At 35.6% G+C, this 57,500-nt stretch overlaps 2 protein-coding genes across 5 annotated transcripts in view; both read right to left on the minus strand.

Moving 5' to 3' along the window:
- Window positions 1-19,802, minus strand: part of LOC144970682 (ferric-chelate reductase 1-like) — a gene marked incomplete at its 3' end in the record, with an annotated part of 29,783 nt that extends 9,981 nt beyond the window's left edge. Inside the window, 10 exon segments of the mRNA XM_078910569.1 lie at window positions 431-546; window positions 820-933; window positions 1,779-1,932; window positions 3,303-3,401; window positions 4,712-4,906; window positions 6,635-6,953; window positions 10,729-10,826; window positions 12,397-12,548; window positions 14,881-15,079; window positions 19,558-19,802. Coding sequence (XP_078766695.1) covers window positions 431-546; window positions 820-933; window positions 1,779-1,932; window positions 3,303-3,401; window positions 4,712-4,906; window positions 6,635-6,953; window positions 10,729-10,826; window positions 12,397-12,548; window positions 14,881-15,079; window positions 19,558-19,581 — 1,470 coding nt within the window.
- A 5,135-nt stretch (window positions 19,803-24,937) lies between these two features.
- LOC144970687 (DNA excision repair protein ERCC-6-like 2) lies at window positions 24,938-52,788 on the minus strand. Of its 4 annotated transcripts, none has more exons than XM_078910601.1 (26): window positions 52,696-52,788; window positions 50,620-50,807; window positions 49,677-49,889; window positions 49,029-49,312; window positions 48,371-48,474; window positions 47,909-48,037; window positions 47,217-47,300; window positions 46,173-46,297; window positions 44,427-44,526; window positions 43,446-43,505; window positions 42,453-42,568; window positions 40,876-40,991; window positions 40,556-40,639; window positions 40,013-40,161; window positions 38,600-38,845; window positions 37,758-37,829; window positions 37,096-37,241; window positions 36,120-36,215; window positions 35,176-35,275; window positions 34,095-34,247; window positions 33,212-33,413; window positions 31,293-32,066; window positions 30,324-30,475; window positions 29,111-29,238; window positions 27,590-27,762; window positions 24,938-26,302 (listed from the first exon to the last, which is right to left on the minus strand). In XM_078910601.1, the coding sequence occupies exons 2-26, from the start codon at window positions 50,682-50,684 to the stop codon at window positions 25,071-25,073; spliced, it is 5,103 nt and encodes a 1,700-aa protein (XP_078766727.1). In that variant the 5' UTR covers window positions 50,685-50,807; window positions 52,696-52,788; the 3' UTR covers window positions 24,938-25,070. The 4 variants fall into 4 exon arrangements, with proteins under 4 accessions (XP_078766727.1, XP_078766709.1, XP_078766718.1 ...); XM_078910583.1 differs by having other exon boundaries at window positions 52,622-52,784; XM_078910592.1 differs by having other exon boundaries at window positions 52,482-52,784.
- Between the last annotated feature and the right edge of the window lie 4,712 nt (window positions 52,789-57,500).

A 57,500-nucleotide genomic window follows, 5' to 3' on the forward strand; every position in this document is an offset into this window, starting at 1 on the left:
GACAAGTTTTCTGGCCAAAATTCAAATACGTGTTTTTCCAGAGTATGCCAGATTGTTATGGGCTCATTGTTGAAATGGCAATACTCTCAAGCCAATACAAAATATTGCCTATTACAACAATACTAAAACAAGCCCAAAATTGCGTGCTGTTACCAGATCTGCAAATCTGGGCTGTACAAACGTTTAAATTTTATCATTTATTGCGATGAGTACCGAACAACACAAGTTGTTGAGATACGTCTTTTCTATAAAGTTACGTTAGGCTATCTCTTTATCATTACTGCCGTACTCAGGAAAAACACGTATTTAAAGTTTTGGCCAGGAATTAAATACATCGACACGATGAAGGACACGATTTCTGGCCAAAATTTAAATACGTATTTTTCCAGAGTATGCCAGATTAGTTGTTTTATTGGAACCTTGTACTTACTGTAAACCAGACTTTCCGTCCGCAGAACGTTTTGTGGGGCCATAACGGTTTGTAGAATCTGGCAACCACAGTGCCGATACTTGCACAAAACAACCAGGCAAGAATCATGAGACAAGCTAAATAAAAAATATAATAAAGAAGCGTAAGCACAAGTTGATGGCTATTAATTATTATGAAAAGAAAATACTCTATATATAGGGCGCGAGAAAAAAAAAACAACTGAAAAATTAAAAAAGCCTGTAACGCTGGACCATAACTGATACAAATCTGAAATTTCACCATAATCATACCAATTTGTTGAACTTTATTCGACACAAAATTTCAGAAAAAGTTATTGGGAAATTCTTTTAATATGTTTTTAGAGTTTAAAGATAGATCTTTGTACCCACCGTGTGTCTTGATGTATATCCGGTCTGAGATCAAAGGGTAGACAACCATGAAAGACTGGAAATCTACAATTTTGGCTGAAATGGACGGGAGACCATTGTGTTCTTCTTTCCTTCCTAGGTAAACGGAAAAAAAACAAACAAACAATTTTCATAATTCATAAAATAGATCTTATTTTGAAACTGTAAATAAAAGTTGTAAAATTGCACGCAGTCCAGAAGCTTGTCAATCACCACAAGCTACTCATGATGTTCATGTTTTTGTTTTTGATTGTTTACATATCAATGGTATGAATTTTATAAAATCCCACAAAATACATGGTGGACCAACAACATTTCCTGTAACTCTCAAGAACAACTTAAAAATACCGGCCGTACTCTGGAGGAAATTTGTATTTTAAAAAATTGGCTAGAAAACTCGTCCTTCAAATATCGATCGATTTAAATGACCCTCACCTGGCAAAAACTCTCAAACCTGGGACTTAGCTGAACTTTTTAAATACGAGTTTTTCCAGAGTACGGCAGTTAACTGGCTAAAGGTCACTGAGTCCAAACCTCGTCGTAGTTTCTGTAATATTGATAGACATGGTTGTGTCTGTAGTTGTAAACAGACTGGAGAGTAGACTCATGATATGACTTACTTGACTTAAAGTCTATCGCTTCCGATGTCAGTCGACTTTGCAGCTTCGGCAGTTCCTCTTATTCTTGTTGTGAAGACTCCAATTGTCTCTGTCTTGTGCCTTTTTTCTGATGCCTGATAACTACCAGTGATGTTAATCTGGTTCCGTTATTGAGTTGTTTTTTTTTTTTTTCTAACCACTATCGAGAGTGAGAGATAATGTCGTCCCCTAGTTCGTTTGTTTTGCCCAGAGAAATAGTGTGCCGTTGCTTTATTGGCGGGAGTTTTAGGAATGAAAAATAAATTCAGTCAAATCGTTAAAAATAGGGTTCTCATAGCATACCATCTGTAGCAGTTCCCTGTGCCACCAGCATGTACCAATCCTTGTTCAGATCATACACCCTTTTGTCTCCGGACTTGTCTTTCTTTCTGGCAAACTGACACCGAACCAGTCCGTCTCTTACGGCCATCTGGGCATTGGCAAACACTTCGTTATCCTGAAAAACAAGTGGAATTATTGTTGATGATGATTAAAAACCCCACAAACCAGGAATTGGAAAATATACTTTATTATCCTACAAACAAGTGGAATTATTGTTGATTATGCTCTGCAAAAAAAAAAAAAAAACCCCACAAACCAGGAATTGGAAAATATACTTTATTATCCTGCAAACAAGTGGAATTATTGTTGATTATGCTATGCAAAAAAAACCCCACAAACCAGGAATTGGAAAATATACTTTATTATCCTGCAAACAAGTGGAATTATTGTTGATGATGCTTTTTAAAAAAAACCCAACAAAAACCAGGAATTGGAAAATATCCTTTATTATCCTGCAAACGGGTAGCTTTTTTCATGTCAACTCTACTATGCACCATTTAGAGCTGGAATTAAACCGAAGGTGAATGTCATTATATAAGACCACAAAGACGCACGAACAAACCCAAAGCATTCCGTGGTATTAATAGAATGGTGTCAATCGTACTCAATCAAAAGTGATCACCCCAATCAACTCATGATTTGAACATTCAATTATTTTTTATCCATTTTATTTTTGCCAATCCAACTGGGAGAAAAGCTGCCGGGCGTCTGTCTGTACCTTCAAGAGGAGGCACTGGGTGGCTGAAAACAATGGACACATTTCATTAGTGGGGGTTTTCCACATCTCCTACACATACTTGTTATGGTAAAGAACCTGAAATGGCGGAGCATCTGATTTAACGCTGTATTGTAACGCGGTTGACGGGTAGGTTTGCGACTGTACACGAATGCAATAAAGATTTTGCCGCATGGATACTGGATAGACTCATAAAGTTTTAGTATATTACAATCAAAATCTGCTGCCATTCATATAAGTTTTTTTTAAAAACCAAAAAAAAAAAAACCACAAAAAAACTTGATTTTGTATGACTTAATAACCCTGGTACACTCTTAGGTAGGAGAAATTTGAGAGTAATAACTGCTATCTACATATTCGCTGCCTGTAATCATGGGTTATATATTTATTTATCGGTTTATTTATCTATTTATTTATTCATTTATGTATTTATTATTTAATTATTTGTTCAATATATTTTAAAAAATTATTTATTCATAATTTATTTTGGTGTTTTTTGTATTTTCTTTTTTGGGTTTCTTTTTTGTTTTTTAAAAATTATTTATTCTTCATTTTTAATTTTTAAAAAAAATATTTTTTAAAGGTCTATATCCCTATACCTGTTTATTGTCGTATTTAAAAGATGGAGATAAATTTGAACTGGCAAAGTGACGACAAACATTGGGTGTCTCCCATTCCTGGTGTTAAAAAAAGAGAGAGAAAAAAAATTAAATAATTCTGCTGCCATTCAAATTAATACAATTTCTTACCAACTCCTTCAGTCTGTCGTTTCTAAACCTTTTGTTGTACGAGACATGAACTCGTGGCGTACCATCGTCCTCTGAACACTCAACGACACTGTCCGAGCCCTGAAAATATGAGAGAACGAAAGTTGTTTTTTTTTTTTCTCTTTTAAAGCCATTTCAACTTATTTATAGTTAATTTTAGCATGAGTAAAAAATAAAGATGATAGAAGAATAGTCAAACAAATAAATGAGATTGATCCATCAAGTACCGAAGAAAGAATTAAGATAAAGGGGACGAAATAAATAGACATCAGAAGTACGTCCAAGGGTTATAAAGCCACGTAGATAGCTACTCTGAAACGGCAAAAAAAAAAAAAAAAAAAAAACAACAAACAAACAAACAAAAAAGAAAAACAAAAACAAAACAAAAAAATAAACAACAACAACAACAACAACAACAACAACCCCCCCCCCCCAAAAAAAAAAACCCAAAACAAACTTGAGAATTTATATAGAGCAGTATCCATTAAACGTAATCAAAGCCCTGTATAAAAGGCCCTTAATTAGCCAATCGCAAAACTTACATGGAGGACGAGACATGAAGCCTTTTAGCCGATAATATTACAATCGTTTTTGGATATAATAGAGACAACGTTTTATGTGAAATGGTCAGGTACCTACTCATTTTACACAAGAGTTCGGTAAGAGAATATAGATAGTATGCAGATGACGTCACTCAGGCCTTTGTTATTGTTTTTGCCATCCGCGTTTGTGAGTTGTTCTCACTAAACTGTATTAACCAGACTATAAAAGTTCATGGTTACACAGAGTTTGTGTGTTGGTCCGTTATACTTCCGGATGGCAATGTTGTGAGCTTCTTAGACAAGCGCATACTATCTATATTTAAGAGCCTTTTTCAACGCCGCAACAATGCGCGCTCAGAGCTGACATAATTCATAGAGATGATTACAGAGGTGATTACAAGGAAAAATGCCTTTCACAAAAATACATCAATTTAACTGATTCCTTCTCATCATCATTATCATCATCATCATCATCATCATCATCATCATCATCATTATCATCATCATCGTTATCTTCAACATCATCGTCATTTTCATCATCCTGATCCTTGCAAAAAGCTCTCTACTCATATTGTCTCACCGTACTCAGGTGTAAAATAGTGCCTGGTAGCTAACAGTTGTCAAAAAAATTATAACAGTGCCTAACGAGGCTATATTATCACGTCCTACATGTTGAATGTCTTACTGTTGGCTCCGAACCCTTTGTAAGCGCTTTAAGTACTTTTAGTGGATATTGCTCTATATGAAAACTAATGTTCGATCATCATCATCATCATCATCATCATCATCATCATCATCATCATCATCGTCGTCGTCGTCGTCGTCGTCGCTCTTCTCACATAAACTTACCATTTTGGTATCTTCCGAGAACGCCACTGCAACGTACTGGTCAGCCCGTGACGTCACTTGCCTGGCTTTGACGTCAAACCAGACGTAGTCTCCGATATCCGACCACATGACTGTAAAGTCACATGATCCGTCCTTGCAGCTCAGGAAACACCCCCTGTCCACACCACATGACGGATCTTTGCCAAGAGGCACCAACTGTATGGATGGGGGAAAATACACAAATTATTATAGATAGAATGCGCTTGGCCAAGGAGTTGCCATCCGGAAGTATAACGGACCAACACACTAACTCTGTGTAACCATGAACTTTTATAGTCTGGTTAATACAGTTTAGTGAGAACAACTCACAAACGCGGATGGCAAAAACAATAACAAAGGCCTGAGTGACGTCATCTGCATACTATCTATATCTATCCCTATTGTTTTGGGGGTTTTGTTAAAACCCAAATTTACTATAAAATAATAGAAAATATATTACGAGGCGTCCTACAATCCTTTTCCAAAACAATTTGGAGCTCAAGAAGAGACTTCTGGGGCACGCATCCAGCTTTACTAAAATTATAATTTGATAAGTCATGATATCCTGACCAAGTTGATAATTCTGAATGTCAAATTGTCCAATAGGAATACCAATCATTGTATTAAAAAAAAACAAAAAAACAAAAACAAAAACAACATTTTGATAAGAAATAAGATGAGGTCATTGAAGGGGTATAATGATAAAATTCTTGAACTCGTGCGTTTGAAATATTTTGAGCTCGTTTCCAAGGTTACGAAGCGGCATTGGGAACTTGTTCAAAATTTCAACCACAGGAGTTCAAGAATCTTATAATAAAATTCATACGAAATACATAATGTGCTAAAAAATGATAATTTGACTGCCCCTTAAGGGCGTCGTGTCTCGTCTTACATCTTCATATTCGCTGTCGGTTTTGGACTCCTTCTAAAGCGCTTAAAAAGCACATTTAACTCTCTCCTTACTGGCCAGTTTCAAAATTTTCCCCAAAACTTCACATCCACCCAACACAAAAATATGTTTTTCTTACTCAAACAGAAGATTAACAGTACATTATATGCATAATATTGTTCAACAAAATGAGCTCTACAATACAGTGGCAATTTTTTATAGCTATAATAAACAAATTTTCTTGAAAGTTTATGAGAAACAAGAATAATCAGATGATTGATTGCATCGAAACGAATGTGACGATTTTACTGTTGTTGGTAAGGAGAGGGTTAATGTATGTTACGCTCTAAATATGCTGAAATAACATGTGCATTCCTTGATATTTATTATAATGTCAAACTCCATATCCTTATGATTGCTTTCGATGTGCGTTAGTAAGTCTGATATTAAATTAATAGATAAAAAAATTAAACAAGAGTTAAACCTATGTTTAATTGTCGGCAATGGATGTTATTTCTTAGAGTGACAGAAACTAAAATCCCCAATTTCTGTTCATTTTTATTTTAGTATCACTTTTTGGCATCTGGCTGACCCCGACATAGTACAGTACTCGCTGGATTATAGCACGCCGAATTCCAGCACGCTCTGCAATACGGCACGCTGGAACTGGGTGACTGAATTTTATCTATAGATAGAATGATGTTGACGTCACACCGGTCTTTGTTATTGTTTTTTGCCATCCGCGTTTATGAGTAATTCTCACTAAACTGTATTAACCAGACTATAAACGTTCATTATTACACATCGTTTTGTGTGTTGGTCCGTTATACTTCCGGATGGCAATGTTGTGAGCTTCTTAGCCAAGCGCATACTATCAATATAATGAGTCGTTCCCTCCATGAACATCGGAGTTTGGCACGCTCGGATTATAGCTGCCTTTTTGGCTTCTCCACAGAGCCTGCTAGAATCCAGGAGTACGGTATGTTTTGGGGCGTTATGTCATTAACATTACAAACCTCACTACTGGGGTTTCCAGACCAATTTGGAGGTTGTACAACTCCTCTTGTGACGCTGGTCAGTCGAGGCGTTGTCGTTGAAAACATAGGCTGTGTCAGTTGCTGTTGTGCTGCAGTTGACATTATCATTCCTGTGTTGCCGGTAGATGGAGTTGTGGTCTCCAACGATGGTGTAGTTGGTCGGTCTATTTGGCATGGCGTAATAAATGGCGTCCTGAGGTCGTCAGGGTTGACGCTTAGTGCTTTGGCGGAGGGATCTTGGATAACGACGGAAGCGACTTGGGGCCAGAATGAATCAAATCTTTGGACAAATGATGCTCTGAAAGAAAAATGCAAAACCAGAAAGTAAGTTGGTACATGCTCATAATAATATAATATGAACATGTAGCTTTGTCCCTTCAAGAAACTCTACACATTGTCTTCAATAAAACCTATAAACACAGCCCATGTTTTATGGTTTGGAATATAATCCAATTTTAACTATCAATCTACACACCTCGTTGCGATATTGTTTTGTGTCCTTAGGTCACATGATATAGACTCAAACTTGGGACTTTTTAAAAGTTACTTTGAAGTCCAACGTTTATGAGTTCTTGACAAGATGAGGGTCATTTAAACGATCGATAACTGGAGTCACTAGTCTCATGTCACGTCGCCCAGCAACGGCGAGCAGCCTGGTTCTAAACAAAGAAAATGGGTACTTTTTATTCTTCATGCTGGCTAGAACTTTTCATATGTCATGTTATCAGAATGTATAAAAGTCAAAACATGATCATATTTGTAATGTTTTTCTCCTCTGGATACACTTTTATGTTCGTCGGAGAAATATTTCACAAGGGCGTCCGCTATTGTTCCGATAGTTTGTAGCCAGTTACTAAGTTACCATGCGTCATTAATTACGAGGGAAGTGACGACATGACTGTTGAAGCCTATTGAAGAAAGAGTTTTCTGGCCAAATTTAGATACATGTCTTTATAGAGTCCGGCAGTTTACGTTGTAAAGCACTTTGAGCACATTAAGTGGATATTGCGCTATATAAAAGCTCGCTTTTTTTTAGGGGGAGGGGGTTAAAAAAGTAATCGCCTGTCCCTGCACTGTCTTTACTCTTTACTTTACATAATTTCATAAGCCCTGGTATAATCTACACAAGAGTGACAAACACAGGGCGATCCGATGATACACATGTTTTGTAAATATGAGTAAAGACGATTATGTCACCACCTCTAATCACTTGTCATTTTATGCTGGATGATTAATTTGGTAAACATAAGCAAGTTACACTGTCGAACTCTGGCAAACTAGTTTGTTTTCATTCTGGACAGAAATATTTTCCGTCAAATATATATATATCGATTAAAATAGCTGTCAACTTGCAAATCAGTCTTATATCTGAGACTACAACGAGATCTTAGGTTTGAGACTTTGGCACGTCGGGGGGGGGGGGGGGGGGGGGGGGGGAGGGGGAACAGTTTTAATTGATGACCAAAAATGAAAAAGGCGTTGTGCCAGAATAACGCCGAATATTTTGTGCGTGCCGCGAATGTGTCATGGCTATTTCTCCCGTGCTCTGAACCCCCCCCCCCCCCCCCCCCACAAAAAAAATTATTAAAAAAAAGAAAATAAAGAAAATAAAGAAATCCGACACTAAAAAAAAGCAAAGAACAACTCCCCCCCCCCCCCACACACACAACAACAACACCCCCCCCCCAAAAAAAAAAAAAAAAAAAAAACAAAACCCAACCCCCCCCCACCCACCCCCCCCAAAAAAAAAGAACCAAAACAACCCAAACAAACAAATTAATAGAAAAAAAACAACAAAAAGAAAAAAAAAAACAAACCAACACACACACACACACACACACACACACACACACACACGCACACAAACAAAACCAAAACATGTTTACAATTTTGGCCAGAAAACTCGTCCGTGTGTAAAAAAAAAAAACCCGTGAAAGTTGGACAGAAAGAAACTGGTGATGAAGGCCACGTAATACCAATCCATCTTGTCTAGGCTGAAATCATAAATCTCGTTAATTGCCATTCTGGCGCGGGGAATGTGTAGGTAGGTGTGCTATCTGGGATTATACGACATCAAATTCCATACTATATATAGCAATAATAACACGGAAGAGGAGGTTTAATGAAATTTACAATCGAATTAAGCGAATCATTAATTTGCCATCCTCTCATAATTTCTCATTTGGCTTTAATGTCTCATTTATCGAGATTTGTTTACAAAGGGGAAAAATGGGAAACCCGAAACGAAACGTACGCATCATTTGTCGTTCTAAATTAAATCTAACTTTCCATTTCATTTTATCATTGCGGTTTATTTCTTCTCTAGCTCCAAGCAGCAACATTTGCCAACTATAAATAGTTGCACTCTGCTCTGTTGTGCTCTGAAAAAAAAAGAATAACAAACAAACAACCCCCTCTCCCCCCCCCCCCAAAACAAAAAAAAAAAACAAAAAAAACAAAAAACAAAAACAAAAATAAACAAAACAAAAAACAAAACAACAATAACAACCCCCCCCCCCAAAAAAAAAAAAACAAAAAACAAAAACAAAACAAAATACTTTTATAACATTTTGGTCAAAAAATGCATCCTGAGACTTCCTTGAAGACTCCACTGGAATCCAAGGTTTGAGAGTTTTTTTTTGATAAGGTAGATATTTATGTGTCATTTTCATCAATCGATATCTGAAGGACGAACTTCTGGCCAAGATTATTTCAAAGTGTTTATTTTTGGCTGCCTCTATTCTCATCCCCCCCCCCCCCCCCCCCCCCCCCCCCCCCCGGCCGATTGGATTACCGATAAAAACGTCGCGGGCTTTTTGCGATTTGGATTTGATTGATTTTTTTTTTTTTTTAATTGTGCAACTTGTGACAAGAAACTTAACAAATCACTGCATTACAACCTTTGGATTAACATACAACAATTGTGGACTACTATTATGAAGACTAGCATCCTAGACTAGGGGGATGAGAATAGTCACTTCGGTTTTTTTTAGAGTACGACACAGCTGAAGATCGATTGGAAACGTGTGCTGTGTTGATTCGGTGACACACCCTGGTGTGTTATGATGTCATTTGTGTGACAAACCATCTCAACCCCCTAGTAACCGATGTAAAACAGCAGATACTATTAAAATATGATTTTAAAATCTATCTAAATTACTTGATTGAATCTGCTCCATTGTGCGGCTATGCGGTCTAGTGGTATGACACTCGCTTTCGGATCAGAAGGTCCTGGGTTCGAGCCTCGCGCTCGGCGCATAGTTGAGTCCTTGGAAAAGGGTCTTTACTCACATTCTCTCACCGTACTCAGGTGTAAAATGAGTACCTGCCTGTTAACAGCGTTGTCTTTGTCCGAAAAAGTGTAATATCGCCTAAGAGGCGTCATGTCCCGTCCAACATGTTAAATGAGCTGTTGACCAGGGACCCCTTGTAAAGCGCTTTGAGCACATTTAGTGGATATTGCGCTATATAAAGCTCAATATTTTTAGGCTCATTGAAAACAACGGGGTTCCCGATCGTTTCACCAATAAGGGGACCGACCGGAATCAATTACGAATGCAGTCGAGGTTTTTTCTGACCCCTTGTCCACCTAAAAGTAATTGGGTAGGTGGGTCTGTTAGATCTAGCGGAAAGTACTTTGTGATTGACTAGCGTCCTATCCAGAGGGTAGCAAGCATTGTTCGATGACCGAAATAATTTTATAGCACTAAAAAAAAAAAAAAACAAAAAAAACCAAACAAATAAACCCAAAAACCCCAAGAAACCAACAGAGTATGGTCATCTGAATTCATTCTGTAAAACGAATGAAGATGACGTCACCCAGTACCTTGTTATTGTTTTTTAGACCGCAGTTGGGGGATTAGTTCTCACTGAAATGTATCAATCAGAAAATAAACATTTAAGGTTATACATAAATTTGTTCTAGTACAACTTATCTAACGGTTAGATGCTGTAAGAAATTTTACTTATACGCATAGCATCAATTATCTGACAAAGAAATTTAGTGAAAATTAATCATCCAACAATACCTCAGAGCTGGATGACGTCATCTTGATTCATTATTTAATACCTACTTGATTTGGATGTGTCCCTGAGGTTCAGCAGGAGCAGTCCAGTTGAATAGCAGGGTGGTACCGTTGTATCTCGTGTTGTGGGTCAAAGCATTTCGATTCTGGGGTATGGGGAATTCATTGGCATTGAATTGGTGTATTGGTGTTGGTGATTGTTAATGGGGATGGTGGTGGCGGTGATGGTAGTGATGGTAATAGTCGTGGCAGTGATGATGATGATGATGATGATGATGATGATGATGATGATGATGATGATGATGGTGGTTGTGGTGGTGGTAGTATTTATGTTGATGATGGTGGTCATGGTGGTGATGATGGTGGTGGTGATGGCAGTGGTAGTGGTGGGATTGATTTTGGTAGCGGCGGCGATCACATTGTTAGGAACTCATATCATAATTGATTAAAAGTACAACAACGACAATCTCAGTGATGCCTAAAATAATTTTGTATCAAATAATATAGGCTAATATTTTAACATACTTTTACATGGCTTTAATACTATTCGCTTGAGAATGTAAATAAATAACCTTGTCGAAGGACTCAGTTTTGAGTCGCTATGTGACAAATTAGGGAATGGGTACTAGTTTAAGATAAAAATCTGAAAAAAAAGTTTGTATAAAATAGTGCCAGATAAAGCAGAAATAGTCGAGGCAGGCTGATTTCTTGGAATGTTTGTTTTGTTTATTTTTAAGGGTTTTACGGCGCTTGCAACACAATTAGGTTATATCAGCGCCAGTAAAAAGGACGACAATGGGATAGTAAAAAGTTCTAGAATTACAATTAAAGCACCCAAGAGTAAGACAATGGGGAAATGGGAACAAATAGAGATCAGATGCAGATTCCAAGAGCATACCACCAATGTACTTAGTTTGAGATCACCATAAGTTTCATCCGGACACAAGCACAAAATCCAACAAAGAGGAATACACTCAAATGCTCACATTATACATTCAAAATAACAAATATAATAATACATAACAGAGATATGATTTACAAACTATACATTTGACTGTTTCCCTCGCAGCCAAAGACAGGACAAAACCAAGTAATCTCATTCCAAGACAAAGACAGAAAGCATGTTTGAAAACAGATCTAAGAAGATAGAAGACACAGTATGTACCTCCTTGCCCACTATGGGAGGTCAGGATCCCAACTCAGTTTTTGGGATGGATATTTTGCTTGTATTTTTATCTCTTGCCTTGTCTGGCACTGTTTCACACACACACACACACACACACACACACACACACACACACACACACACATACTTTTTTTCATATCTTTATTTGAGTCGCTGGAGCGGAACTTGAAGCAGGGACCAAATGCGTATGTCATGCCTCATGACCACAAAAACATTCAAGAAGAAAAGAAAATGTAATAATTGAAAAAAAAAATTATTTAACTCTCTCCTTACCGATCAATTTCAGTTTTCTCCCAAAATGGCAGGCTTATCCAGCAGAAAAATTGATTTTTAAAACTCAAACAAGCTCTCTACAAAACAACTTTATGTTCTTATTAATTAAACATAGATCATTCTTCAAAAAGTGCGATGTACAAAATAAATCTGAATAATAAAAATGTAGATTGTGTCGTAACAAACATGACGGTTTTGCTGCAGGTGGTAAGGAGAGGGTTTAAACAGATTCACGTCTTAGTGTATAACCTACTCACGTCGCCACATTCGTATCGGGTTCCCATGACGGCACTGAAAGACCCGATAGCTTCGTCGGGATTGTCCTTGTATCTGGAATCCTCCGGGTCGGCCCGTCTTGCCTCTGCCAGGAAGCCCATGAATTCTATACTGCACAGGCCTCTCAGCATTACTGGGTGATTGTTTAAAAAATGTAAAAAGGTTTCAATAATAGGGGACAATATAATAGCGTGATGTCAAAATACTGGTTGGAAGTAAGTGTGAAAACAGTCCTCCAGTGGACTAGATATATACATTGTGCAATTGAGCTTCTGGTTTCAGAGCGATGACGGCATCTTATTTTCTAGCCTAAATAAATGCTGGTCGTCAATAAAGATTACCCATCCTCGCTATTTTTACGCCCCTTAATCGTAAAAAAATCTGCCTAAACACCCTGCTACTAAAATGTTATGCCTTGCTAATGATTCATTATGTAACATACTCATTAATTGACCCCAGGAGGACTGGTTAAACACTTCCAATGAGTTTTGAACCGGAGGAGAGGAAGATGTGACGTCACAAATTAAAAAATAAATAAATTGAGAATCACTAATGGCTATTTTCTTTTTTTTTTTTCCAAAACCTTTTGCTATTTTCTCAAAAATGTTTTTGATTTGTTGGTGGAATAGACTTGGAACCAGATATGATATAATCTTGAGATTTCAAGATGACATCATTTCCTTGGAGACAACTTGTGATGTCGTCGTCCGTAGAGAAGAAAAAAATGGGTTTGAATTATTGACTCGTGATGTCTTAGAAAATCATAATTAAAGCCTTCATTTCATTTATTGCTTTATGTTTTATTTGGTCTTTCATGTTTTTAAAATGGGTATGTGTGGAGGACTTTTAGTCCAGTTTTTAGAGCATTTTTAAACAGAATTGACACGTTTGTGTTAAAATTTGCTTTTAACCTTCGTGCACGTAGTGTTTTAGGACATTGATTTACTCATTTAACGACAGTGTTATGTAATCAACCATATCCTATTAGTAGAAAAGAAACCCCTAGACTGTGTACAAATCGTTATTTTGACCTATTGCCACTCAATTTGCACAGTGGCATAGCGATTAAAGATGAAACCCCACTCATTAATGTGATTTGGGACTGTGTTTGGGACGATCTCAAAATGAGTTTAAAATGGAGTTATAGTAGACTCTCCTCCGACCGTAAGATGCAGTACAGTCGGTGACATGATGACAGTATTGCTGAGATGGACCCATGGAGAAAAACACTGAAAGCACAAAACTCCTCCGACATCAATAGTGTAATGGTTAAAGGAGGTTGCCATGAAGAATTTTATTTAAATTAATAAAGTGAGCAGGAAATGCAAGAGTGGCATACCATCAATTAAAGAATATCTTGGGCTTCAAGATTGGGTCAACCTGTATAAAGATCTTGCTATTCAATTCAAATGTCCACTATGTCTCATTTTATGGGACAGACGCCCTGTAGGACCACAAAAACAACAACCAGGACATTACAGAACGTTATCATCAGCTATTTCAGATTTAAAAAAAAAACAGAATCGCTGGCCTACAACCATAAGTGACACAGGTCTGCGATAGAACACCAAGCAGCTAACTGCCCAAAAAAGAAATACATCGCAGTGGATGTAGGTGGACATGATAAATTCTGAGGTAACCACCCAATAAGACAAACAGGTTAGCAATAAAATGAAACCCTTTAGAACGACAAGGACACATCTGGAGACGTGACCTTGGTGCAGATTCAAAGAAGATGGGAACCTGGTAGGGGATAGAGGGCGGCGTCTTGCTTTGATTGACATAATGTGCTCCACGAGAAGTGAATAACACAAAAGTAAGGAAGGAGCGTTCCATGACTCCGCCACACAAGAAAATCCAATCAATTGTTGACCAATTAAAAAATAAAATCAGTCTGCTCATTCTTTAATTTTGTGTTGTTACATTTTTGAAATTCGTTCTTGATATCTAGGCCTAGTCACATTCGAATAAAAGCCTATCTTTAAATTTAGAGACAAGTAAATACCGATTGCAAGTGAAAGGAATCACAATTTTAAAATACATAGACAAATAAGGCAAAAAAAATGAAAATATGATAGCAAGGTAAATGAATAGTTAATAAGTAAATAAATAAATAAATAAATAAATAAATAAATAAATAGAGAAAGAAAGAAAGAAAGAAAGAAAGAAAGAAAGAAAGAAAGAAAGAAAGAAAGAAAGAAATATAATGAAAAGAAAAACAAAAACAAAAATAAATTCCAAGAAAACAAAATCAAACTCCTTCCATGCCCCCCCCCCCCTCCAAAGAAGAAATAAAACTACATTTTAAAAAACAACAAATAATAACAAACAAACAAGAACAAACAAAATCATCATCAACTACAACAACAACAACAAAAAACAGAAAACAAAGGAAAAGACAAACACAAACACACACAAAAAATCAGCCAAAAACAAACAAACAAACAAACACAAAATAGACTTACCACTGACGGAGTCCCCAGGTCTATACGAGGCCTGGGACACAAGAACAACATAGGGGCTCAGATCCTGTCTAGGGCTGTTGCTGCCATGGACGGGTACCATCGTTGTGCATGCGGAAAATGGCGATCCCTCCGGTCTGGCGTTGCCAATGGCAACCAGATGCCATAATGTGAGCAAGGTTTGTAAGATGAGGAGACAAAACTAAGAAGAAATGACAGATTAAGAAACTTATAGTTCAAAATGATGCGTAGGACATATTTGCAGGCTGATAACCAAATGGTGTTAGTGTTAGGCTCATTGTTGTATTGTCCATTAAAAAAAAAAAAAAAAAAAAAGAAAACCAATAATTGCGGTCAGCTATCATAGTTGCTAATAGTATGAGTACCTAGGTTCAAAAGCATGTCAATGTTTCAGTTCGATAATTTGGTTTGCGATCTTGAGGTCTCCTGACCGAAGTACTTGGTTCGAGTCCCAATGCCGGTGGCGCAAAGTTGAACCCTTGAAAAATGCTCTTTACTCAAATTCTCTTACAATATTCAAGTTCAAATAGCACTTGTCATGATCATGTCTCATTTTACATGTGTTTTGGTTGTTTTGAGACCCTTTATAGTGAACTTTGAGTACATTTGGTGTATACAGCTTTGTATTAATGCACGAAATTTTCAGTGCTCTTTCGACACATTGAGAGTGTATGGTTATATTCTAAGTTTCGTTTGACTTGGGCACATGAGACACAGTTTCATTGTCTTTTTGGGCAAGAGCGCATGTCTTTATTAACACTGCCAAATTTTGAGCATTTATTATGGTGTTCCAGTCCACAGAGACCTGTCCTGAGTCTAAAAAGAAAACGTGTCCTCTTTGGTCCAGTACTCCCACACACATTTTTGTATGCATTGTTTATGAGCCAGGTTTATTTAAATATCCTTTTGATTATGGATTTGTACTGTCCAATATCTGCGGGCTCTTCAATCTGTTCCAATATTTCATAATATATAATTATTAGTCGCTTTTTCAGTATCTGGTATACCCCGACATAATACCGGATAGAGCTAGCGGGCCTCAAATAGTCTTTAAACCTCAAAGATCAAAACAATGGCGTCTGTTTCGTTGTTTTTAAGGGTTTTACAGCGCTTGCAACACATTTAGGTCATATCAGCGCCCGTAAAAAGGAAGAAAATTGGATAGTGAAAATATTCTAGATGTACAATTAAAAGGACTTGAGGAAAAAAGTTAGACAAAGGGGAGTGGTTAAAATAGGGAACAGATGTAGATTCCAAGAGCACAACAATGGCATCTCGTGATTCAATGTATTATCTACATATTTTAGACTAGATGAGCCTACTGTGCCGTTCTGTTTGTTTGGGTTTTACGGCGCTTGGGATATATTTGGGTCATTTCAGCGCCAGTATAGATAGAATGCGCTTGGCCAAGGAGTTCACAACATTGCCATCCGGAAGTATAACGGACCAACACACAAACTCTGTGTAACCATGAACTTTTATAGTCTGGTTAATACAGTTTAGTGAGAACAACTCACAAACGCGGATGGTAAAAACAATAACAAAGGCCTGAGTGACGTCATCTGCATACTATCTATAAAGGATGAAAATGGGATGGTAAAATTATTTTTAAAAATCTAAATTTGCAACAAAAACACGAACGAGAAAAAGTAAGACAACAGGAATGGTTCAAAAGGGGAAAAGATCATGTATATGCGGCTATGTGGTCTAGTGGTATGACACACGCTTTCGGATCGGAAGGTCCTGGGTTCGAGCCTCGCTCGACGCATAGTTGAGTCCTTGGAAAAGACTCTTTACTCACATTCTCTCACTCAGGTGTAAAATGAGTACCTGGCCGTTAACAGCGTTGTCTTTGTCCGAAAAATTGTAATATCGCCTAACAGGCGTCATGTCTCGTCCTACCTGTTAAATGTTGCTGTTGACCAGGGACCCCTTGTAGAGCGCTTTGAGCACGTTAAGTGGATATTGCGCTATATAAAAGCTCAATTTTTTTTTTAAATATTACAATAGCACACTATCAGTGTACTTAATTTGAGACTACCATCCATAGCCAAACTACGGACCCCACTAAGAGGAATACACTCTAATGTTTACAAATCATAATTTATCCAAACAAAATATACACCAGTCCATAACAGCGAAATGATTTACAAGGAAGAGAAATATCAACTCTAATAACGAATACATTGCATTTGACGGTTTCCATTCCAGCGAGGACTCCAATCATGACAAAACCAAGTTATCTCATTCCAAGACAAAGACAGAATGCAAGTTGGAAAACAAGACACAGCAAAAAAAAAAAAAAAAAAAAAAAATACTAAATATTTTTTTTTTTTAAATTGAGCTTTATTTCGTGCAATATCCACTTAATGTGCTCAAAGCGCTTTACAAGGGGTCACTGGTCAACAGCAACATTTAACATGTAGAACGGGACATGCCGCCTGTTAGGCGATAATACCATTTTTTCGGACAAAGACAACGCTGTTAACGGCCAGGTACTCATTTTACACCTGAGTACGGTGAGAGAAAGTGAGTAAAGAGCTTTTTCCAAGGACTCAACTATGCGCCGAGCGCGAGGCTCGAACCCAGGACCTTCCGATCCGAAAGCGAGTGTCATACTACAAGACCAAATAGCCGCAGCAAGTGACCTACATGCCCACTATGGGAAGACGGTGGTGGGTCTCAATGGTCTTTCAAAACTCAAAGTCAATAGAATAGCGTCTAATGGTTCGAATCCACTACAGGATGTATATCCGATGATTTGAAGGTCTGACAACCGTGCGCAATTAATTATGGTCTTGATTTAATAGTGTTAATGGTCAATGTTTTGCGCTGGTTTAAGAGTCTTTCCATGACAATAATGAGTCAGTACCAAATTGGGTTATAAGACCTGAAAATAAGTACACATTTTTAGAGTTTGCATCCTCCAATAAGGTGCTCGGCAGCTGGATTCTCATTTGTGACCCTTCGCCTCAAAAGGGTATTAAGTCGGGTTGGTTAATATGTTGAAAACTGAATTTATAGCCAGAAATATCAGACTTGTGTTGAGTTTGTATGTTTTATTGAGGAGAATGGATACCATATTTTAGGGTGCTAATGCCAACAATTTATATTTTTGACCAGTTTAACATTTAATTCGGCTTTTAAGCATATGGTTCGTTCCGACATAATACCGTTTTGAGACGATGGGTCACATTTATTGTCGTTGGGTTTCTGGGGTTTTTTTTGTGAACAGTTGGGGGGGGGGGGGGGGGGGGGTGAGATTGAAGGGGGATACTATTAATACTTTACATTTTATTTTTAACACTATCAACGCTATCCCTTTTTAAAAAAAACTTTAGTATTTATTTTGCGCAATATCCACTAAATGTGCTCAAAGCGCCTTACAAGGTGTCCCCAGCCAGCATGTGGGACATTATAAAATACTCACAGGCGTCATGTTCCGTCCTTAATTTTTAATGTTTGAACACGTTTAGTGGGTATTTCGCTATATAAATACAAGTTTTCCTATCATTTAACTAGATTCATTCCGACATAAACCCATTTAAGACAATTGGTCACACATTTTGAATACTACTCGTAAAACCCAAAAAACCCAAGGGCTTCATGCAACATTTCATAATCTCTTCCTCTATAATAATTAATAATAATCAACCATTTTATGTCGTTGCATCAAAATATTCTTTTTTTAAAAACTAATAAATAGAGGTCCCTAAATGAGTCAATAAAATGGAGATAAAGATAAAGGGAGTAAATCTGACTCATGAAAATTTACAAATTTTCGCCTATATTATTATGACAATCTAATATAAATATATATATGTATCTTGTGTTTACTTCAGAAAGGCCAAAGGCCGAAACGTCGTTTATTTTGTGTTGCTCATTCATGAGTCAGATTTACTTTCTTTATCTTTATCTCCATATTCTTTTTTTTTTTTTAATCTTCCTAGTGGAGAACCCGTGATATTTGAGGGGAAATAAAGGCTATCACGAACATGCACTTATCGATTCTAATCATAATACTATTATGGAAATTAACATCGAGAAGAATCTTTTGAGCCATGAACGATCAAAAATAAAGCCTGAAGGTACGCACAAATGAATCTGGCAACATATCCTATAAATGGCAGATTTTATAAATAATTATATTTATTAGATTTTATAATAATTATAATAATTTTATAAATAATGGAAGGAGCGATTGTATGGGATTTCTTTTCTAATATTTTTCTTTCTACCTTGTCTGGCTGGCACTGTTTCATATACATTTTATTTTCAGATCTTTTTGAAACAATTGCAGAATATTTTACAACTCGTTATATGAAATGAAAACAATTATTAAATTCATATGACAATATTAAGAAAAAATAACTATTTTAGACTACTGGAGCTGTTAATAATCAAACGAAAATTGTACATAGAACTTTAGATTAATGGAAAAAGATGTTAACCATGATTTCAAATTGATTCGAATAACACGCAGTTATGGAGATACCACGTTTTCACTATGCCACTGTTTCGTTTTGGTCTCAAATCTTGGAATATATAATATATTATACATTAAAAACATTGTCATTATGGTATATGTAACTTGGATTTTTTTTTTTAAATGCTGAAGCTATGTCATTTTGGTGTTGTATCAGTAAGGATATTGCATACCTTTGTGATAGCTGTACAATACATAATGTTTGTGTAATAATCCAGTCAAAATTTGACTAGGGAGTAAGTTGAGGGGAGCTTGAAATATATTCCAAAATGTGGAAGAACACTTTTTTTAGTAACAAAGCAAACACTATTCCATTCGAAATTAAGCCACTTAGATCCTTGAGAACAGCACACTTTTTCTCGCCAGAAATGTATCTTGAAATTTTTTTTAAAATCTCTCAAATATTTACAAAAATGTCACAACGCACAGACGTCCAATCCCTCTCTATGCGACAGGCAATCCTATTAAAAGCCCCAGAAAACAGACGGGTTAGTTTGGAACAGGATTACTGTCTGCCACATCGTGTTCTGGTCTTGAATAACCTCTAGGTAAAAACTTATTCAAATTGTTGGTCAATTAACTCACACCGCTACGTCAGCCAAAGTTTAACCCGATGGAGGATGATCACACCTGACGTTCCTAACTGGTTACAAGTCAACGCCTAGCGCATCGGATAATCGGAAATACGGTCAAACGGGAGACTTTGAGAGCTTACAGCGTCGCCTGTTGTCGGTGGTTTATGTCTTTTTGTCGACATTACATAAATCAGAAATTAGTCATAAAGTTTTGAGATAATTGTGTTCAGATATCACACCCTCCTGTAAAAATGAAATATCAAAATAAAATCTGAAACAGCTTAGGTTAAGCATGTTAAGTGTTTAAACTTTTAATTCATGACAAAATGAATACCGTAGCAGGATCCATCGTTTTCAATACATTATAAACCGCTAATTTATGTTAAATCAGCCGACTAGGAATTCGTCTCCCAATGAGCAAAATATAAATGCTACCCGGGAGACTCAGTTCGAAGTTTAGTGTCGGCATCTCATAATACTTTTTGACCGATCATGCCAACACTTTGTTTTATGACCGGGTAAACTGGATAAGGTATATAAATGATCTTTAATAATAACTTATAAGACGTGATAAAAAGGCTTTCACTGATAATCGAGCAAGATTTTCGTTAATATCTCCCATGAACTTACATTTCTTTATTCTAATAATTTCGACTATTAACACATTTTTCTCAATTTAGTTCAATCAGACATAATGCCACTTTAACATAATCACAGTTTACCTTGATCAAGAAATTTAACTCCTATTGCTCACTTGTGGTGTTGCACTGCAGCTGTCGCCTGGGTTATCTCGGAATAGTTTAAAAATTCACCCTTAAGAGAAAAAAAATACTGTGAGGTTGAATTTAAAAATATTTAATATATATATATATATATATAATATATATATATATAAATATATATATATATATATATATATATATTTAGCGAATTCTGGAATAGTTTTAGCATAGGTATCGCATCTGACGAGACTGTTTTTTATAAAAATGTATTGATAACAAGAATAGAACATGTGAGTCAACGCTCATGATACGCCAACCATAGTGAATTGTGTAATCCAAACATTACACGCATGACAGGAAAATAACTTATTCTTTTCCTTTTAAAATAATCGGTTGATCGGGTTAAAACGTTTATCAATCAACATCTCCCAATACCGCGGACCCACCGCATTGCCCTGGTCTACCCGTGTCCTTTGCGCTGTGATTTCCTCGCAGGCATTTTTTGACCGTGTCCACTTCGTTCATTGATTGATGACCGTGACGTATCGGCCTCGGGGTCGCTATGAAGGCCCATGTCATCCTCCCTCATAACACATAAACCGCGGACATATTCAATCAGTTATGAGGGAACCAGACTCATTGGGAGGCAAGAGGAAATTTGGTCAGGTGGTAGCTTTCGTAAGACATTTTTGTTTTAAGTGCTGTTTGAGAAAAGCAAATTGAATAGATAGACCTCCTTTCTCAAAATGTTATTATTATTATTATTATTATTATGCCGGGATGGTTTAGATCAGACTAAACAGTGAATATGTATTTATAGTCATAAAGTATAAAATAAAGATCTGAAAAAGTATATTGAAACAGTGCCTGAAAAAGCAAGTAAAATCATACAAGAAAAAAAAAATGGAACCTCTGACCTCTTGATTCGTGCTACTATAACCATTACTTAATTTGTCAATAAATTATAAAACTTGGGTCAAGTCTATTAAGGAAACTAAAATACATATTGAGCGATTTGTCTCGGAAATAATTTTTAATTTTTATTTTTAGCTTATACTTATATCAAAGCCCAAACTCCTTCCATACCCTTGTGACCAACAGAGACCAACTAAGCACAATAGACACCTAGTGGAAGGACCACGCCCCTCGGACAGTCCTCAGAATGTAAACAATAGCAGTAAATGCTAAACTAACAAACTACACGTTGTTACCATCGACGGTATGCTCACTAATTCTACACGACAGATCATTCGTAACATCACAGAAAACTGTTCAACGTAAAACTCTTCGACTCTGGGCGAATCTAGTCTAGTGAGAACTAACCCCATAACTAGCGATAAAAAAAAAAAAAAACAATGACAAAGGACAGAGTGATGTCAGCTTCCTTAAATTCTATTGTTTGTATACATCCAGCTATATTATTTGTCCGAGCGGGCTTGGGGGTGTGTCACAAATCTCACGTTTTGATTGGACAAAAATCTACTGGTTAATCCAGTTGTTTGGCCGGAATAGTCATGACTGAAACTCCAAATTTTCGCTGGTGATTCTAAGGCGTCTTATATTGCTTGAGTGCGTTACTGCCTTTTCCATTAGCAGGTTCTGAAAGTCGCCTCCTCAAATGTAACAACCACCTCGTTCTGATATGTTGAAATGGACCCAATGTTTTAGTAAAAAAGATGAGAAATACTTCTTGTTCTTTAAGAAGTTTTAATATTTCTCCAAAATAGAACGTATAAAGTTGACCCAAGTCATACACATTACCCACTGTGTCAATATGGTTTTATGCTTGAATCGATGTGTACTTATATGCAGGTCTGATAACCCAAATTGTTACGGCCTCATTCTTGTAATGGAAATACTCTTCAATCCAATGCAAAATAAATATCATCCATTACAACAAGTTAATGCAGAGATCTAACACTAACAGACCGGGCTACCCTGTCACCGTTGTGACCCCCCCCCCCCAACAAAAAAAAAAAACAACAACAAAACAAACAAAAATCTCAACTGCACTTGAGTTGATAACGGTCTATAAGCCAAGCCTGTGAATCCAGTGCTCTACCAACTGAGGTATTGGGATCCCTCTGATTGTTTTTTAAATTTTTGTTATGGGTTTTATGGCGCTTGCAAAACTTGTAGGTCATTTCAGTCCAGTAAAAAGGAAGACGATAGAGGAAAAGGTTTTAGATATAAAATCAAAACCACACACACAAAAAAGCAATACAAAGGGACTGGTTCAAATAGGGAACAGACAGGAATTCAAATTACTCGTGAATTGAGTGCTCACCAACTGAACTATTTGGGACTTCACTGCTTGTTATTTTTAAAGGGTTTTACGGGGCTTGCGACACATTTAGGTCATTTAACGCCCGTAAAAAGGAAGAAAATGGGATAGTCAATAAATTCCAGGTTTACACGAGAAAAACTAATCTAAAGGGGACTGGTTCATATAGAGATGTAGATTCAAGGAGCACATTATCAGTAGTCTTAGTTTGAGACTACCTATAAGTCTCATCCAGACACAAGCAGAGAGACCCACTTAAGGGAATACACTCAAATGCTTTCAATACATATTCGAAACAAAAATATAATGGTGCATAACAGAGATATGATTTACAAGGAAAAAATACCATCTTCCAAACTATACTATTCATTTGACTGTTTCCCTCTCAGCTAAGTATTCCGGCCAGAGCCAGGACAAAACCAAGAAATCTAATTCAACGACAAAGACAGAAAGTAACCTGGAAAACAGATATAAGGGGATAGAAGACACAGCAAAAGACTCATCTGTTCACCGTTAGAGGCGAGAGAACCCCACCCAAGGGACTCCATGATTGGTTTACATAACACACAAATTTAAGATTAACAAGGGAAAAATGTATTTACACAGTATTTAATATTTACATATTTCTAACAATGCCAAGAATATTTCTGAAAAAAAGCATCACTTCCAAAGAAACTGTTACAGCTAAAATAACTTTATAACAGAATATAATCCAATGAAACTCCGTTCATATTTTTTTTCACTTTAACTCGACTCAGGTGTAAATGAGTACTTGGCTACAAGCAGTGACGGGTATTGTAAGAGTGCTAGTACAAAAAGGACGTCTAACAGGCAACTGGTATTATATAGAATGGAAATATGGCTGTTAAATGCCTTATATCTATAAAAACAAAGACAACACTGTCACCTTAATTCATTTTTGCCGCATGGTGTTTCGAATTTTTAACGCGCAACTGTGATTTAAATTAAATACTATCTTTTAAATATACACACACACATTCGGACTAAAGGCCCTCTGGCCTATCTCAATTTATAAAATTAATATATAAAGTGTTGCTATTGGTTCTTGGTTGTATATTTTTACATTTTTGTGCATTTGCAAATATATATGTATACATTGTCGCCATAGATTCTCAACTTTGTGTTTATACATTTTTTTATGCATGCCACGTCTGTAAACGAATTTCCATTTTGTTGGATGAATAAAGTATATATTATTATTATTATTATTATCATTATTATTATTATCATTATTATTATTATTATTATTATTATTATTATTATTATTATTATTATTATTATCATCATCATTATTATTATCATTATTATTATATATTATTATTATTATTATTATTATTATTATTATTATCATATTTCTTTCCACAGTGTCTGGAGTGTGACTAGAGTGTGTAGTTGGTGAGAGAGAGTTAGAATGGTCAGTTAGTAAGAGAGAATAAAGATAACAGAATGTTATATAATATCAAGGCTAGAGGAAGCAAAATGTTTTATTTAAATTAAAATTGTTCTTTATTGTTTACAGATCGAGTTTATTGAAATTATTCTTAATCTACAACATTGGTCTTTGGAATTAATCTTTGTCCACCAATCAAGGGACTGAATTTGGTAGAAAACGCATTCACTCAATATTTTCAAAACACATAACATACTCAAATAAGAACCTTGGAGTCGAGTGATGGCAAACTCAAATTCTTAAAACCAAGGATACTTCGTCAGGTTGGCACTCAATCATTCAATTTGCCACTTCTCAAAATTGGAATTACTTACAAATATTTCTAAATCTTCTTCATCCTTTTAAACCTTCAAACTTATTAAAACAAAACAAAAACATACTTTTCCTCCATGTAATTATTTGTGTTATGTATTTCTAAATTTCATTTAATACCTACATGACAATGCAAACCACGGGGTAAATCACTTCATTAACTGCTATTTATTGTTAATAGTTGCCAATACCTTGAAAATAGAGGGATTAGAAAAGGGAATTGAAACATGTTCGAGATTTATTTGATCTCAAGATTTGTGTGTTCCAGATTTCCATGGTACACTGTATTATTAGAATCTAGAAACATTGAATATTCAAAATGTCAAGAAAACAAACTCTCTGACTTGCCACCAGCATCTTCCACTATTTCCATTTCATAATACTTTTTGGGTGAAAGTCCCTTTCTTCCCCTTTTTCCTTTCCCTGGACTGGTCTTCCTGCGTTTTGAGGGACTTTCCTCTTTCAGAGTGCTATTTTGGAACATGGCATCCAATTCAGGATAGTCATCAGAATCATCAAGGATTTCAACACTTTCCTCAACTTCACAGACAGAAGAATTCCGAGGCAGTTGAGTATTGCAGCCAGCAGTAGATGGTCTATCCTGAACACGACTAGAATTAGATTTACTACTTTCACTATGACTTTGGAATTTCTCTGTACTTAGTTCTGCGGTTTTGAAATTCATTTGATTCGATGTGTTTTCTTCCGGAGATTCAATGTCATTTATGTCAGCAGTTTTGTCATCGAAAATATCATCCAATATGGAGGCATAGTCTCTTCTTGTATTTGACTGCTTCTTAACTGATTTATTTGTAACTTTGGCTTGACCCGATGTCGCAGAATACGAAACATTATTGTAGGCTTGGGTATCTGAATTCGACACATCATTGGAAGTTGTAGGATATTTGTTTGAACTAACTCTAGGGGCATTTTTTGAATTCTTTCTTTGCTGTAAATGTAAGGAAGTTTTCCCTCCCATTTCGCACAACAAACTAGGAATATCTTCAACTGTTTGTGTAACACACGCTGCTAATCTATCTGTGGAATCAACACCAGAAACAGACATTAACTCATCACTTTCTTGATCACCATTATTATTGTACACAACTCCTTTTCTATCCGATGGCTTTTTGAATAATTTGACTCTTGTCGCTTTATTCAAAGCTTTCTGTCGTAACCGAGTGGAGGTGGTTGATTTCGATGTGGTTGGTGTGAGGTTTCTTGACTGGGATTTACGTTTGGGGGGTACAAGAGAAAGCCTCTCACCCTCATCATGAGATAATGAGGAGTCTGGATCAGTGGGAGGAGAATGGGCTGTGAGAGACTCTTGAGATTCAGAGTCGAGTAATGTCTGACCTGTTAATGTAGCGGGAAGAGGTTGTCGTTTGCTACGCTTTGGCCTTGATGATTCAGGTCTAGGTGTTTTTGCATTGGTTGAAATGTTTTTGACACGACCAGAATTAGATGAAGAAGGCTCACTCTTCCCTTTTCCCAGGTCGGATGGATTAATTGCTTCCCTTGGGTGTTGTCCCTTCATTGTTGTGTTTGTATCATCTGAGAAATGAAAACAAAAATGACAGACTTGTCAAACTATAATTCTTTTTTTTCTTTTTTCAAATAACAAAATATGGATTTCAAAAACAGGCAGATAAAAGAGATCACTACCACAGAAAAAAGGGAACTTATAAAGAAAAATATCCATTTAATGTGTTAAAGCGCTTTACAAGGGGCTCTAAGCAATAGCAAAACTTAAAATGCAGGATAAGACATGACACCTGCAAGGTGCTAAAAAATTATTTTATCAACAGAGCCAATGTTAATGGCTAGGTAGTCATTTTACACCCGAGTGCAGTGAGAAAATGTGAGGAAAAATCCTTTTCCAAGGACACAAATATACCCTGTCCACAGCAGGACTCGAACCAGAGACAAGGGTTGAATGTCACAAGACCACAAAGCTGCACAAAGTAAGAAAAATGACAAACTTGACAACAATTTGACCTTAAGCAAGAATTATCATTGAAGTCGAGATATCATTATGTGTTAAAAGCTAAAAAAAAACCTGGATGCATGCAGGAGAAAATTATTTCTCGAACTCTTATTCTTTATTTTATTTTTTTTTACAAGCCAGGGATGCTTCATAATATTTTCTCTCTTATACTTTAGTAAAAATAGGCCTTTGTCCAGAACCAAAGAGATTTGACAATATCATGTATTGATAATTTTAGCATCATATTCACTTTTAAGCATTTGGTTCAGTCTGACATGAGCCCATTTTTTTGTTTTGTTTTTAAGGGTTTTACGGCGCTTGCAACACATTAAGGTCATATCAGCGCCAGTAAGAAGGATGAAAATTGGATAGTAAAAACATTCTAGAAGAACAGTTGAGAAAAAGGTAAGACAAAGGGGAATGGTACAAATAGGGAACAAACGTAGGTTTCAAGAGCACACTATCAGTGTACTTAATTTGAGATTACCTAAATGTTTCACTCAGACATCAGCACAAGATCCCACTAAGAGGAATACGCTCAAATGTTGACAAATCATATGTTAAAAATAACAGTACATAACAGAGAGATGATTTAAAAGGAAAAAAATATCACCCCCCCCCCCCAAATATACCTATACATTCAACTGGTTCTCTCCCAGCCAAGGACTCCGGCCAGGGTCAGGACAAAACTAAGTAATCTCATTCCAAGACAAAGACAGAAAGCAATTGGAAAACAGATACAGGAAGATAGAAGACACAGCAAGTACCTCCCTGTCCACTATGGGAGGTCGGGAACCCCACTCAGGACATGAGCCCAGATTGAGATGGTCAGCTACAAATATAACGACATCTACCTTGTGACTGAATTCTGAGTAGCGTATCCAGTGTGTCCCCTAGTTTCGGATGTTTGTGTGTGTAAAAGTCACGGAGCATCTGCAGCCTCTCTCCTGGAGTACAAGTCATTATTCTCTGTGCCACGTTGATCTGGTCGCCTCCAATAAACTTGCACATATCGGTCCACGCTTGCCTGGAAGAAATGATTACGTGTCAATAGACTTCAACAGTCATGACGTCACTTCCCTCGTAATGACGCATGGTAACTTAGTAAGTGGCTCTAAACTATAGGAACAATAGCCGACGCCCTTATGAAATATTTCTCTGATGAGCATAAAAGTGTATCCAGAGGAGAAAAACATTATAAATCTGATCGTGTTTTGACTTTTATACATTCTTATCACATGACATGTGAAAAAGTTCTAGCCAGCATGAAGAATAAAAAGTACAGATTTTCTTTGTTTAGAACCAAACTGCTCGTTGCTGGGCAGACGTGACATCAGACTATTCAATCCTATTGGCTGTGGCAAATTAATGCTTGATTACTTAGTATTGGATATTAAATATACAGTTTTTAGAAAGAACTCTAATTTTTTAAAAAGTTGGTATAAAACATAATTGAGTCAATAATGTCTAACAAGGATACATAGTGGTCATTGCTTATCCAGACTAGACGTGCAGAGGCCTTTTCTCTCCTCTACCTGAATTTTGCATGATGTATTAATGTTTTATCTGCATTCTTATATTTGACTGAAGAAGGGTTTTGAGTCTGAAAAGTTGTGTGTCAAGTATTTTATTCTTTTTTAAAGCTGCAATACTAATTTTAAAAAAAATACTTTCTAGTCTTCAACTTCCAGAAACAAACATTCACTTCAACATGTCCACATAGTAGCAAGAAAATTTTAATGTCCATATTACACCAAAAAATATGGGATAAATACACTTTCAGTAAAAATTTTTAAAAAGGAAGAAAAAAAAGAGCTTTTTATATAGCGCAATATCCACTAAACGTGCTCAAAGCGCTTTACAAGGGGTCCCTGGTCAACAGCATCATTTAACATGTAGGACGGGACATTTCGCCTGTTTGGCGATATTACAATTTTTCGGACAAAGACAACGCTGTTTACAGCCAGGTACTCATTTTATACCTGAGTACGGTGAGAGAATGTGAGTAAAGAGCCTTTTCCAAGGACTCAACTATGCACTGAGCGCGAGGCTCGAATCCAGGACCTTCCGATCCGAAAGCGAGTGTCATACCACTAGACCACATAGCCGCAGTAGCTTCCATTAGATTTTCACCAATACCAAATTCTAAGATAACTCTGGAGGTCTATCCTGCTGGGATAAAGCAGTTTTCTTCACTGCATTTTCCGCTAACTGACTTTTTAAAAATTTGAGACAGAGATGTTATCCCTGCCTCCGATTTTATTCCTGACTCAAATAATAAAACCTGGAGGACCAGGATTGATGTTGGAGATTCACTTCAAGACAGAAAAAACACAAGCTCTATGTATTGAATAGCTTTGAAGGACTACACTGACCTTTGAACCCCTGGTGGAGTTTGACCCACCAAGAATATGGTAGAGCCAACTTTGGTTCTGGATGGAGTGTTGTGGTCTGAGTGATCTTTTTTACATTTTTTCATTTTGCTTTTTGGTTCCTCAGATTCCTGGTGATGGTTGAAAAATAAATTAATTAAGAGTCTCAGTGGTACAATGTCTTGTCTTGTCCAAAAAAAGTCAACCGTGCTGAATGGGCAACAATGGTCACGGGAATTTCTGGTTCTGACGCTGTGTACTTAGTGGATACTGCACATTTTAAAAGCCCATCTAAGAATTTTTTAAAAAATAAAAAAATTTATCAGTATTTGTTAAAAATAAAATATAATAAGTAATAATCAAACTCATGAAATATCGAAGCAGACAAACAACAAACATTCACAAAATAGTAAATAGAGACTTGAAGCGAAACCAGAACCATCAAGAGTTAAGGCTGGAAAAAGATGTTGGAGACCTACAGTCCCTCAGAGAGGATTGAAACCAATGGAAGGAATTTGTCTATAGAATTAGAGAAGCTACCGATACATCTCAGTCAGCTGATTCAAAAAAAAAAAAAAAAAAAAAACAAGAACAAAAGACAAAAAAACTTGAGTATTTATATAGCGCAGTAACCACTAAACATGCTCAAAGCGCTTTACAAGGGGTTCCTAGTCAATAGCAACTCTTAACATGTAGGACAAGACATGTTGACAAATAGGCAATATTACATTTTTTTTTTCGCTGTTAATGGCCACGTTCTCATTTTACATCTGAGTATGGTGATATAATGTGAGTAAACAGCCTTTTCCTAGGACTCAACTATGATTAGGAAGCAAACGGCAATAAGCCAGTAAGTCGATCATGCGCATTCAGTACAATTGACATATTATTGGTTCTCACTGCACTACATGCTTAAGAATTGGTGTAGTAACAATGTAACACAAAGAAAGTATTGGACTGGAACCCCCAGGGCATAAGATCAAGGGGAAGGCCGCGAGGAACATGGAGAAGAATTAAAGAAGCTGATATACAGAGAAGCGGTAAGACCTGGAATGAGATAAAAAAAAGTTAGCTCAGGATAGAGAAGGATGGAAATTGTTTGTCTGTGGCCTATACCCTGACCCAGGGTGAAAAAGGCAATGATGATGATGATGACTGAACTACATTACTACTTAACGCTCCCCTCCCCCCCTAACCTTTCAAAAATTGTTCTGACCTGTGGCAAAGGGTCACACTGTAAGGCAGGCATTTGAGTGTTGGTCTTCATCTCAAAAACCTCCTGCATTGCACAGCGAGTCATATGATCCTCTGCACGACTTGATCCAATGATATTTCTGTTGCCATGGATATGAAGAACGCCACATTCCTCTTCAAAAGAAAGAAAAGAAATTAAAATCATAATTACGTAATCTGAAAAGGGGTGTTTAGCTACAGAGCCAGACATAGCAGAAAGTAAAATACAATTTTAAAAAACAAACATCCCAAAATATTCGCCTTTCTTGACCTCTATTTATTTTTACAGGTGTGCATGTTTACTAGTTGATAAAAAGATAGAACTGTAAAAATGTTTATGATAGAGCGTTCTCATATTTTGTAGAAAGCAATAAACAAAAATGAATATAACAGCTTCAAAAAAAGAACAAAATACCAAACATGGAACGTTTCGGGTTCAAAACCCTTATTCAGCCAACAACAAAAAAACAATAAAGACATAAATCCATTACTAAATTCAAGATTATTGGGTTTTTTGTTGTTGGCTGAAGAAGGGTTTAGAGTCCGAAACGTTCCGTGTTTGGTATTTTGTTCTTTGTTTGAAGCTGTTATATACATTTTTGTTTATTACCTTTTACAGTCCACAGCTTCTAGCAGCCTGGTATCATTTTGACTTATATTTTGTAGAAATGTTGATGTCAATGATATTTCAAAAGATAAGCATAATTGTAACAACATATCTCTGAGCTCAAAACAAGTAGAAAAAAACCCAAACCTTTGGCCATTATTAAAATCAAGTGGCCAAATCAATTACTTCGCATAAAATCTGTCCAGGAAAGAGGGAAATATATAGTGAAACATTGCTTATATATTTTACAGATACACATAATGTACTGTTAAGTAAAAATACTGCAATTGGGATAATAATCCATAAATATATGTATATAATATCATTGGTATTATAAAAACTTACCAAACACTGCCTTGACTGAATCAGTACTAGACTTGGAGGTCCCTGTTTTCGATTGTCTGCTTTCATTAACCTTTGACCTCTTCAGTCCCACACCACTTGTTGAAGGTTGATTCTCTTTGGCTTTCCTCTTAGACTGGTTGGAAGTTTTAGATTGTTGTTTCTTCTCATTCTTTGTTATTTCTTTAGTTTCAAGACATGTTTGACGATTTCCACTCTCACTGACGCTCTCATCATCATCATCATCATCATCATCACAATCATTATCGCTGTCAAGAAAAAGCCGAGATAACATTGAAGCTGTCTTCCCTTGAACTCTTTGTTCTACATTGTTACCTTTGCTACTCTCACCTTCTTTATCTTTGCTCTTCTTATAATCTATTTTTTCATTATCCTCATCATCATCATCACCGGATGAAAAGAGCCATGAGAGACCAGGTGACGGTTTCCAATCTTTCAGACGACATTTTCCCTTCAAGGGACTGGCGGGTTTCTTTTGAGTCTTTATTGTGAGGCAAGTTGATCCAGGGAAAGTTATTTCATTCACAGTGAACAAACCATTTTCTGATTGTTGTTTTTCAGAATTTGTCTTTTGGCTCTTGTGATCTGAACTCTTATGTATTTTTGGAAGGAAAAAATCTCCCTCCTCCTCCTCCTCCTCATTTTCATTATTACTGCTATCATTCTCCTTTTCATTTTCAGGCAAACCGTGACTTGACAGGTTTTTGGCATTTGCTCTTGTTGATGATTTTTTCTTATCCTTAGAAAAAATTCTATCTGTAAAGAAATGTTTTTGAATATAGTGACACTATGACAAACAATACATAAACATGTATGATAAAATGTTTAATTGACAGTATAGAATTCTTACTAATAAAATGTTTTTAGCGATACACTCAAACAATGATGTTGTTTAAAAACCTCCCTACTTGACCAACTCACCCCCCCCCCCCCCCCCCTCCATCCCCCTTTGGCATACTAACAAAATAAAGGAAATAATGAAATTGAAAAAAAAAAAAAAAACAGAAAAAAAGAAAAAAAAAAAGAAAAAAAAGAAAGAAAAGGGAAAAAAGAACTAAAAATCCTCAAACAAAACACATTATCTATGACACTAAAATCTTTTAAGTCATAACAAAATAACACAAATCATCATTTCAATTGATAGAAATATTTACATGTTTTCAAAATACAGAGTGACTCAATAAAATGTTAAAATTATATGAGCACCTACTCTTATCATTATTATGTCGCACCATCAAAATACATGCAACCCTGAAATGTGCACATGACAATTGAACGCATTAAAGTACTCATGAAGTGATCTCAACTTTCATAGTGTGGCTCAGTGGCTGAGCAGTATGGTGTCTCATCATGTCACAAAAATCAAACAATGTTAAGCTTGATCAGTGACAGGATGAGTGACAGTGATCGTGGAAAATTCTGGTCCTGAAATTTGTGTCCTTGGGCAAGGCATTTTACACACATTACCCACCGCGACTCAGGTGTGAATAAGTACCTGGCTACAGCAATGATGGGTATTGTAAGTGTCAGTATAAAAAGAAAGCCTAACATGTGACTGGTACTCTAAGAAATGGAAGTATGGTTTCATTTGATCTGCTGGGTGAATACATGAAATATTGTGAAGCGCATTGAACATGGTTAATCCATGGAAAAGCACTATGAACTAGTCATGGTCATGCGTTATACAAATGTTAAGTATTATTGTATTATTATTATAAAAATGTTCATTTTTTTGTTTTGTTTTGATTTTATTTATAGAATCATCATATAATTCGACAATAAAGATACATTTTTTTTCTCCCAATCATTAACTCTCTCTAGTTCTCCCTCATTGAAAATCGAACAAATTTGTACGATTTTCCATGTATATGAACTCGAGAGAGTTAAGACAAATCCTTTACCTTTGCCAAAGAGAGCCTGAAGCAGAACGTCGTCATCGTTATCATCATCTTCTTCTCTCTCCTCTTTGGACTCCTCTCTATTTTCATCAATACTTCTATCACCATCTTCACCACTGTTATCATCATTATCTACCTCGACGGAAGGAGGGATGTATCGGGTAATGTCATAACCAGACAAATCTTTTTCCAAACGTTCATTTCTCTGTTTAAAAAAAAAAACAAAACAAAAACAATTCAACGTCTTTTTGACACGAGTGTTCAACAGACACAACTTACATATCTTTATTTATAACAAAATGAGACTGGTTTCCAATTGAATCTCGATCTCGAACCCCATGGCTGCAAATTTGTGGAGAATCATTTCATAACAACCGCAGAGGATCAAATCGATCAATACTCAAAACTCATTTCTAATATCATAATTTGACTTAAATATGCCAAAGTGGCAACTCACTTCTCCAATGGATTATAAATGGTGTTCTACACAATGATAATATCAATGTATCAACCACTACATACAACATTCTTTTTTTTTTACCTATCAATCAATCACCAACTGGCACTGAATATAAATAACAACCAGCTAGTTAGTAGTCAGTATTGTCAAAATTTAAGTGAGGTAAAAAGGTTCATTGCATCAAACTGGCCAAAACTATTCAGGCTTATGGAATTTTCAATAAATCTTGATCTTGAAAAATTGATTTACAAAATTGATAAACATAGTCAAAGTAAAATACTGATTTATCCGACTTCATATTAACAACACCTAAGTAAGGTCTTTGATTCTTTTCTTTTCTTATTTTTATTAACTGTTTTTTTTTTTGGGTTTTTTTTTAGCATGGGAAACAAAGATGATCTTTAAAGACCACAAGGATTTTCTCACCTTGAGTATGTCCATGGTAAGACAAGTATCACTAGTACGTAGACTGAACATGTTTTTCACACCAAAGAGTTCCCCTCTGCTTGCTTTGTCTCCTTGAATACCATGAAAATAACGCTTGGCATTGCTGGTAGCTACTGCCACTTCATCCAGTTGCTGAAAAAAGGGTAAAAGTTTGGATAATATAAGGACTAAAATATTATATGAAACGTTTAATTAATTCAACAAATAATGAGACAGGGGATGAAAAAAAACCCAGTTGACCTGAATATCAATCAGGAGGGGAATCAGTGGCTCAAGAGATTGAACTGCTAGACTCAGAGGCAAGTTGACATTGATTGAATTCATAGTTGGACCTTTTCTGGCCCTTCCTTCCTCGAAGCAGTGATTATGTAGCTAAATATCAAATCTGGCTAACAGTACTTTGCTATAGAAAAGCATCCTTTCTAGAGTGGTAAGCAAGTTATTCTTTATTTATTTATTTATTCATTTTAGCTACAAAAACTATGATAAACTGCTCAAAAGGCCTCTGAAGAAATGAATATACATTACATTTCATAAACTACTAAATTGAAAAGGAAAATAAAAATGAAAAATAAATAATAAAACATTTTCTTCCAATTATCATTTAAAAACTATTTCTCATACCACAACACAATGTAAATTATCTGAAAGTTTTTACTGTAGAGTTCAGCTCACATAATAATTGTCATTGTTGATAGAAGACATTCTTAAAGCTTTCACATGAAGTGAAACACGACTTTAAGACTTAGAAGAACTGATTCAAACCTCCCCCCAACAAAAAAAAAATCCTTCAACTCATTACAAAATATGTATACATGAGAAATATAGAAAAGTAATAACAACTTACTTGTTTGTAAACCTTCAACTCATTACAAAATATGTATACATGAGAGATATAGAAATGTAATTACAACTTACTTGTTTGTAAACCTTCAACTCATTACAAAATATGTATACATGAGAGATATAGAAATGTAATAACAACTTACTTGTTTGTAAACCTTCAACTCATTACAAAATATGTATACATGAGAGATATAGAAATGTAATTACAACTTACTTGTTTGTAAATCTGCCGTAGATAAATATTTTCCTCGATGGTCCCAGCAGACACAAGCCTGTAGACTTTAACATTACGTGTCTGACCAATGCGATAAGCTCTGGGGGGAAATTTAGGGTAGAGACATCTATGTAAAAAAGCATTTTCAACACAGTATAATGTATAATGTAACACTATAATAGGGCAGGGATGGGAAGAGGGGGAGGGAGGGGGGATGTGTTTGAATCTGATCCTTCATCTTGTATTCTCCTAAAGTAGATTAAAGCTGGATTCTGATGCTGGTTACAAATTCAACAGTTCTCCAAAGGTCATCGAAATTGTCATACAGAATTGGAGATAAAGATAAAGGGAGTAAATCTGACTTATGAATGAACAAAACAAACAACTATATATATGTATTCTGTGTTTAGTTGAAAAAGGCCAAGGGCCGAAACGTAGTTTGTTTTGTGTTGTTCATTCATGATTTACTCCCTTTATCTTTATCTCCATTTTATTGACTCATTTAGGCACCTCTATTTATTAGTCATACAGAATTGTAATGATATCTGCGTATTGAAGCCAGCATCTGTTTCTATGCATAACATTAAGCGAGTATACCTGGAGAAGATGTTTCTTTGTCATTTTGGCAAGAGCTCATGGCAGTATCTTTACAGCCAAATTTTGAGTACACATTATGTTTGTCAACAGTGCCCTGTCCTGAGTTGGTCTAGTACTTACACAGCATCATTTTGCATGTATTTTTTAATAAGCTTTATTCCAGGTTTCTCTAAACATCATCACTTATAGTTGATTTTTGCCCTTCAAAGGTCTCATATATTTGACTAACAATTCAATTTTCAAAATCTAAATCAGGCTGACACTATGCCAGTTTTTGAGACGAAGAGTCAGAATTTTTCAAATGGATGGAAAAGGAATGAAAAGTAGAAATGAACATTGTCTCATACCTGTCTTGTGCCTGGAGGTCGTGGCTAGGGTTCCAGTTTGGGTCAAAGATGACGACTCTGTTGGCTCCTGTCAAATTGAGTCCTAGACCACCAGCTCTGGAGAAAAAGGGAATAATAATATTGAACACAAAAATTAGGCATGTTCCAATTATATCAGTTCATATAGCTGTATAATAAATTATATCTTTCAGGTTTTCAAAGTCAAACTTCAAAAACCAAATGTCTAACCATTCACAAGTGGTACAATAGATGCATATGTGAATCAATTAGGATCAAGTATGGGCTGGAACTAAAATAACAGCTTTGTACAAAGGACTCAATGGAATTATAGAGATATCAGCTGATTATATGATTATGAAGTCAAGTAAAATACAAACTAGGCAGCCAGGAAAACAATTGTTAATATTCCTGCATCTAATGTTGACAGTCATCCTTACTCATTTTCAACAAGTATTCTCCCTCAATGAAACGACCCACGTGTCGGTATCAAGCTTCTGAACAATATTGAGATTTTTAAGCATGCGCTACAATCTGAAAAGTACCATCATATTTTTTCTCTCTTTCATATGCAACATCAACGGTAATACTTTGACTGAGTCAGTCAGTTTATTTGAATAAGATAGAAAAAATGCAAAATGAAAAGGGTAAAATTAATTTTGTAAGTTATAAATGTGATACAGTGTTTTATATACAATTTCACTGACTCCTCCATTGTAAGCCATTTATATGAAGCTCTGAGAGACGGTTTATATGTACCAGGTAGAGCACTATAAATATGCAATATACCATTACTACTAGTGATGATAGTATCTAGAAATAGATTCTACAAGAAAATATCTGTACATCTATTTTTTTAAATAGAAAGAAAATTGATTTTATAATTTTGACTGAAATTAAAATCAGGAAACAAAAGTTGTTGACTGAATAAAATTGAAGACAAAAACATTAGCCAAACTATAAACTATGAAGCACCTACTTGGTGGAAATGAGACATATAAATATGTCAGCATCCCTATTAAACTGATGTACAATTTCCATTCGTTTCTGACTACTAGTCTTGCCGTCAATTCGCTTGTACTCATAACATTGGCCTATCACATACTGTTCTACGATGTCAAGGAGCTGGAGAGTAAATAGTTACTAATAGTTGCTCAAAGGAATAAAGGCTCAAATAAACAATGTACAATTACAATTACACGAGTATTTGAATCAAATATAATAACTTTTTTAAAAGAAAAATCTGTCCACAGCTGAGGTTTAAATAAAACAATTCAACAAAACATGAAGGAAAAGGGGGAAAATGGCTCAGAAATGGGTCTTTACTTCACACCCAATAGGTACCAAGTTTGAGTGCCCTATCACGCTATGTGACCCTGAGACAGTCAACTCATCCCATCTCACTTTGCTGCTGAAGCCAGGGTTAATTCCCTTGGAAAATACATTAAAGAAACATTTCCTATTGGGGATGGATAAAGAGAGTTAATTGATTAATCAATTTTATTTTACACTAAGAACTAATTTTATAAAGAACAAAAAATCTGAGGTCTTGAAAAACAAATCAAAAGTCAATAAAATAGTTTAACTCCTTACAACATTAGACAGTATTTACACTGGGGCTATCATAAATAATAGTCTTACCCTTGTGGAGTAAGAAAACACTAAGACTTTGTCATGTGAAGATGAAAACACGGACAACAGCCCCTGTAGAATCTGGACGGGATTGAATTTTTAAAAAATGAAGTAGTTAGATACAATCAGTTTGAAATAAGCTGCTAGGACATTTCAAGTAGGCAAAAATTCCATTCCCCCCCCCCCCCCCCCGCCACCCAAAATTAGCACATGGAAACAAACGACTTAATTAACAAAGCATGATCAAGTTCCTCTGAAGAAATTTCCATGTTTAAAAATATACCTCACCCCCCCCCCCCCCCACAATTAGCAGATGTAAATAAACGACTCAATTAACAATTAACAAAGATCAAGTTCCTCTGAAGAAATTTCCATGTTTAAAAATATACCTCAAATTAAGTATCAAAACTACTTTTTGCAGTGATGGGAATCCGACTTTTGACTAAACTGATATGGCACCCTCTCCTCTGCCTTGGTTGTTAATCCGACGTTCTGCAATCAACACCATTCACCACTCCGAAAAAAAAAGTTTCAAATGGTGTGTCTGTTTAGAACTCATTCTCATTTAACAGCTATTTAAGAGGTCAAAGCAATGCTAATAACCAATGCTGTGAAAATTAAGAATGTCAGCAACTAAGCGATAAATTCTTTCCTCCCTACAAACATGTAACATAGAGATGATTTAGACAACAGTAAACAAGTATCAACTTTGACAAGAGTAAAGAAATATTAACTTTGAATAAATAAAATAAATGCGATGTGGAAGAGGGAAGAGAGGGGGGGGGGGGAAATTAATAAGCAAATAATACTTAAAAACTTTTTGTATTAAAATCGGTAATCTCATACTAAACCTTCATTTTTCCACAGTATTTTGGATCAGATAGAGTCAGGAATGCGGCATCTCTCGTCTGCTGAACAAACTGTGGGAAATCTTTCAACGCCTCACCGGAAACTTCTTGTGCTAGCTTGGCCTGCCATTGGCTAGACTTGCCACTTTTGTCAGGGATCAGCAAGGCACAGTGATTGGCCGCTTTCAGTAAGAGATGCATGAAGGACAGGACTAAGGACCACACCTTGACTTTGTTGTCTTCAGTGTACTGGGAATGGCACGATTAAAATGAAAAATATGGTTATAAACATGCCGTTTATGTCGTCAACTGACTCTATAACTAAATTATGAGTAGTAATTATAAATGGAGGTTTTAATTGCTCAGTTGAGTAGAGCACTTGCTTCATATGCAAAAGGACTGATACTGATCCCCGATGAAGTCAAGATTTTGTTCTGACCCTTCTCTCAACCCAGCACTGATTGTGTGGCTAGGCCTGTTAAATATGCTGAAAAGTTCTTTACTATAAACTAGCAACCTTTCCAAATGGCAGCAAGCAATTGCTTTTTTGCCCTTTCACACTATATCAATGGGGATAAATTCCAGGTCCATGGGCCTAATGGCTCTGAAGGAGTTCTAACAGCTCAGTTGATAGAGCACTCATCTCAAAGCAAAGGGACCAGTATTGATCCGGAGGGCAGTTGAGATCTTTTCATTCTCCCTTGTGCACTCAGCAGGCATTGAGTGGACTAGTGTCTTATCCAAAGGGTAGCAAACAAATGCCTTTCCTGTCTAAATACTATAGAAAACTGGATAAACTCCTGCTCCATGAGCCTCGTGGCTTTAATTAATTTAAAAAAAACAATTTTTAAGTACAATATTAATTTTCTTGCAAATCTTTTGGGTAAAATTTAGGCAGATTTTGCCAATTAATACTATTATTAAGAAAAATACAGATTGCTGAGTAAAAGTGGAAAAATAATGTAAGATGGTGTCAACCAAAAATGATGATCTTGTATCCATTTAGAAAATAATTGATAAATTCACTTCTGGCTTGGGTTTCCGACCTAAGTCAAAATGAATGAATGAACAATCCTAACAAAGATTTAATTGAAAAGTATTGAAAAGAATATAAGTATAACAATATCATAAAAGAAAAAAAAAATCTAGCACAAAAAATATCGGGCTCAAAAATGGTTGTTGGTTGAAGAGGGTTTAAGCCAAAAACGTTCTGTCAGAAGTATGTGGCTGAAGAAGGGTTTGAGCCAAAAACGTTCTGTCAGAAGTATGTGGCTGAAGAAGGGTTTGAGCCAAAAACGTTCTGTCAAAAGGATTTTGTTCTTTTCTAAAGCTGTGATGCTCCTCTTTGTTCAATACTTTGACAATCCACAACTTCCAGCAGCTAAGTATTCACAAAGATTCAATTACAACTCAAACCTTATAGCAACACGATGCCTTCAGCTTTTTCCTGCCACAGTCACAAGGGTCCTCTGCTTGTAGAATTAGAGCTGTATGTGGATGCTTAAGAATGGCTTTGTAAACAGACACTTGGAAATCAGTCAGACGGCACATCACTACATTGTCCTCTGTTTGATGAAATGAAGATGATAACAAAAATATGGAGAATTAAATAGAACTGGGAACATTAGGCTTGCCAATTCAAAATTTAAAATTTAAGTCAAAGTAAATAAAAACATTTTTGTTTTATAATATATATTGTTCAATCATTAACAAAATATAATCTCCTTCTATTTTGTTTAAAGGCATAGCTACGAGTATATGTGAAATGTTGAATTTGTCATATTCTTGATAAAATATTAATTCGCTAAAACTACTTAAAGTGATGAATCATAGTAGAATCGTAACTTAAAATCAAAACCTGAATCACATTGCAAAATCAATTTACTAAAGACAAATGGAACAATTTTGCCACAGTGTATATAATTAAATGAAGTGAATGAAAATAAAAGGCAACGATACCTTTAGAAGGAAGCTGATCTGCAATCAAAGCCTTGGTTCGTCTCAACATTATTCGCTTTCGGATCTCAGCAAATTTGTCTTTTTCTACATTAAACAAAAGGAAAACAAAATAATATGAAATTAAAAATTTACAGCATCTTTAGAATAAAAGAAAACAAAATAAAACTATACCAAAAAATCCCTCAAAAACCTAATAATAATTTTTAAAAACAAGACATACAAGTATGTTAACTTATAAATAGAGTAATTACAAAATTAAATTGTATAATAAAAACAAATTTCTTATGAATAAATCAATCTATCAGCCATATAATCCATACGTTTTCTTGCCAGTGCTAGATCCCTTTTGTTGGCATCGTGTCTCTGTCCCATTTCAATAGCATATCTAAACTTGTTGTTGAAATATTCCAAGGAACCAAGAATACCAGGTTGTGCCCTGAAAAATATATAAATATAATAGTACCATGTAAAAGGAATTATAAAACCAAATTGATTGCAGACGATTTAAATTGAGGTTATGTTTGTATTTGTTTTTAAGGGTTTTACGGCACTTGCAACACATTAAGGTCATATCAGCACCAGTAAAAAGGAAGAAAATGGGATAGTAAAACGTTCTAGAATTACAATTAAAGCACCCAAGAAAAGGTAAGACAGAGGGGAATTTGTTCAAATAAGAAACAGGTGTAGATTCCAAGAGCATACTATCAAAGTACTTAGTTTAAGATCACTAAAAGTCTCATCCAGACACAAGCACAGCTCCCCACTAAGAGGAACACACTCAAATGTTTTACAAATCGTATATAATATAAAGAAAACATAATACAATGCATAACAGAGAGATGATTTACAAGGAAAAAAAAATCATCTCCCAAAACTAACTATACATTTGACTGTTTTCCTCTCAGCTAGAGTATCCGGCCAGGGCCAGGACAAAACCAAGTAATCTCATTCCAAGACAAAGACAGAGAGTGAGTTGGAAGACAGATATAAGGGGATAGAAGACAGAGTAAGTGCCTCCCTGCCCACTATGGGAGGCCAGGAACCCCACCCAGAAATTGGGGTTAGTGAAAAGATAATGATGAAAACTCTTAAAAGAGATCAATGATAGCTGAAATAGTTAAAGATCACAATGAATTATTGGAGTTTTTTTATTTTTACTTTCTTTACCAAATGCAAACATACATTTCTTTTTATTGAATAATAATTTAAAATCCTTAATGAAAATTTGAAATTAATTTGAATCAAAAATATATAAAGAAGATAGATCAAAATTACAGGAACGGCAGTGATATGGACAAACCATAATTCGACACCTAGGATTTATAATAATCAATCAATTACACTCAATAGACAAAAAAAATGGATGAGGCAAAATGGCCAAATGGATAAGGCATTGCACTTCCATCCGAGAGGCCCAGAGACCCAGACCCACTTTGCAAAGCAGCATTGCAGCTGATGCCTTGGCTGAGTTGGTTTTTTCTCCAGATAGACCCTATAGAAAAATTTTCCCTGAAGATGAATAAAGTAGTCTTAAAGAGCCATAGGCTCATGGAGTGTGAAACAGACTATAGCAATTGAACGCTACTCTTTGGATACAATGTTAGTCTATCGCAAAGTACTTTCCACCAGATCTATTTAACAGACCCAGCTACCCAATCACCGCTGAATGGGGTGGGGGATAAGAAAAATAATAATCTCGACTTCACTCCGGATCGATCCCAGTCACTTTGCATGTGAAGCAAGTACTCTCTAACAACTGGGACCCCCAACATGAATAAAGGGAATCATATTTATATTATTTTATATTTTTTATAATAGATGTTTTTTTTTAACCCCAAAAACTTCCCTTCATTAATCTTTAGAGGAAATATTTCATGACATTGTTGTTTTAACTAACCAGTCCAAGATACTCCAGAGATCCACCATGTGGTTTTGTAAGGCAGTGCCAGTCAAACCATATCTACACAAAGTTGTAATCTGGTTCAAAGCAATAGAAATTTGGGCCTTGGGTTCCTGAAGACAAAAAAAACAAAAAAACAAAACCCAAAACACCTGAGCATTTATACAGCTATATCCACTTAACTGATCAAAGCACATTGCAAGAGGTCCCTAGCCAACAGCAACATTTAACATATAGGATGCCTGTAAGGTGATATTACAATCTTTCTGACAGAGACAACAGTTAATGGCCAGGTACTTATCTTCCATGAGTACGGTGATAGATTGTGGGTAAAGAGCCTTTTCCAAGGACTCAACTACGCACCACTCAGAGCTAGACTCAAACCCTGGACTGGACCTTCTAGTCCAAAGATGAGTGTTATATTACAAGACCACATAGCCGCACAAGATATGACAAATGTAACTTGACTGAGACTTCCTTATTTGGGTAAATCACACGGAATAATCAAATGATAAAACAAGAACGTTCTATACATAGACAACATAAAACATATCATAGCAAGGGTTATTTAGGCCAAAATACCCTTGAATACCTTGTACCCAAACAAGTTTATATCAACAAAATTCCCTGATGTGATCATACAGTAGTGCCGAGCAATCAAAAATATATTAATCAACACTTTTTTCATCAAATACATTTTTCAAGTCATGAAGCTCCTTATCAATGTTGTTTTAAAATTATTTAAAGTGTAAGAGTCTTACGTTTTGAATTCCCATTTGTTCCATGTATTCAATGTCCTTTCAGTAAAAGAGTTTTGACAAGACATATCATACTGTTGTTGAATAGAACAATTTGGTAGCATCTGAGCTCTTTATAATTGGAAAAAGAAAAGTTAAATCAATTGTTAAAATAGAAATAGAATTGAAATTCTTTGAACAACTTGATTCCTATCCCTCTAAATAAGGTCTATTGCAAGAAAAGACAACCTACCTTCATCTTGTGGACTTCATCAACTATAATGCCCTCCCATTCAATCTCACAAAGTCTGTCCTGAAAAACAAAAGAAACCACAGTGAAATCGGGTCTCAAAATGAGGCTTAAAAAACAGAAAACTTGCGGCAAAAAAAAAACAGATTTACTTTTTTTTTTCCCTTTGAAAATCAGAATGTTATATATAGCTCGTTGGCATTGACAAAGTTTTATTCAACTATTGTCATTACTAGAAATACCATATAAACAGTAACTTAAACCATGCAAATAAAATTTGACATGGTTAAATGAGGGTAAAAAAAAGTCATCACAACCAAATTCCTCATGTGTCATTATAGAATTCCCAATGTGTCACGCCTTCTAAAGTTAGATTTCATTTTACAATAATTGGATCAACCAAAGGAAGTATAGTCTTTTTATTTTAAAAAATGATTTGCCTTTCTCTAAAACTAAAACTATAACATATCTATATAGATTGACTTGCTATAAGATTACGTCCATTGAAATGTCCACACCGATAAAATCAGAGTTCGTGATGAACAAAGGTTTGTATATACCGAGATAGTGTCAGGGTTAAGTGAGTTCGTGTTGAACTTAAATGCACTGACACAGCCAGCCACTATCCACGATTTTCAACAAGCTCAGAGAACTTCAGAATGTTAAAAATATTCCCCTCTCCTGCTTTATGAAACTAATATACCATTTCAAGCTGTGTTAATTGCTTGCCTTTTTCTAACTGCATTCTTACATTGCTGCAATCAGTCCATAGCCAGTTACTCATTTACATGGGTAGAGTGGGGTAACATGTAAAGAGTCTTTACCCATGAGCATAACATCAGGTCAGTTCACAAAAATTGTAATCTATCTCGTCGCTGACCTTACTCACAGCTGCTTGACTTCAAAATTAGTTGAAATGGTCAGGCCTGTGATGTCAACTTGTAAAATTACAACATCAGTGATTGATTTGAATGAGTTACTTACAACGTTGTCTCTGAAAGTTTCAAAAGTAGTAACAACAACCTCTAGTTTGCCTTTTATCATATCTTTGAAACAAAGCTCTTTCTCAGTACCATGAAATTTTCTGAAAAAAAAAGTAAGGTAATAATACTGAAATCATTACTCTGAAATATTTTCTAAATGAAATAAGAATGTTTCTTTTTTTTTTTTTTAAAGGGAGGGGGTTCTGCCAATATTCTCTGCATTTTAAAAACTGAATGTCTTCATTTTCCATGTGATATGTTTGTTATTTCAGAGAATTATCTCACAATAGAAATACTTTTTTGGGGCTTAATCTTATCCTCCTCTTTTATCATTAGAGTGGTCACTGCCTAATTACCTATCTTGAAAAAGCCCATTAAATCTACAGCCTGCTACTGTCTGGTACATATTTTTTTTCGATCAAAAACAACCCTCAAATATCAAACTTCTCTCAACAAACAACATAATTCATCAAGTATGTAACAGACCATCATAATTTTAATCAAATTTTCTTGCAAAATAGACCATCTTATTCAGAAATGAGGTTATAAATATCACATAATTAAGAAACAAATTCATACAGAATACTTTACAATAGACCCTTTTACAACTTTATCTTCATGAACAAAGTCTCTTGCGTCTGTCAGATTTAAATTGTCATTGAAATAAGCAAGAATGTGCGTACTATGTCGATGATTCCAGTGTATTAATATACAAGTAATCACTGATAGCCCCACCAGCAAGATATTTCAAACAGATGTTTCATTTATATATTTATGTTTGGTTATCGAGTAGCCGAGGAGGGACAGTGAGTTTTAGTTTTAGTGTTGAAGTGTAGCCTAAACTAAATGATTTTCAGTTACGAGGAAAGAAATTAAACAAATAGAGAGTAAACAAACACCAAATAATAAGTAAACAAATATACAAATTTTCACTAATAAGACTAAACAGTACGATCCTTACTTAGCCCTGAAATCTTATTCAGACATTAAAGTCTAAACTTATATTTTTTCCTGATGTTCTTGGGGTTTTTTTTTTGTTTGTCTTGTTTTTTTTTTTTTTGTTTTTTTTTCACTGTAACCCCCCTTCCTCCTCCCTTCCTCCATGGGGGTCTTAGCTTTATAACTCACTCCCACCCATGGGGGTCTTAGCTTTATAACTCACTCCCACCCATGGGGGTCTTAGCTTTATAACTCACTCCCACCCATGGGGGTCTTAGCTTTATAACTCACTCCCACCCATGGGGGTCTTAGCTTTATAACTCACTCCCACCCATGGGGGTCTTAGCTTTATAACTCACTCCCACCCATGGGGGTCTTAGCTTTATAACTCACTCCCACCCATGGGGGTTTTAGCTTTATAACTCACTCCCACTAATAAACCCAATAATAATTTCTCAAAGACTATGTGCGACTATGTGGTCTTGTGGTATGACATTCGCTGTCGGATTGGAAGGTCCTGGGTTCGAGCCTTGCTCGGTGCATAGTTGAGTCCTTGGAAAAGACTCTTTCTCTCACCATACTCAGGTGTAAAATGAGTACCTGGCTGTTAACAGTGTTGTCTCTGTCTGAATATAAATTGCAATATCGCCTAACAGGCGTCATGTCTCGTTCTACATGTTAGGTGTTGCTGTTGGTCAGGGAGCCCTTGTAAAGCGCTTTGAGCACGTTTAGTGGATATTGCACTATATAAAAGCTCAAAGCTCAATTTTAAAGACTGGATATAAATCTATGACAGCTGTATACTTACCCAGTGGTGAAATATCCCCATGTTTTGAATTCCTCAAGCCAGTTAATCATGACACATGCTGGCCCTACTATTAGAAATGGCTTTGTGGCCTTTCGAGGAGGGCTGTCACTGATCTCATCTGAAAGCTGTGGATATCGTAAAGAGGGAACTAAAATATGATTGAAATCTATTTTAGCTCAATAAACATATGAAGTAACTCAATAAATGTGAACACTTCGTATGTATTAAAATGTATTCAATTACAGTGGAATACTGATAAAGCCAACACAATTAGACCAGAGAAATTGGTTGACAATCATTAAGCAAGGCTGACTTTATCCACTATCAACTGAACACACATAGATAAGAAAAAGAAAATTTGGAATCAACCAGCGGTGTTGACTTTAAGCAGAAGTTGACTTTTAATAGTGTTGACTCTATGCGTATTTCAACGTGGTGTGCACAACTTAGGTATGACTGTAATTTAATGTTGCCACATTGTAATGATAAGGGTAAGTGCAGCTATGTGGTCTATTGGTATGACACTCGGAAGGTCCTGGGTTCGAGCCTTGTGCTCGGCGCATAGTTGAGTCCTTGGAAAAGGCTCTTTACTCACATTCTCTTACCGTACTCAGGTGTAAAATGAGTACCTGGCCTTTAACAGCGTTGTCTTTGTCCGAAAAATTGTAATATCGCCTAACAGGCATCATATCCCGTCCTACATGTTAAATGTTGCTGTTGACCAGGGACCCCTTGTAAAGCGCTTTGAGCACATTTAGTGGATATTGCGCTATATTAAAGCTCAATTTTTTAAATAGTTTTTTTGGTTAAAGTTATGATATAATGTTCATTTAATTCATTGAATCATCCTGTGATATGAACGTCATTTTCTGCAAAGAGAAGAACAAAAAGAAGTAAAACAGTTAATGCTCATATCAAATGAAGATAGAACGATAAAGAAAGAAAAGAGGATGGTAGCTAATATTTTGACCACAAGGTGTTAAAACAATACAGATACACTAAACAAAAACAAGCGACAAATGGAAAATCTGTATTAAAATTTACCTCTTTGATAAACTTGGGAAGAGCTCTAACTGTATCTTTGTGATTTCCTTGCTTTCCTAGCAGAGCTGACAAGAATCCAATAACCTGCATGGATAGAAAAAACAAATCAACATCGGAACAAGAAACAAACTTAATAACAAAACTTGTGAATAAATTAAATGACACATTTAACTTTTGATGTTAAACGTAATGTCAGGGATGAGTCACTTGTCAATCTCTGAGAGGTGGAAAAAATTAGAAGGAACGAAATTCAAAATTTTCAAACCAATTCACAAAGAGGTGAACAGTCCATTGCATCTAAAATGCTAGTCTGGCATAATGAATGGCGTAAAATATTTTAATATATCAAAATCAGGCTATTTTATTCATAGACATTCATAGATTGACCAGAGGCTGGTCCTGACAACATAATAAATGTAATTATGACAATTAGGGACAACTAAGTACAGAAAAAAAAATTCAATAGAAACACAACAGAATCAAAAAACTTAGAGCTTTCATGTAATTCACTCTTTAAAACTGGATAACAAAAAAAAAAAAAAATCAAGGTCATAAATAGAAAATGAACAAATTAAATTAAACACCTAAAAAAAATATAAAAGAACAAATACTTAATACTGAGTGTTTCAGATTCAAAACATCTCTTCTGCCAACTGAAGCAGCTTAGTTTTCAAACAAGTAAAAACAGTTACCTGGACAGTTTTCCCCAGTCCCATGTCATCCCCAAGAATGGCCCCTTTGCCTTGGACGTAATGCAGGTATAGAAACTTGATGCCATCTCTCTGGTAGTCTCTTAAGTATTGGTTCAAGCAGGCAGGTACCTACAGAGGTAGTGATTTGAACATAGAGATTGAAAATTAACTATTTACTTAAGGGAGTGCCTTCGAATATTTATCAACTAAAACAAAATTATGCAAAGAAAATTATATTTTCAAAAATTACTTTTCTTTGGTTTAGTACCAAACTTATGACTAGGTCTCTAACTTGAGCGGGGCTCTTGTTTTCAATTAATCACATAAATTCTTAAAATAATCAATAACTATTTTAATCGTTCAGTACTTTATAAATAGAAATTTTAACACCAAGAAATGATAATAAATTAATACATTTGTAAGGCGAATACAGAATCCACTCATTAAATAAATAACACTTGCCTTTACAACAGGTTCTTCTCCATCAGGGGACAATTGAAAATCTATCTTAGCAGCGACTGGACGAACTGATAGTTTTGGTCTCTCTGTGTCCTCTACAGAAAAACCTATTTGACATGGGATGAAAAGCATTGTTCAATTTTTGGTCAAATATCTATAAATTCAAATAAAAAAGACAAATTTCATATCACTACCCATTTGACATTAAGTATAGAAGTTTGCCATACACATTGATCCATCCATAAAGTCGAGAACCACTTTTCTCAGCCCATATCTGCATCAGATTATTTTCCCTGTGATATTATGAAAGAAGACATATCTTTATATAGACAAATCCATTTCGATTTGAAACAAATTATGCGATTTTTCTTAAATTGAGATAAAATACAACCTTCTCACCAGGGTTAAGTTAGCCTCATGTGATAAATATCTCTAAGGACATTAATTTGTTCTACTGAAGAAATTTCCTTATCTTTATTGTTGTCATTTATAAACATACATCAAATTACAGTATTCCAGAGTTGGCTTAAATGTTAAAAATCGACAAACTAAAAAAAAAATAATACAACCCAGCAAACAAAACAAAAACTATGAAAAAACAAAACAAACAAAAATGCTTAAAAATAGAACCATAAAGCTCGAGTACATTCTATAAATTTACCATCACTCCTATGCATAGTAGAGAAAATTGATTTATTTGGTCCATTCTCCACACCGTTCTTTTTCTTGTTTTCATTTCGTGACCTAAAATCTGTTGCTGTTCCCTCAACATTGTCACTATCATCGGTATGGTCGTCAATAATAATTTCATCATCTGCAGATATCCTTTTCTGTTCTTGCTTTTTCCCTCCGATTCCAGGTTGATTGAATTTTTTCTCTTTCTTTTGGGACACATTACATACATTTGAGCTTTTAACGACATTTTGCTTCGGTGACTGTAAATTTCTGGGAAAGCAAATCAACAAATAGGTAAAAAATACTGGATGAAAGAACATCTTTTTGCCTCTTATTAATTGTTCAACTGAATACACAACCTGCGCACCAGAAGAAATTATGAGCTTTTAGTTGAAACATAAACATACAGGAAAATAATATAAAACTGATATCATGATCTCAAGTCTATATGGGAGGTCCAATAATAATTCAATTGTAAAAGACAGAATAAATTTCAGCTCCATGGGCTTTATGGCTCTAAAGGAAAACCTTCTCTGAAGTCCACATAAATGGGATTATAACAAGAGTTAATAATAATGTCTGTTTTAGAAAATACTTGGGTTGTTTTATCGACAAAAATTGACAATTTATTTACCGTCTGGCATGGGTATCTTTTTCAAGATGTTTCTTGTGTAATATTTGTTTGTTAATGGAGTCGCTCTTGGAAGGTGAATGAAGCCACTGGGATGTTGACGGTTTGTCATCTATAGTCCACTGTGACACTTTACCTTTTCCAGTCTTTTTCTGAGAATCACCCTCATCCTCTTCTTCCTTCTCATCTGATTCTAGAAAAGCTTTGTATTTTACTCTGGGCAATGAAAGCAAATTATAAAATGTGAACAGAAAATATGATCAATAAATATTATCATATGACAAGTCTTTAAAATATCAAATTTTGTTATTTAATAAGATGTTAATATAGAAAAAAACAATACTCTTTAATACATTCTCACATATGCATTAAACGTACTCAAAGCACTTTAGATGTGGCCAAAAACCAACAGTAACATTTGATATGTAGGAAGAGACATAAACCATTTTAAAAAAACTGTTATCAGCCAAGTACTCTTTTTACACCTGAGAGAATTGAATAAAGACCTTTTTCCAAGGATCAACTTTGTGCCACCCAGAGCAGAAATGAAACCAGTGGTGCGAAGGCAGCAGCTTCTAATGGTCTACACTAAAGTATTATGATTATGATGCTTAACCCAAGTGGAGAACTCATTACGACATTCATGTACAGTCGAGAACCCGCTCAGCACATGCATCACAATGCAACGTTCAACTGCTCTGCGGTTTTAGGTTCTTTGCTACAGCATCTACATGATGAAATATGGCTGTTGTTAGATAAGTTTTAGACCTTAGTCTCTTTGCACCCACCCAATGCCTCCTTTTGCTGGTACTTCTCTCTCTGTGCAAAGGTGATTGTCATACCACAAGACTACAAAGTCTAGGTTCAAGATAATTAGCTCATTTGAGGTTTTTAAGAAATTCTTTGATTCAAAAGTGAACAACAATAATCAATGTTAGCAACTCACTCTAATCTTTGGGTATCCTCATTTCCTGTGAGGGGCAAGAAAAAATTTGAGGATGCCATTTGCATCTAAAATGGCATTCGAGAATAGGATAAGACCATAAACAGGATAGCCATTTTGTTGACTAAATCAATTCAGTCCTGTTGATGATTTACATTTTGATTCAAAGGCCAGCTTTAAGCATATATTGACTGTGGAGAACATAAAAAAAAACAAAAAAACTGGTAAACTACTTGAATGGGATGATGGAACAAATAATTTTATCTATATGTCTACATTTTGGGATCAAGTCCCTATTTTAAATGCCATGTCGACTAAGTATAACGTGCAAACTTAATCATATGGAAAAAGTGGTTTGATTTTGAGCGTTTCACATTCTAATTTCATCACACACAACACAATGGAAGACCCAGTGACAATCAAAGATTCCAATGAAAGATGAATATTAATTATTAATTTTGTAAAAATGATGGCTGACCCAGCTTACTTCAGTAGCTTTCAAAACACGGAAGAAGGCAGCAAAAGAAAAGGATGGCATGAATTCAGACTTCAGAGACCTACCACTAAAGACGCTCCTGCTACAAAAAGGCTGACAAAAAAAGGATGCGTTAATTGCCCTGGAGTGAGTCCTTGGTAGTCAACTGTTCATCAATTACCATGGAGAAAGTCCATTTTATAGATGACGGTTCATCAACTATCACAGAGTTAAATTGGAACTCTTCAGGTGCATGCAGTGATTTCAATTGCGGATCTCGTTACTTTTCAATTCATTCATTGTGGAAAGGTCGGACTCTAAACATGCCGGTATGAGTAAAAAAAAATGTTTAACTGTCCAGAAAACAGTTTTATTGCAGACCCAAAACAACTTTCAGTTGACGAATTAAACCCCCAAAATAACGACTTTTGTGGTTTTTTAAAATATTGTTCAATTTATTGATTGGCCATGTCTACTTGTAAAGAATAATGGAGGAGTAGTTGGACGAATGGGTAGAATCTGCTTGGTCAGATGATCTTTCATACAATGACATGCATTCAATACAAGTGTAACTGATTTCATTCCAACAGCTAGTGGTCAATGCATGCAAATTCCGGCCTGCAATGCAAAAAACTTTGCCATGGGGGTACATGGTCAACAAATTACTTCAATTCAAGTCTGTATCAGATTATGATTTTGATTCACTCACACTGTTGATATTTTAATTTTATCCTAAACTATCCATTCAAAGTTGACAAAAGTCGTTTGCTTTGTGTAAATTAAAATTTATACTGTTTGACCTCACGGTTAATTCGCCCCCCCCAAAAAAAACCCTGAAGTGACTATTTCTCCAATTGCTCAGGGAAATAAACATGAACTTTATTTCTCCGAATAGTTTCCGTTTTTCATTCTCGACAGTTTTTTGGTTACCTATTTGCAAGAGTTCGCGCCGTCTTTCATCATTCTGCCATTTCTACAAGCACGTTCTAGAGATAAATATAATCTCCCAAAAAAGTAAATGAATTTTTGAAACAAAGAGAAAATTGAAGAACTAAAAAAGAAATTAAAATGAAAACTGAAACAAAACAGAAAATAAAAATAATTTTTGTGTTGGACGGCTGACAACTTGCAATCTCCCTTTTCTTAACAACATTTTCTCTCCATTATTTGAGCAATCAAAAGGAAAAAAGTACACTAAAAAATTCTTATGATGAGTTGAAAGTGAAAGGAAGAGAAGAGAAGAGAAGAGAAGAGAAGAGAGAGAGAGAGAGAGAGAGAGAGAGAGAGAGAGAGAGAGAGAGAGAGAGAGAGAGAGAGAGAGAGAGAGAGAGAGAGAGAGAGAGAGAGAGAGTTCAGTGTAGAACTGATGCAGTGTGAACTTGAAATGTACTTTTGTAGTGAAAATACTTGAAATGAGAATGAGATGCAGACATTGCAGATTCATCAGATTGCATTTTCATGACCATGGCAGTTGCAGCAGTGATGTGGTGGGTGCGGAATTTATTAATGTGAAATTTACGAAACTCTTACTGGATAAAAAGATCATATAGAAATCTTTAGACCTGAACTTTTTACGTTTCTAAGATGCAAGTTAAATAAGTCACCCGGATAATCTGATGAAAGTTTGAATATTCAGATTAATAACAAAATTTCACTTCAACACTCAACCTTCGCCTTCAAGCAATGGGAGTCCAGATAAATTTTTGCTAAAAACGTGAAATGATGCAAAATTAAGCCAAATGTCACAGTTTCAAACAAGCCAACAAACCAAAACAAACAAAACAAACAAACAAAAATCGTATTTGATCAACGAATTTACATTCTTTTTTGTTTATTTATTTATTTCCATCGTTTACTCAATAACGATGCCAGGCACGTGCGGTGACTTTGTTTTGTCTGGACAAGTATATTTTGTTTCTCATATTATCAAACAAAATAAAAAAAGTTAGGTTTGTCTAACGTTCACAATCTACATGACCAACAATTAATAAGAAAACAATACATATCATTAAAAATAAAATCAAGATTTCATGGAACACTAAAAATAATAACAAACACACATACCGCTCACAAACATACTATCACACACACACACACACACACACACACACACACACAAACACACACCCACACATACACGAAAAAGGCCCAATGTGCACCTCTCACTTCAAATTTTAGTAGATTCTTGGAAGCATAAAAGCACAATTGCTAACGCTTACAAAACAATATTATTAGGCCTATTGCTATTTATATTGTTGTTATTCCCAGTCCTGGTCTTCTAAACTTCGAACGTAGGGGCGATCAAAAGCAGAATACAGTATGCTTGTAGCAAGCCACAGGATGACCCAATGATCGTGGAAACTACCACTCGCGCCACTCTCTCTTATTTTCTTCCTCCCCTTTTCAGGTCACACGAAAGAACAATAAGATTTGCTTCTCTTACGAAACAACTATACTTTAGGACTCATCTTTATTTTTCCAATTTTGTTTAGACGAATGAATATATTTTGAAGTTCGTCTAAGCAAGCATTTGAATGTCTAGAGTAAGCATTGCTTACTGTGCACAAACCTTTAAAACTTTAACTAAAAAGATGCTTGTCTTACAGGTAAAAAATTGGTAAAATATGATGCATGTGTTCAATGTTGATCTTTACGTTCAAATTTAAAATGTTAATGTGAAAAAGTTGGATTGATACTTGATTTTTGGTGATAAACAACTCCAAACAGTTTGTCTTTAAAAATTTTTTTGAAAAAGTTTTTGGACATGTATTTGTCAAGCTGGCAAACTATAACTTCTATCATAAACATTATATTTTGTAGTTTATAGCAGTAATCAGCAGGCTGCCTTGTTTTATTTTTCGTACTTTTAAATATCAACTATTAATATTATAATATTATTTTATATGTCTCATCGACGATCATTAGGTCATGGAATTGATGATGATGATGATGATGATGAGGATGATGATGAATATTATATAATATAGCAATTAAGAGTTAAATGTACCAATCGGCCTTTAAAACCCCCGTAAAAATACATCAAATCGACTTGTTTAACAAATATGAATCGGAAGCATAATGTTGAATGAGAAAGAAATGCATGAAATTATATGAATAGAAATGGAGAAAAATATAAAATAAAATAATAAATAAAATAAAAAAGAAAGAAAAGATTTCATCAATCACAATGACGCACTCAGACATATGAACATTAAAACATTAACTATTTACAGTTATTACTACTTTTGTCAATTCATACTAATTCTTTTTTAAAATACAGAATTAAAAAAAATATATAATAGAATGAAGAAAAATCAATATTTGAAAATGAAAGATCGAGATTTGAAGGACGAGTTTTCTGGTCAAAAAGTTTTTCAGGGTACAACAGTTTGGGCCTTTTGACTCTTGTCGATTCAGATTCAAACAGAGACTACTGGTTTGTTTTGAACCGACGTGCACATATATACAGGTCTGACATCGGAACTGACTTATGGACCTAGTTTAACCTTGTTGTAATGGGCAAATTATTAAATAAGTACACGTTGCTTTGATTGAAATCTCGGAATCGGATGACCTTGCAGGCGGAAGGCATTTAGTCAAGTGAATCAGGATCACGACCAACACACCATCACGACAACCATTGACTTCTACCTTGACTATCACCATCACCACCCTTACCACCACCACCACCACATCTATCCAAAACCGCAGTCAATTAAAATAAATTCACATCGCATTATGACTAGATAGCACGACCGTCAAACGATAATGCATCCATTGTTATCATATTTATTATTATTAGGCAATTTAACCACTTAAGACAATGATACCATTAAAAAACAACTAACGCCTTGGTACCGATTGGCACATACATTGGGATTGACGCTGTTGCTCACGGCATATTGTTGTCATTGCTACAACAACGAGGCCATTTATGAAAATATGCTTAAGTAGAGTGAATGACTTAGAGGGTGTCTACGTGATGTTTGTTTGGTTTTCATCGACCATGCAATCTAGAGCTTTTATATAGCGCAATATCCACTAAAATGTGCTCAAAGCGCTTTACAAAGGATCCCTGACCAACAGCAACACGTAACATGTAGAACGAGACATAACGCCTGTTAGGCGATCTTACAATTTATTTCCGACAGAGGCAACGCTGTTGACGGTCAGGTACTCATTTTACACCTGAGTACGGTGAGAGAATGTGAGTAAAGAGTCTTTTCCAGGGATTCAATTATGCGCCGAGTGAGGCTCGAACCCAGGACCTTCCGATCCGAAAGCGAGTGTCATACCACTAGACCACATAGACATGCAATGCGTGCATAGCAAACTAGAGTCTATAGAGGGCATTGAATGCGTGGCGTCTCAGGTTCAAATCATGTCGCTGCCAACTTGTGATTTAAAAATGTATTTATGTAAAGCGCCATATAGATAGAATGCGCTTGGCCAAGGAGTTCACAACATTGCCATCCGGAAGTATAACGGACCAACACACAAACTCTGTGTAACCATGTATTAAGAAAATCATTACTTTTTATTCTTCATGCTGGCTAGAACTTTTCATATGCCTTGTGATCAGAATATGTAAAAGTCAAAACATGATCAAATTTATGTGTTTTTTTTCCCTCTGGATACGTTTTTATGCTCGCCGGAGAAATATTTCAACTGGCGTCCGCCATTGTTCGAATAGTTTAGAGCCAGTGTTACAAGTTACCATGCGTCATTAGGAAGGAAGTGACGTTATGACTGTTGAAGAGTATTAAGACCAGTTTACAATGTTTTTTGTCGCTGATTTTTTTTAAATACGTATGCGTTTGCAAAAAAGCTTCACGGATGCCAGACTCCACAGTTGAAATTACCAACATTGATGTAAAATAGTCATTATACTGATCCTCATGGCAAGATCGACAATAGTGAAATTTAATAACACCTTCCCTCTTTACATTATTGTATTTTCTATCAAGAAATTTTTATAACACAAAAATTGTTGGGTTTTTCTTATCGAAAGTTATTTATTTAATAGAAAACAAATCAAGCTTGAGGGGTACAAGCCTCTACTTATCATATTTTTTGTGGTCCAGTTGTTTTCAATATATTCATCAAAAACATAAATATTACCCTATTCAATAAGAACTTATTATTTACATCCCCAGTCATGCCGAGAAAATAATATCTTTCAACCATTCAAATTTTGGAACGATAGTGGCACATTCCAGTGCGTTTATATTTCTAGTGCTCGTTATAAGAACCTGAGGTCCCCGGTTCGAATCCGATCTGAGCGGCGCAAAGTTAATTCTTCGAAAATATTTTTTTACTCACATTCTCTCACTGTATTCAGGTGTAAATTAAAGATCTGGCCGTTAACAACATTGTCTCTGTCGACCCCCCCCCCCCTTCCCCCATTATTATCGCTTTTTAGGAGTATGTCTCGTTTAAGTGTCGCCGAGCCTTTATCCCTTGGAAAGCGTAGTGAAATATACGCTATGTAATTTAAAACCAAAAATATTCTTGCGAATATGAAAGTTACACATACTCACACCCATTCCCGACCAATGTAAACACGGATGCATAATGGATACATAATAGCATTAAGTTCAATTCAGTGCAACTTAATTCATTACTGTTTTTTTTTTTTTAAAAAATAATACATACTTATCCCTTTCTTTCACCAGTGGCTATTGTTCACGTGGGTGAAAAGGACTTTCAATGAAAAGCCCATAATTTAGATAAAATGTTACCATTATCCATTCGTACTAAGGTAGGCAATAGGGCGTGGAGGTAATGATTGGTTGAAGAGACTGAATCAGAGCGCGTAGTTAGGGAACAGCGTGACTCAGCGGTAGGTACCATAGATAACACAGGACGACCCATGACGTGCTTCCTACCCAAAAGGTACCAAGTTCGAACGCCCGCTGCTGCGCAAGTCACCTCGCCCTAGTTCAATTTACGGCGCTGCACTGCGGCTGACGCCTGAGTTATTCCAGTCTTCCTTTGGAATAGACTCTAGAGACACATTTCCCCTATGGGATGAATAAAGGGAAGTTTATTTATTTATGTTATTTTATTTTTATTATATTTATTATCATGGTAAATAATGTTGGTTGGGGGGAAATTACTGATTATTGAATGGATTTCCTAATTGAGCAACATGCTGAGTATAAAATGACTGTATAAGCGTAAGTAACGAAATTGTATTTGAAAGAGTAGGAATGATGACAATGAATGATGACGCCCCATGAAAGAGATGGCTGTACATCGGTCAAACACAATGAAGAGGACTGAATTACGAGGGATACGGAGAATCGGAAAATGATTGTGTGACGGAAATGACGGGGGCTTCTGGTGGAAAAAGTAAACAAGAAAGATCCAAAATAACCTGGCAGCGAACTGCTCAAAGAAAAAGAAA

This window comes from Berghia stephanieae, chromosome 1 (assembly GCF_034508935.2).
Source record: "Berghia stephanieae isolate SIO BIC M18660-M18661 chromosome 1, UCSD_Bste_1.3, whole genome shotgun sequence".
NCBI lineage: Eukaryota > Metazoa > Mollusca > Gastropoda > Nudibranchia > Aeolidiidae > Berghia > Berghia stephanieae.

What these genes read in the sequence shown, in the direction of transcription:
- LOC144970687 (XM_078910601.1), bottom strand. Translation starts at nt 50,684, where the DNA reads ATGCAAATGGCATCCTCAAATTTTTTCTTGCCCCTCACAGGAAATGAG. An exon ending in AGTGTGACCCTTTGCCACAG is followed by an intron (nt 29,239 to 30,323) that starts GTCAGAACAATT and finishes AACCATCACCAG; the next exon opens with GAATCTGAGGAACCAAAAAG. An exon ending in ACTCCACCAGGGGTTCAAAG is followed by an intron (nt 27,763 to 29,110) that starts GTCAGTGTAGTC and finishes CATTTCTTCCAG; the next exon opens with GCAAGCGTGGACCGATATGT.